Genomic DNA, 72,089 nt, shown 5'->3' with positions numbered 1-72,089 from the left:
TAAAAAACCCATTTATGATCTACCAAGTTGGGAATTTTATCATTGAGCCCATTCAAACCTGAAGAAACTTATTGACACCAAATGAGAAACTACCTACAAATGAGAATGGGAAGAGATAAGATCAGGTGGGCCTCAAAATCCAAATACTCTCCAGATCTCACTGAACCAATGGGAAAATGCGTTGTCATCAGTGGCTTAAGTGTAAGAGAGGTCACTCCTGCAAGGTGATCAGGAAGATGCTTTGAGCGTACCATGAAGATGACAGGTCAGAAAAGAGAGAGACATTGATAAGTATTCATGCTATAATGATGGGTTCTATCTTTTTAAGGGCAATCTTTTGAGTGATAAGGATTACAAAAAAAAATTTCCTAATTCCAATTACATCTGGGATATATGATTTATATATGGAAAGTCAGGACGATAAGAAGGTGATGAACTAAAGAAAGAGAGGCTCTTTTATAAGATATAAGTGGGTCAGGACTGGGTCATGACTTGGAGATACACGGAAGAATTAGAATCAGGATCACAAAAAAGAATGAGCAGTTTCTATGACGAAAGTAGTGATAGAGAAAAATTGATGTAATGTAATCATAATGTAATTTGATACCATTAATGTAATATAAGGATTTTTAAAAAGGAGTAGCAAATAATGCTTTTGGAAGTTATAAATGTATGGTTTATTGCTGAAAAAACATTTTCAAAAGTTTTGTAATTTAAACTGTTTTCTTTGGGATAGTTAATTTCTACTAATTATTGTCTTCGTCAACTTAAACTATGTTATTAACTCACACACAAAAAATGTTCTAAAAAAGATAAATGGGGTAAGTCTGAAATAGGAAAAAGATGATGATTTAAGCATCATGTTTGATTACTTACAATGTAATACAGGATACTTGGGGGTCAAACAGGGCTGCTTTTCTGATGTGGATGAGCTACAGAATTTGTGTTAAAACAATGCCCTGAATTTTGCTGTACCAAAACTTGTCATGTAACATGTGGTTCACTGAGGGTCATTGCCTCAAGTACATGATGTGCTATGTGAAGTTTGAAACCAGCAATCTTAATGGTACATAAAATGGTAGGATTGAAATGTGGTCTGGACAAGATGCCACAAGACGAAATACCAGAAGAAAAGACGTTACCACAGTGCTTGCTTTTTGCTTTGTAATCATTCCTATCTATATTTACCTCAGGTTTTTTTAAACTCAATTATATCCTAAATATCTGAGTTAATCCAGTGGATTTTTAAAGTCATCTGCCTATTTGACTTTTGCAATATAAATAATTACAGCATAATTTTTAAATGCTTAAATTAGCCAAGGAGGTAGAGATTTTTAAAAAATTAGGGGAGATATACTAAATATCTTTCAATACTGGATGCTCTGTGGAGGATGGAGAAGGCTTCTTGCATGATGATTTAAACTAGAAGTTTATCAACCAACAGTCTTCAAGTTTTGATGTAGCCATATAGGTTTTTTAAAATGGTGACATTTCACATACAAATCTGTTTTTCAAGTTTCTGTTGAGAACCAATAATACTTTGGCAGCATCAGCATTGCTTTTTCCCACGGCAACAATCACGAGTTGTGGAATAGCAGCTATTCCATTTAGACTAAATAGGTGCTCTCTTGTTTGCCACGATCCCCGCCATGCTTGGCCAACTTCACATGACTGTTATCTACCTGGTTTCTGTAGGCATTTGAGTTTGTGATTAACAAAAGAGACATATTTTACTTCAGTATGGCAGCCTTATTTTTTTTTATTGAGGTATAATTGATATAACGTTAGTTTCAGATGTACATGATTTGATATCTGTATATATTGTGGAATGATTGCCACCATAAGTCTAGATAACATCCATCACCATTCATAGTTACAAATTGTTTTCTTCTTGTGAGAACATTTAAGATCTACTCTCTTAGCAACTTTCAAATATGTAATATAATTATTAACTATAGTCACCACAGCATGACAATGTTAGCAAGACAGGCTGCCTCATGAGGTAGTGGGTGCCCCTGCTCTGACGTGTTAGAGTCTGGGTGTAGAGGTAATTAAGAAATAGATGTGAGATTTGGCTAGATGCCTTCGTAAAATTCATCTCCAAACTACTTTGATTCACTTCATTAGCATAGCATCATTTTTTGAGAAGTGTTAGTCTTAAAACTTTTCACTTATTTTAATACTATTTTAGAAGAAAAGTAGTAATTTATCTATTAAGGAAGCAAGACATATAACTGCTGTAGATTTTAGATAATGAATGGAAGGTATCTATCCATGAATCCTGGACCTTACTGTCAAATATATCTATGTGTTCATTTGGCACTCATTTACTGAGCCCCTTCAGGATCCTGGAGGTGTAGGGCTACAGTTAATAGACAAAGTATATGCATTTTACGAGAGTTTATGTTTGGGTGTGCAAAACAAAAAATCAGTAAGTATATAATTTCAGAGTGTAAGAAGTGCTGTGAGGAAAATGAAGCAGAATGAGGCCGTCTGTATGCGCTCTTTTAGAAAAAAGTGGTTGGAGAGGTCCCTGAACAAAGTAACACTTGAGCAGTGAGTCAATCATTAGAAAGGGTTAGCAGTGCGATGATATGGGAGTAAGGGACAGGAATGAGTTTGACTTCTTCAAAGTACAAAGAAGAAAATGATGGTAGATGGAGCTTAGGGAGCAAGGGCGGGAAGGCAACGAATGAAGCCGTATTGCAGGGAATGTTGTGAGTGCAGTGGGAAGACATGAGATTTTAATTTGGGGAATGATGTGATCTGATTTTGGGTTTGAAAGATTACTTCCTGTGGTTGATCTATTAAGAATAAGCTTCAGGAGACAAGAGAGGATACAGGGAGGCCAAGTAGGAAACTGTTCCTGTACCCCAGGATGGGTGGTAATGGTGAAGTGAGAGAAATGATGATACAGGGTTTATTCTGAAAAGAGAACTGGCAGGATTTGATGATGGACTGAATTGGGAAGAGGGAGAGAAAGAGAAGAATCAACGATGATGCCTATGTTTTTGGATTGAGCATTTGGATGAATAATCACAAAAAACTGAAAGAGTGAAAAGTGGGAGAAGCAAGTTCTCCCAACAAAAACCCAAGTACTACATTAAATATTTTCTGAAAAAGGCAGGGCATAAATACTCAAGAGGAATATTTTGGGTGCTAAACACAAATACAAAATGAAAATGACACAGTCCCTCGTCCTGGAGAGCTTATAGTCTAGTGGGAGTAACACATGTCCAAAAGAGTCAATAAAAATTTATATCCTTTATGACTGAGATGTAGAATGAAGTAGAGGAAGAAGGAGCTTTCAGTGAGCTCAATTAGATGCCCCAGGAGAAGCTGGCAGTGTGGCTTGTGAAGTTCCAAAAACATTATTAATCACCATTCACCTATTCTGTTATGGAGAAAAAAACTGGATTTTATATGATCTTTTCTAGTAGGTATTATTTTCAAAAATTCTGGTCATTCTGCTAATTCTCTGGTTATCCTTTTACATCACATCATGGAAAGTGTATGGAACATGGAAGAAATTTATTTCAGTCTATTTCTCTTTCCTGTACGAATTCTAATCATGGTTCCACTTCCCTATCTCTGTTCTGTCTCAACAGAAACCAAAATTTACCAAGTGTTTCTCAAGAGTCCAGTATGAGCCAAGTGCTTGTTTCTTTCCACATTCTCTTTACTTTCTGGCACTTTAACCTATGAGTATGCTAGAATTTCCAGCTCTTATTTTAAAAACATTCTTAGACTTCCCCTCTTCCTACCTAAAAGTTTTCTTTTCTTCACCTCCTCCTATCTGTCTATTTCATCTTGTTCTTTATTTCTTCCTTTTTGCTTAACTCACTAATAACCTGGTAGTCTTTGCCATGCTTTTGCTTCCTATGATTTAGTTCACTTTTTCTTTCTCTTCCTACGCATGCTTATCTTTCCTTTTTCTTAGTCTTCCATTGAGCTTCCATATGCTCCAATAATTACCACTTCTCTTTCTTTTTCTAGGTTGTTCTCTGTGCATATCACTTAATTCTGTTCTAACATGCTCTGCTGGCTACCATTTCTTCAGTAAATACATAGAGAAACAAATTTAAATGTAAGTATTTTATGCAGCTTAAAATAGTTTGATACGTTGGTTAGCTTAAAGATGTTCCCAATGTCATCATGGGTCGTTTATCCTGCAAACATCAGTGCCTGCATTTCTTTCCTTCCTTCACACTGGAGTTTTCTACTGATGCATTTTCTTAAAACACATGCACACACATGCACAGACCCAAAGAGCTTACAAACAACTAATCTACTTGTCTACTTTTGTCTACTGGCTGGTTTTAACTGGCAGGGACTGAGTAAAGACAACATTAAGTGTGATCCAGTAGTCCTGAATAAAAATCCAAATAAAAGGTTAACAAAATTAAATTTGGAGAATATGACATGCATAAAGATAAACATGAAGGAAAAAAAGCAAGGAGTTAAACACATTTTCAAGATCTTTACTTTTAAACATACATTTAAGAGCCCTTATTGGAAATTTCCGTCATTTTAGATTTAGGAAGAATTATACTTTCCGATTGAAACTGAACAGGTTTCCTCCTTTCTTGTGGACTGCTAGAAAGACTGAAGTCAAATTAGAGGCTCAAATTAGCTTTCTTCTCTCTTTCTCTCTTTCTTTTTTTCTCTCCTTTATTTCATTTTTTTTCTATTATCCTGAAGACATTTTAGACCCCAAAGCATTTTGTTTTCTTATGTACTACCTACTTTTAATTTGTTGTCTTGTATAATATATATCTATGTTAACCACCCCAAACATTTCTGATAAGAGGTGGGATGTAAACACCTTTTCTTAATAAACACCTTTTTCTAACCATTTGGTGTCACTGTTCACCCTGTTTCTACCTCAGCCTTAAAGGACTGGAATATGAGCCATTTGGTTAGAAAAGCTGTCACATTTGGAAAGGGCAGCCAGTCAGAGAGAAATTAAATTGTTTTTCTTTGTCTGCTTGCTGTTCCAAGTTTCTGCTGGCATTGCCAGTCATTTGGAGGGAGAAGTGTAGGGCTTGTTCAGCTGTCAGTGAGTGTGAAGGAGGTTGCGTGGATGCACGCCAGCCTTTACTTCTTGCCATGGAGTCAATAACTGAAGGCTGGATAGGCACTGGGGTAGGCACCACCAGGTCTTCCTTGGAAGAAGCAGCTGATGCTTTCTGAGGAAAGATGGTTTGTTACTATTGTGAAACTGATGGTGTTGATCTACTAGGCAAAGCTCATATTTTCCACTTTCATATCTCTGGCATCAAGAGTCTTTGTGGACAAAACAGCTTTAAGGAAGTCTAGTCACTGAAACTAAATTTGCTGTAAGGTTAGTTCAGTCATCTAAGACGGGTGAGATGCTGAAATAGTACGAATTTCTCCATGTGAGTCAGTCCCTTGAGACGGCCTAGGAGTGTTAGGTCAGATCCCTTTGTATTTGCCTAAGGAGAATGATGTAGGGGATAGTAACTCTCAAGTATAATGGGACTGAAAAAGGAATGGAGGAGTGAATCCATGCCTGACTGAGAACAGGTATTGAGGAAAAACTAACAATGGAGAGTGGTGAGAGATGTATGGACCATGGAACTCATTTTAAAACACAGAAACCTAATATGTGATGTTTAAATTCAGAGGCCAGTTGGTCAGCTATTCAGTGTTGATGCATATTTCTTTCCAGATCTAGAACAAAAATCAGTGATTTGACTGCTGGAAATCAGTCCTGCGAATTAAGTCTAGTAGCTTTAGGACTGTGACCTTTCCTACAGAAAACGTATATGTTAGAAACTATTTTTTAGTAATCACTTGTATTATTGTAGTAAGGGCTTATTTCACTTAATACTTATAACAAGTATATGCGGGCAGCCCTGTTATCACCTCCATTCTTTGAATGAAGAAATTGAGGCTGAGAGAGTTGTTGAACAAGTTGCGCAAGGTTCTACTGCCTCAAGTTGACAGAGCCAGGTTTAAACCCCCGATGCTGCTCGGGTTGCTAACCAATATGCCATTTACATTTCATTTATGATATAGGTGCAAAAGGAGATAGACAGTTATCTTACCTTTAAGTATCTTAGTTATATACTGACAATCTTTTGGAAAGAATTATTGAGACATGAATATACTGCTAAGGAACTGATGAGACACAGGGGAAAAAAATGCCCTCAGCATAGAACTTTGCAAAATAGTATCAAACTGTCAGTATAGAACAGGTGTTGGAACTTAGAAAGGTACTGTATACAGTAGGCCCTCTTATTCAAGGGGGATGCATTCCAAGACCCTCAGTGGATGACTGAAACCACAGATAGTATTGAAACTTATATATATTTACTATGTTTTTACCCGTACATATATATAATAAATTTAATTCATAGATTAGGCACAGAAATTAACAGTAACTAATAGTAAAATAGAACAATTATAACAGTATACTGTAATGAAAGTTATATGAAAGTGGTCTTTCACCCTCCTTCCTCAAAATATCTTACTGAACTGCACTTACCTTTTCATTTAAAGGAAGCATTTTATGGCTTCTTGTTGGCATATCCAAACTGCCAGCATCGCTATTCTTGTGCTTTGGGGCCATTATTAGGTAAAATTAGCACTTGAACACAAGAACTGCTATACTGAGTGAGTCGATCTGATAGCAGATGGTTACTAAGTGACTGGTAGGTGGGCAGAATATACAGCTTGGACATGCTGGACAAGGGATGATTCAAATCCTGGGTGGGACAGAGCAGGACGCAGGAGATTTCATCATGCTAATCAGAACAGTGTGCAATTTAAAACTTATGAGTTGTTTATTTCTGGAATTTTCCATTTCATATTTTTGGACCACAGTTGATCATGGGTAACTGAAACCTACTCATCTATTAATATTGTTCCCATCTTCAGTATAGCTCATCATTTTGGAAAAAGTTTTAACCCTTAGTAGTTGTGTGGCTTTGTTTAAGTTAGTTTACTTCTCTGGATTTTATTGTTTTCATCTTTAAAGTGATAATTACCTACCTCCTAAGGTTGTTGGGATGATTAAATGAGTTCATTTCATATATGTCAAAGATGGTCTGGCGCATAGTGAGTTATCAAATTTTGCTACCATCATTGTTAGCACCACCAGTCTTCTAACTTTAATTACTTTTAATTCTTACAGCATTAATTACTACACAACAGGCAGTGTTCTAAGTGTTTTATATTTACTAACTCAGTTCATGCCTATAACCTATGTGGTGGGTATTATTATATGTCCATTTTATGTATGAGAATACTGAGGCAGTGCTTAAACTCAAGACATTGGGCTTTGGAGTTAGCTTTCTTAACCACCACTCTAAGGTCAGAGATACTATAAGCAGTCAGTCCAACGTCAGACCCCTAGAGAGGGTCAGAACTGGAGTCAGACTAGCATCTTCACTTTAAGTCTAGATTCCACATTTTGGGGGTATAATTTGAGAACTGATGAGAGCTGCAGAATTGAAAGCAAAATTCTCCCTAATGGTCAGTCATACTAGCATTTCATTCCAACACAGCAGTACCTTTTAGCTTGCCAAAATAAGATTTCCTAGAAAAAAGAAATTAAATATACAGAAGAAAATAGCAAATAAAATACTCAAAATAAGAGAGATCAATTATATTAGTGAAAGAACATAAAATAACAGAATAGATCAAAGGAAATCCGAATAGATACATATTTCCAAATCAAAACCCTAAAAATTCATTTTAACATGGCAGAACAAACTACAAGTAAAATAATTGAATTATGTTTGCTTGCTATTATGTTTTGGTTGTGTCTGATGATGTTGACTAAGAATACTTACCAAATTACAGCAATTTTAGAGACACAAAATAATTTAACATTTTGAATTCTTCAATTATAATATCAGGTCAGATTTTCTATCAGTTCAAATTCATTGAAAACACCTTTCAGATACTTTTGTGAAGATTTGAATAGAAACTGTTTTCATACTCCCTTCAGATCAATTGTCATTTACTGAGTGTTCAAAAGACTATCAAAATTTCATACCCTAAATATAGTGCCTACAAAAAACATTATATTAACAACATAAATAATCTTCTACCTCGGATTTCTGCCTGCCTGTCTTTACCTCCCACTCTCCAAAACCAGGAAAGACTATTATTAGACCTTTTCCTCTGCATTGTTCTAGTATTGGGGATCCAGCAATAAAAAAGACAAACCAAAGTTCCTGCTATCCTAAAATAAAGGAGAAAAATAAAGCAATAGAGCATCAAATAAAAGGTCTATGTACAACAAAAAATACTTGCAATCATCTTTTTAATGTCACAATTACTACTGGAAATAAAGATAATAATAATATTGATGATGGTAATAATATATGATAGACAACATATATTGAGGACTTACTCCTGCAAGGTACTGCTCAGTATTTTATATACATTGTGCCTGCGAATATGCACAATTTGTTCCTTCAGCGAATATTTATTGAGAGCCTATTTTGTGCCAGGCATTCTTGTATGAGTTGGCCTTCATCAGTGAACAAAACAAAGTATTGCTTTGCTGAAGTTTATATTCTGGGACTAATAAGTATGTAGTGAAAAAAGTTTTACAAAGGATCTTATGTTAAAAGTTATACACACACAAAATATAACAGAAGGGGTGGGAAAAATCCTTGGGAGGCGATGGATTTGCTTGTGGCATTGCCGGTGGTGGCCGTCTCATGGGTGTATACTTATCTCCAGACTCACTGAGCTCTAAACGTGAAATTTGTACAGATTTTGACATGTCAATCATACCTCGATGAAATGGTTTTTAAAAAGATACCAAGCTTTGTGATTTGGCAGGCTGAGCTGGTGGTAAAATCAAGAAGAGGAGTCCTGGAGAAGGAAAACTAATCTGGAGACAAGAGGGGGAGATCAGTTTCTAATAGGTTGAATGTTGAATTTGAGATTATAGCAGTTGAAGCAATGGCATTTATAAAGTAGCTTACTGAAAGAATATGAGAGAAAATGATACAGGGTAATGGACAGATCTTTGAGAACCAAGAGGCAGAATGATGAGTAGGAGTTACCTAAGGGAGAGCAGTCAGAGAAAAAGACCAAGAGAATTCTAAATGTAGCAGGGAGCTCAAAGGTAGCAAAGACAGAATTTTTTTCCCCCACAGAAGATAGCTGCTGATAATATCAAAACTGCACTGTATGTGAACTGGAAGCAATGGGAGTGCCGAAACCAAGTGCAAGGGATGAAATGGGATAGGCAGGCAGGAAGTGGAGGCAGCCAGTACCAGGAGGCAGGAAGCGGGAGTAGGGCGATAGCTAGAATGGGTGGCGGGCCTCTTCTGAGGACAAAGTGGCACCACCCTGTTCTCGTCTAGTCTCTGTGTGCGTAAGACTGTTGTAACAGAAGTTGGTATTGGCTCAGTGAAGACAATTCTTTGCAGAACATTGAAAAATAATTCATTTTTCTGCATAGTAGTTCACCGTGAGAATACAACCAAACACCCAGAAGCGCTCTTGGTATTGGTGCTTGCATATGAAGTAGAAAATCTGTGTCCTCCACTATGAAAGCTTTATTTTCCCATCTCCCTTCACACAGAGATTTATTTTTGCTGTCAGTCAGAAGGGAAAATTGTCCTTTGATAGGTAGCAGGGTTTGAAGCAAGGGAGAAAATGAAACATATTCTGTCACAAGGTTGTGTTTGTTTGGGAAAATATCATTTTGGCAGGAGAGACACTGTAATTTATCAAACAGATTAATCTTTGGAATGGAGAGTCCTAATCCAATTGTGAAGACTCTCATATCTCTCTTGTATAAATAGGCTGGCCACAGCTCTCTAACTGCTATGGGAGTGAAAAGAGACTCGGATTATCCTTAAGAATTTAACGGATGAAAAACATGATCAATTTGGAGAATCTAATTAGATTTGCTCAGTGTTGCCTTGTTTCCACTTTCAGCCACACAGCAGAACAAGTAGAAATGTTCATTCAGAGCATAGCAGCCAACAGGTAACATGTTAACATTCCTTCAATCTATCTATAGGTTGTAATGGCTGGGAAAGCAGAGAAATAATCAGTGTAATTTTTTTTCTCTTTCACTATAATTATATTTTATTATATCTTCAAAATAAGCAAAAAGGAATTGACAGGGAAAAGAATTAAAATCAATGCACAAGAGCTAGAATTTTCCCACAAACCTCTACAGGCTATTCCAATTGAAACTATATTTAACGGCAAGCTTGTTCTAATTACACTCTGAAATTCTCATGTCATTAGGAGTCTTTCGGGAAATACCTGTTTACTGATAGGTACTCAAAAGTTATACTTTACACACTGGCACTTTTCATAATTACCAGGAGTGGTGATAGAGGGACACAGTTCTAGAACCCTGAGCTACTTGGCTTGGGTAAAGCTTCATGTCATCACTTCAGAGTTAGTGCCAACTTCTGCATATCCCTGCAGTAGTTAGCAGAGGGCTTTGAGTAGTAAATAGTCATAAAGAATAGTTCAGGATATGAACACAAAAAATGCTGTCATACTTTCAACTGCACTAAAACAGTTTTAAAAGCCCCTTAAAACACCAAACAGACAGAATTTAAGAGCTCAATACATATCACTAATTACAAAATCATCATTGCCCAATTCCTAGTTATTGATAATTTGGAAATCTCAAATTATAATTTGTAATACAGATAGGTCATACCCACACTTTCCAGCTCACCATAATCAGAAAGTTGACCATATTTGGGTAATAGAGTCTCTGAGGGGTAGGGAGCGGTCTACAGAGTATAATACAAAGTGCTGGGTGCTGCCTAAAATGCATATAAACCGCCACTACTTTATCAAATTTTAATATATCTCCTTTCAAAATCTTAGGCAGCTTGTGCACACCATATGCTCTCTGTCTGTATTTCTTCTGTGCTTTTCTTAATCTAAAAGAATGGTTCTTGAAATTCTTACAGGACTCTTTAAAACGTTTGCCACATATTTTGAGAAGCATCTGGTTGGACAAAGTCCTACTTTCTGTATTTGTTCCCAGTTGTCTGTTGTGTGCCATGTTTCTTGTGAATCTAGTTTTGTTAACTTTTGGGGTAAATGCTTTTGCATTTGCTCTGGTGTTTATAGTAAGGCTAATAGCCCAAAGCAAGTTGCTAAGGGTTGTATAAACGTGAGACTCAGTGTCAGGACAACTTGATTAATTCACCTGCCGTCTAATTTGCACAAGGTTACCTGAAAATTGGTGTTTGTTTCTTTTGCTTGATGATTTCAAGATGGACCTTGTTCCTTTAAGGAATCCCAGATACCTTGAATACTTTCTCAAACATCTGCTCAGGTTTCATCAGGGAGACTTTGGGGTAGCTATAATTCACATGGCTTTCCTTCAGCAAACAAGGCACCTACCTGTCAGTAAGACAGATTTTCCACAGAGCTAAAAAATGAAGAGTGCTAGAAAGGAGTTTTGAATCTTAATAGGGACAGAACTTTCAGTTAAGGTAGCTGTGGAAAAGTTGTCTGTTGCTGCCTAGTTTTTATTTTTTCATAGTTTTTTTGTATTAAATTATTGAATTTACACCCATACACACTAAAAGTTTAGAGATTTTAAAACATATAAAGAGGAAAACTAAAATTATACATAATGCCTAGAAATAACCATTAATAGATAACACTAATGTGGTATTGCTATGTAATAAGCGCCGTTAAAATACTTTATTTATATTCTTTTAACTCACAGAATAATATTAATGAGAGAGATACTATTGTTTTCCTCATTATAGAGATGAGGAAACTGAAGCACAGGTGAAGTTACCTGTCCAAGGTCACTCAGCTAAAAGGTGGCATGGCCAGGATTCAAATGCAGACAGTCTAATCCCAGGATCTCTTAACTGCTATGCTGTGTCATCAATACTTATTTGTCACTATTCACACACACAAAATTACTTCCAGACTGCTTTCAGTGAAGTCCTAGACAAGGCTGCAATCAGTAATAAAGAAGGAACTCTTACTTTTTGTGACAGCATCAATGGGCCTTGAGACTATTATGCTAAGTAAAATCAGCCAGTCAATGAAAGACAAAGACTATATGATCCCACTCATATGTGGAATCTAATGAACAAAATAAATTAATGAACAAAATAGAAACAGAAGCATAGTCCCAGCTGGTGCAGCTCAGTGGATTGAGTGCCAGCCTGAGAACCAAAGGGTTGACGGTTCAATTCCCAGTCAGGGCACATGCCTGGATAGCAGGCCCGGTCCCCAGCAGGGAACGTGAGAGGCAACCATACCTGGCTGTTTCTCTCTCTCTATTTCTCCCTCCCTTCCCCTCTCTCTAAAAATAAATAAATAAAATCTTCAAAAAAACACCCCAGAAGCATAGATATGTGTAACAAACAGACAGATGTTGGGGGTGGGAGACTGGATGAAAGAGGGTGAAGGGATTAGCCAAAGAATGTACATGCATGACCTATGGACAGGGGCAACAACATGGGGGTTGCCTGAGGGGGCAGCTGGGTGGGGTTGGGAACAGGGAGAAAAATGGGGCCAAGTTTAATAGTATAAACAATAAAATACAGTATTTAAAAAAAGACAAGTTTGCAATCAGAAATCATGTTTAATTATTTGCCTTAATTTGTTTACTTAATCTTCTAACAACTTTTCTCTTACAATATCTACACTGGTAAACATTTTTGAAATAAAGATGTTTTAATTCAGTAAAGCTGCTGAGACCCTCTTCTTCATGTACCTGCTGTTTACAAACCTTCGCTTTGGTGACTGAGCAGTAACAGAGAGTCCAAGCAGACGTGCAGAGTGCCAACCAAATAAGTGCAGGGTAGGTCTGAGTGAGTGACCTTTGTTCAATCCCTTAGCCTCTTTAAGTCTCAGTTTTCTCAACTATAAATTAGGGGTACTGATATTGATAACCTGGGGTACAGGGTTGTAGTGATAACTAAAAGATACACCTGTGAAGTATGCTTAGGAAAGTGTACAGTCATTTACAATGATTACAAATGTCAATGATTACTTTTAAAATCAGCAATAATACTATGTCCAACCATGACTGACAGTTGCCCGGGGAAAATTTTTCTTAGGCAAAGGAGGAGATAAGAGAGGTTTATCAAAGACACGAACATAAACGTTGTCGGGAGCTATTGAAGATACTTCAGTAATGGTGGTGGAAGCACTGAAAAAAAGATTACCAGCATAAATAAGATTTCCATGTATTTTCTTCCAGAATTTTTCCTGTCAAGTTTTTTTTTTTTTAATTATGTCATCTGGCTTATTTATAAGGTCAACAGATTGTTAAATCAACTGCTTTCATCATCCTTTTTTATTTGCTACTGGCCTTTTCGTGTCTCGCATTTTTACTGTGTTACTTGCTTACTTAATGTCTCCATTTTCTCTTCCTCCCTCTCCTTCCATTCCCAATGTCATTGATCTATGAAGCACTGTTGTTTGTAGACAAACCAGGTCTTGGGTTAGGGACTGCAGTTTGCAGTGGGCCTTTGAGAAATGCCTGTCCATTCATCTTTTCTTCCTTCACACAGGACCACAGCCAAGCGCTTTCAGGCACAGGAGGCTGGACACTTTGTGAGGCCTGCAGAGAAGGAGACTGTGCCTCTGCACCCATAGCTTTGCAGCAGCACGCAGCATAGACTCACAAGAAGCAGCTTGATTAAAAGGCTGCTTTGTAACAAACCTAGATTAACTACATAAGGAGATAATATTCAAAATGCTAATAAAATGATAAAAAGAATGGATTATTTTTAAACTTCCAGTTCCTTCTTAAATTGGTTGAGCCTATCTACAAAAATTGCACGGATGACATTTTACATGAGACACTCTAATTCTCCAGCTTTTGCCATCCTTGGATATCGTCAGTAGTGGCTCAGCTCATACTGACATGTTTTTGTATTTTCTTTTAATTTGGGACTTGGCCCTTGCATTAGAAGTCCTAGCAAGACTGAATGGCTGATCCAACAGAGGTGAAATACCTGTCTTGTAAACTTGCTATGGAAATATCCCTGAGAATAGGGGAAGAGAATGTGCATTCTGAGAAGATAACACCAGTCCCTGTCCACTGCCTTAGGTTCATGTCACTTGCTCAGAGGATGTGCCATAGAAAATTCTTCAGTGGGTAAGTCTAGACAAAATATTTTTGGATGCTTTGAGCATATCCTTCCAGATTAAACACTGTTGCCAAGGGGTTAATTGGACTCAAAGATCCCTCTCCATGAGGTTTGAAAGTCTGTGATATAAATTCCATCTGTTTCTTGAGGCAGTTTATGGGTTTGGCAATATGATGTGTTGGCCTGACAATTGTTTAAAAAATCCTTTTTAGTCTGATACAGGTATAATTTTTTATAGTATCCAGATTTATTTTTTTCAACATCTAATTTTAAATTAGAAACCACTCCAGGTCTGTGTCTGGGATACAAAATTTGTTCTGAATGTGAATACTGTGTAGCCATCTCTTGACCAAAGAGGTGTAACTTTCATACAGTAGTGTAGGAGTAGAACATTCTTCCTCCAGTTTCAGTGCTATGAGAATTGGAATGTTATAAATAGTGAAAGTCAGTCCTGAAATATTTCTTGACTATGCTTTCTTTGCTCCAAGGGTTTGTCTACAAACGGTCTTCAGTGGATTATAGGATCTGAGATTATCCCTAGGTCTATGTGTGCTCCTTTTCCATGAATAGCTTTCATATAGGTAAATTTAAGTTTATAAAACAAACACCCTCCCACCCCAAATACAACCTTAAAGGAGAAAAATTGGGAAAAGTCAGCCTGAGACAAGGCAAAAGTTGGAAGAGAAAAGAAGCATCTCTTGGCCTTAGTCATAGAAGGGAAAGACCTGCTTCCCTCTGGCCCCTTCATCACCCATGACCTTGGCTTTGAATATTTCATAAAGAGCTCTCTTGAGTGTTTATTCTTGGCTAGAGAATTCCTTCCGGTATATCTGCTCATAGTGTGTTAAACATTTGGTTTTTTATCATGCCTCCTCTCCTCTTATACAGACCTATTTAGTCAAATGAGTGGATTATAAACCTTTGTTCTGACCTGGTTTCCCCTTCAATTCTGCTTCTAATTTAACAATTTTCTCTGGCTCCGCACTTCACAACTGCTGGCAGAGGGCTCTGTGCCTTTAGTCTGCACCAGCCACTCAGGAAGCTTGCTATCTGGACTGATATCAATGCTTAGGTTTTACTGTATGAAGAAGGAGATTGGACAGCATTCATTAATCGTTGTTCAGCTCTCAGAGAAGGCAGAGTTTCTGGTCTGCGGGGACACTGCACCCACTTCTGTACCTTCCCAAGTTACTAACAGGAGGAAGAAGCGTTAGGTCAACCTCTGCACCGAAGGTGTCACGTTCCGTTACTGAGAATTAAAGATAGCAGGCTTCTGTCTCCGGAACAAGATAATAATGATCTCAGGAGCCTCAGCTACTTTTGTGGACCAAGTCACTAAACCTGGAGCATCAAAGTCTGGGAAAATTACTCGCTTCCGACCCCTGACAGAAGCATGGGGACGCCCTATTAAGGACGGATGCCCACTGCACTCATGGCTCTTTCTGGTCTTTTGGACCTACCTCTTCTGTAGAGTATAATTTAACATTTCAAGTATTTCCTCATCATCGGTTCCAACTGCAGGATTCCAGATTAATATGTTTGGACTCTTCAAAAAGAAGAAAACAGTGTGTCCTCAACTCCGAAGACTATTAGAACCATGACAGACTTAGCTTCTGGAACCACTGCCTGCTTTTGTGGATGTCTGATCTCTTGAACTAATGTTTTTATTACACCAGCCACCCTTTTTACCATGCCTGACTTTCCAAGAGCCAGATAAGAAGCTCTATGTCCATCTGCTTTTCCACTCAGAACTTTCCTCTGGCCCCATTCCTCACCATCTCCTCCAAATCTCTTTCTTATTAGCCATCAGAGTCTCCATGTTCTTTAAATGTCACTGGGCTCCTCGTCTCTACTTGTTCCCCTTTGAAATGGCAGCTTGATTTCAGACTGTCATGCTGGCTCTCACCTCACATCCCTTTGAGGTGGTATTTTGGTAAATGCCTCCATCAAAAGGCCTCAGAGCCAGGACACTGTAACTATGGCTTGTGCTTCCTTGTGAGTTTAGACATCAATTGAATACTGTGTTCTTTTACTCATTAACTAAAAATTACATGCTGAAAGTTTGGGCCCTTAGATCTAAGTGGAAATCCACTCCAGGTACTGATTCTGTGTAATCAGCTCTCTCTGGGTCAACAGCATTAACCTACTGTGTGTCAGGGTGTTTCATGTGCCCATCACCCAACATACTGTCTGGAAAACATAATATCAACTGAACAGCTTCTGAATAAGTAAACATACCTCGGGGACAGTTTGAGGGAATATGTGGAACTTGAGATGGAGCTCTGTATTCTGTTAAAAACTTAATTATGAATTTTTAAAGTGAAATTGCTATACATCAGGCATCAAAGTAACTATGAAACAGATCTCCATAAGCAGCATTATAATTTTATTAAAATTATATTTGGGATTTAATTTATAGAGGTATGACTGAGAGCCAACAAAGAATGGCCCATACCATTGAAAGACAATTTATTACTTACGTTTCTTAGGAAAAGGGGGCACAGTGTGCCATGCAGAGCTGCAAGAGAAGCAGCAGGCTTTTGTCAGGAGGAAGACACATGAGCGAGGAGAGCATCTAGATCAGAATCCTCATTGGGGTTTCTGTAGGCAAGGCATGGCAAGGCAGCATAAGTAGCTCAGAAATGGCTAGTTTGTATAATGTCAGTGAGCTGCGGGCTGTAGGGGTTGCCTTTAGTTGTCTGACACCTGGCCCTGGGAGATTTAGGAAATAATGGCTTGATGTGGGAGAGCTTGATGAGAAGATCGTTAAGGTTTATATTCTGGATTGGTTAACTTGCATGTGAAAGTTGTTCTTTCAAGTAAGTTGTTTACCATCTTTAGGAATTAGTTAGCCCTGGAACATGTAGTTTCTCCCATGTCTGTAAGGCACCCCAAAATGTCAAAATGTCATACTATGCCAAAAATAAAAAACACAGTTGCTCACCAGTTCTATGACCTTTGGACCCTGCAGCCAAATCAAAGATCTAAAACCAGGTCAGGATAATATGTGTTTGGAGAGGAAACTGGTACTGTAAAATGATATCTCCCTTGCCTTAACACACATAAAATTATGGGTGGATTAAAGAGTTCTGCTTTCTTTCCTTGAAGCATAGAACGGTGAGTGGCTACAATATCCTTCTGAAGGCTTATGCCAGGTGTTTATAGAAGATTGGCACCTGGCTCATGTCTGAGAAAACTAAAGCATCCTGTGGCCAGTCTGTCAGTCCAAAGAAACGTGTAGACTTTCCTGTGGAGCAGATGTGGGCCAGAGAGGAGGGAGAGTGAAGGTGGTGTTAATATCATCACAGGTCCTGTCCAATTGGCTACCAGAAGGAGAGAACTCCAGCAGCAAGATCTTCCTGATGAACTCTGAATTCCTAAGGATTGCAGGAGTTGCAAGGGACCACCCAAAACAGAGACACAACCTTGCAGTCAAGACAACTGCTTGAGAGGGGCCTTGAGTGATGAAAATCGCCAAAGGATCCTCAAACACCCACCGAAAGATGAGCTTCAACTATCTGCCATTCGCAGGGTGCCTGAAGGCAACTTATGAGAACATCTGTTCCAATGAGTTTCTATCCCTTAACACTTCTTTCTTTCTCTCTTTTACTCAAAAGTGATTTAAAATAGTTAGTAATCCAGGAAGAGTGGAGATTTAGTACAGAAAGTTAAAGAGGAAGCCATCTATTTCATCCCATTTCTACTGTAAGTTTGTAGTCTGATCATATTAGAAACTCAGTTATGATTAATTTCTTGGCAGGACACTTCTGATTTCTAAATTAAGACTATGATTTTTATTTAAAAAGGCTAGCACTTTCCAGTACCAGAAAGCAAGCAGAAAAATCATGGGACCTACCCAAGTTTTTACTGAGGGAAAAGAAAGAAGGACATAGAGGGCATAAAGAAATATTCTTCCACATATAAGAGTTACAGAGGCTTAAAAGAGCTGATAAAAAAGCAAACTTTTGGTAAAGATCTTCCACAGCAAAGGGAGGAAACTATAGAAATTTCAGCTTTGTATCTCTAATGAAATACCAAGGACATACGATCTATTTGAAAACAAAGGGTCAATTGAAAAAATAATACATTGGGATGCAGATTGAGAGAATAAGAAATGAGTGAATGAGTCAACTGAATAATCATAGAATTAAAATTCAAAAGAGCACACAAAGAACCAAAATCACACACAGAACACTGAATCAGTGAGGTAGAGGACTAAGCTGAGGCTCTCTTACAGAGTGGTGAGAAAGGGAGCAGGGGTGGCTTTTATTCATGGCGCACTCACTGGACACCAGACACATGTTACAGGGGAAGAAACTGAGACCTGGAAAGATCACCTAATGTACCCAGGCAAGCAGCCAGTAGATGACATAGCAGAACTAAAACTCAAATTTGTCAGACTCCAATACATGTTTGCTACCCATATACTATGCTAAACTCAAGGACAAGACCTTTAGATCTAGGGGAGATGAACAAAGAGCCAACTTATATATGATGGGTATTTTAAAGTGAACAAAAGAAGAACACATTGAGCATAATAAAAAGTAGAATAAAGCTTTCTTGAACTAAAAAAAAATAAACATGAAAGATCTCGTCTACTTAGAAAATTGGACAATTGGTCAAAAAAGTAAGAACTGGTTCTTTATGCAGAATAAGGGTAGGGAATATGGACATAAGATAGTTAAATCATTGGCAAAAGTGATAGCATTTACTACTGTTAATAATGTAGAGAGATATGTGTTCATATTTATGGTAACATCAAGTAAAAAATGTGGATCATAAGAAAATGTGAAATAAAAAATCTAAATAAGGCAATTTTATAATTGGAAAAATATTTAAAACAGGTTAAAAGTTTTTCAAATGTAAATAGAATTAAAATAACATTTTAATGCTTAACATAGTTTAATAAAATTTATTTTAAAATTTGCTGTTTATTAACAGAGCCTGATATCTGAGGCTTTCAATTGGTGGGAAAAAATATGGTATCTCCACAAAAATTCTAAGAGGAAACTATGGGTACATTTGACACAATAAGCTAATAAACAGAGTAGGACTGTGTTGAGTTTGGCAATAATTGTTGAATTCTTTGAACTAACCCTAGAGAAGCAGATAGGACAGGATCATGGTTGGTCCATAAGACAGAAGATGTGAGTTCTATTCTGGTCTGCCATTTATAGTGTTACCTTGTGTGAATCGGTTTCTCACTCTAAGCTCTAATATCCAGCCTAGAAGACCCTCAACAAGGATTTGTTGCCCAAGTCACTTGTCCAAGGTCACATGGGTATTAAGTGTTGGAACAAGAGACATTTGGTGGAGCCAGTCTGGTTGGAAGATAATCAGAGGTTTAAGAAGGGAGGAGTTTCCAATTAGAGAAAACAGGGTGAAGAAAAAGCATGGTGTTCAGACCACATGGGGAACTGGCTATCCCAGCCAGTACGGACACACCAACACAGTATCTCAAGATATTAAAAATATCTCATAATAGTATTATATTTATTATAATAAACATATTTCCATTTTCTATTATGATTTAGAGTTTTATAATTATTTATATATTTTCTTATTTAGTCCTCAGGATGATCTTTCACATTTGTAGAAATGTTATCATTGTCCTGCATCCCATCCTTGAGTTACACATGAAAAAAGTTAACTAAGGGACTAGGAATTTAAGATACCCTCTCTTAAGGAGCAGACCAGGACATTCATTTAGGCAACTCCCAGCAATTTGATAAAAGATATTGAAACCAGTGGAAACCAGCTTCAGAGTCGTCATTTGAAAGTGATCCAGACTTATTGCCTTGTCCCAGAAAAATTATTGACAGATGAGGAGGCAGTGCAGGTTTATATACAACATATTTATATACAGAGGCTCAAGGTCTGAATCTGGGAATATGGATAGTGATAAAGGAAAAGACAATTCTTGAAGATCATCGTAGAAACTGGGTGGTAAATTTAACTCCCACAGTTCAGAAAATATGAATGAAATAAGTAGAAGCATTCAAAGAGGAGACTGACTTTGTCTGAACCTCAAGACAAATGATTGTGGGGAATTTCCCTTCTACCTTAAGGCAAGACCACACCTCAACCACCTCATACAGCTAAAAATCTTACCTAAGAAGAGATAAAGAAGAAATTTCTCAACCTTATACACTTCAAACAAGTATTTGTTGGGCCAAGATGAGTTGGAATAATCTGAAGTCTGCCTGTTCTGCCTGAGCCAAGTAGAATCTCAGAAACTGGCTCAGGCATGGTTGATGTTGGATAGCAGAGCCCTGTCAAACCCAGAGAACTCTGGTGGAAGCTCCAGAGTTGGGCAGGCTGGGCCTCGTCTCTGGTTCTCGAAGACACCGCTGACTCTTCTGTATGTTTGTAAAGGCATCATCCTGAGGTAACTGAGATCCTCAATTTCTTCCAGTACCCCTTGGAAGGTATCTTAGATATTAGAAGTAACAATGCTGTTGCTTAATTTCACAACTGACCGGAGACTACCAGCCAATATAAACATATTTTGAAAGTATGTATTATATTTATTTAAATCCATATATATTTTGACATGCAGAAAGATATCAATAGAGGTCAAATAAGCTTTAAAAATGAGTTTTAATAATTTGTATATACCTACCAATGTATACAAAGTGTTCTCACACAGATTTACTGGAAATGTTTGCTTGTCTGTTAATTGGTTGTGTGCTCCGTAATCTATGAAGCCATCTCCTTTTTTTTTTCTTTTGTGTTAATTTGGGGGCTAGAGAGGGGGGATTCAGTGACATTATGCCACCCATGAAATCCACGCCCAATGGTTTGGGAATGTCCCCTGTCTCTTTTTCTAACTAGCAGAAACTCACCCAGCAGTTGATATGCCAACCAAATTTCTCTTTCTCCTGTGAGTTACTTTACTCAACAATCTCTGGAAACATCTCTGTCATCACTTGAAACAGTAGTCTCCTCATTTGCTGGCTCCTGTGTAAAAAAATACTCTTACAGAGCAGAAGTAGGTTAGTTATATATTTGTTTAACACCAAAGCAAAAACCATAATCTTATTTGATGATTAGAATTAAATAGCCAGACAACAGTTCCTCCTTACTGATATATTCTTTTGAGCTTTTCCAACTAATTGCACATTGCTTCATATTTTCTAAAAAGCACTAGTATATCCCACACTTACTTGATCATAGTCCAAAAATTGGGAATTTTCTTGGAATTTCTTTAACTACAGGAACATTTTAATATTAATTTCTCATGATGATATATTAGTGCTCTGAAAAGTTTTCAGGTAGAGGTTCTGTTATTTCCAGTGATTACACATTTTACCCTCCAAGAGACAACAAACAGATGGAAGTAAATGTGGGTATTGTTTGCTGTTTGTTTGCTTTTTTCTGGATAATTTCACTAGAGCTGAAAGCAACAGAGTACATATACACTCAGAATCCTCTAAATGTTTGAAGATAGTTTTCATGGTTTTTACAAGAGTTTTCCCAAACTGTTTTCCCCAAATAAAGTCCAAAGTGCTAACCAATTAGGCCTCTCCTGTAAGAAGAGTGTCAGCAGTTGATTTTTCCCTTCACATGAGAGGCTCTTTTATTCTCCATTTAGATTCTTGCAAAGTACTTACAAATATCTATGCTGTGGCTGGCTACAAGTATAACGCTCCACATGGCAGCGTAAGTAAGGAGGTAGAGAGAGAAGGCATATACAAGTTGCTCTGATGTGGTAAGAATGGCTGAGACAGCATCAATAGGTGAACTTGTCATTTATCAGGTGAGGAAATACCAAATGGTATTTCTTTCCTTCTCATTTTCCCATAAATATGTTAATTATGGATTAGATCAGGTCAAAGTCTTACTAGGTATAGACTGTGCTCCTTATCTAACTAAGGCTGCTGGTTGTGGCGGTTCTATAAAAGTCCTTAAATATTGATTTGTTCGAATGGTGTAGGTTGGTGCATAATTGCATAGAACATGATTTTCCTTTTGCAGTGATGACTGCTTAGATTGGCCATTATTTTTATTTTGGCCAGTTTCTCAGGTTTGTCCTTTTTCTTTTTGAGGTCCTTTGGTGCCTTTGTCTTTGATTTCTTGTCAATAATATAATACAGTAAAAAGAACATTGGATCAGGAAGTAGAAAACTTGAGATTTCCTTCAGGTTCGGCAACTACTAACTAGAGGGACTTCAGCAGGAATCACCTAATCTTCCTGCGTCTCAGTTCTCTCATCTGTAAAATGAGGGTGTTGCAGTAGATAGCATTTTCAGAAATCAAAAAGATTTTGAGTGGGCCCAATCTCACACCAACACTTGTTTCCAAATTTTATGTTCTGGAAAATTTTTTATTACTATCAAAAAAAATTAAATAATAAAAAGTAATACAGATTTTGTGAAAAATACAGAATAACACAGAAAAACAACGGAAGATAATTTAAATACCCAAATCATTCCTACTTTAACCAGAGGTAGCTACCGTTAACATTTGTTCGATTGGTTGCCAATGTTTTCCTTTTGCCATGTATTTGAATTCTATTTTGTAAATATATAATAAACATGTGTAATTATTAATATATTTTGTAGGCAAATAAAAGTATGTTATAAAACATGAAATCATACTGTATATATAATTTCATATGCCATGTCCGCTCTACTAATAAGCTCATCAAAATGATTAGTTATTTCTATTGCAGCGTTTTGATCTCTAGCATTATTTTTTCCTTGATTCCTTCTTATGATTTCCATTTCCCTGTTTACACTGCTCTCTTCTTGCATGCTGTCTACTTTATCCATTAGAGCCCTGAGTATATTAATCATAGTTGTTTTAAATTTCCATTCTGATAATTCCAACATCCCTGCCATGTCTGGTTCAGAAGCTTGCTTTGTTTCTTCAATTATATTTTTTGCCTTTTGGCATGCCTTGTAATTTTTTCTTGACACTGGGCATGAGGTACCAGGTAAAGGGAACTGTTTTATATAGGCCTTTAGTCATGAGGTGGTAAGGTGCGGAGGAGAAGTGTTTGTTAGTCCACGAATAGGTCTCAGCCTTTTAGTGAGCTTGTGCCTCTGGACTGTTAACTTCATGTGTATGTTTTAAGTTTTCTCCTCCCCTGCTGTGGTGGGACCAATGGTGAGAGCAGGCGGTAGTTGGGTGTTTCCCTTCCTCAGCTCAGTTAGGCTCTGATAATCCCCCAGTAGGTTAAGATCTGGTTAACTAGTTTCCCTGAGGACAGGCTTTGTTTATAAGATCCGAGTACTCTGATGCATTTCAAAGTTGTTTCTGCCCTCCAACTCACTTGCTGGAAGCCAAAGTTATTTTTCCCCAATATTTTCTATTGGTTCTCCCTGTCATATTGGAATCTTTAACTGTCCAAGTGGCCTGCACTGAGCCTCCAGCAATTGTCACTTATGGTTCAGATTTTCCTTCCCCTTCACTGTGTTCCATGGTGGTTCCTGCTTGTGAGTCTCTGCTCAGGTAAGCCACTGCCCCATGTAGCTGCCTGTCTGACTCTCCAATCTTGGGAGCAGCAGTTTGTCTTGTGCTTCCTCTTTCTTATAAATCCAAAATTAGTTGTTCATTTTTCAGTCTGTCAAGCTTTTCACTTATTAGGATGCAATGACATCTTCCAAGCTCCATTTGTGTAGAATAGGAAATTAGAAGTCCCTTCAACTACTTTTTAATAATATGTTGCCAAGTCCATACACCACTGGGTATACTCATCTCTGTATATGTTTCTATTGCCAACATATCTCTGAAGTGTGGTACCTAGACCTGCATCCAATACTCCAGATGTGGCTCAATCAGAACAAAGGGAAAAGCCATTACTACTTAGCTCATTTTGCACACTATCCTACTAGCACAGTCTAAGATGTCATATATTTATCTACCCATCCAATAACAATAAACCTGTGTATGGTCTTTACGTTAGAAGGAAATGTACATATTTTATTCTTATTTAGCTTATCTGTAAACATTAAATTTTTTTTGTTATAGTAATTTTTCATTCTAGACTCATATAATTGATTTCTTGAACCAACATACAGACTTCACTATTTTTTTGTATTGAATTATATTTGATTTTATTTGTCCCATTCTTTCAGCTTGACATGTATGCTTTTATTGTATTTTTTTCCATTACCATATGGTGCCCTTATAACTCCCTCTCCCCAGCCATCACCACACTGTTGTCCATGTCCATGAGTCCTTTTTCCTCAATCCCTCCACCCCCTAACATCCCCCCAACATTAGCTGTCATCTTGCTCTCTATCTATGAGTCTGTCCCAATTTTCCTTGTTAGTTCAGTTTGTTAGATTCCACATAAGATCGAAATCTTATGGTATTTGTCTTTCTCTGTCTAGCTTATTTCATTTAGCATAATGTTCTCCAGGTCCATCCATGCTGTTGCAAAGGGTAAAATTTTCTTCTTTTTGGTTGAGTAGTATTCCATTGTGTTGATGTCCCATAGTTGTTTTATCCATTCTTCTACTCATGGACACTTAGGCTGCTTCCATATATTGGTGATTGTAAATAATACCGCTTCAGATATTGCATTCTTTATTTCTGACTGGTCTTATTTTATAAAGGTTTATATGTCTTTGTTCATGCTGTTGAGTATCCTTATAATCATTACTCTAAACTCTCTATCTGATAAAATTCTTGCCTCCACTTCATCTAGTTCTTTTGGAGAATTCTCTTGTTCTTTCATTTGGTGTCTGTTTCCTTGTCTTCCCATTTAGGATGCTTCTTTGTATTTGTTTCTGTGTATTAGGTAGATCTGCAAAGACTCTGGTGTGGACCTTTGTCAGACACTATATGTGACTGGCCCTGGACAACCTGTGTGGAGCTATCAGCAATCCACAGTGTGTGGCTTCCTCTGCTGGGCCTGCATTTGTTAGAATAAACCAGACTGTGCACCAAAACTGGGTTTTACCAGTACCATGTCCATGGGAGGGTCAGCTAAAGTCACAGAGCTTCCAGAGATCTGCCTTAGTTGTTAAACTAATCAATGATATAGCCTCAAGCTGTACTCAGCAGCTAGGCATAAGCTCCTGCAGATAGGGCTATTGTTTCCTCTAAGACTAATTCTACTTGGAGGATAGTGCTCTGCCTGAGAAGGCAGCTTCTGCCATATGGGGAATGACTCAACACAGGGACTCTGGTGACTGTTCCTTCAGTTCTCTCCCTGGAGCAACCAGCCCAGGCTCTCCTCATGTGTCTCTAGTCTACTCTGCTCTTTCTCTTCCAGAGCCCAGGGTAAATGGCTATAAACAAAATTTTGTGCATTGGCCCTTTAAGAGGCTTCCTGTGCTCCAGCTAACTCTCCCTGGTGACAGAAACCCCACTGCTTTTCACAGCTGGATGTTATCTTGGTTCCTTTCTGGTTCTGGTTCTGTAGGTTTTGGAGCCCATCTTGGGGTTTAGTCCCCCCACTTCTCAGGGGTAACCCTCCAGCCACTGAAATATCCCTCCAGGAACTTCAGCTGACACCCTTGGGAGCCCAGTCAGCCCTCGTGCCTCCACACTCCCTCCCAGTCTTGTTGTGGTGAAGTGGTGTCCTCCATCTGCCCTTGGTTATAAGGCTTCTCTCCAGCTAGTGTTCATTTGGCTATTCAGGATGATTTCTCTACAATTTAGTAGAAATTCTAGATTGGTCCTGGGTGGAGGTTAGCATAGCTTCCACTTACTCCTCCACCATCTTCAGCTTGACATATATTTTTGAGTTTTTATTTTGTTTTTTCTGAGTATTGACTATTTGCTATCTTCACGTTTAAATTACATAACTTCAGAGAAACCACTGGTAAAAAATATAAGAACAAGGATTGGAGAAGAATCCTGTGGATGTTATCAAATACGTCTTCCTTCTCACAGCATAGCTGACCTCATTTAACTAATCATTTATCTCTTTGTACAGAGCTGTTTACACAGTTCAATCAACTATGCTACAGAGTTGTTTATACACTTCAATCAACTATGCTATAATCCAATTCATAATTTCTCAATATTAGGACATTTGCACAATTTCTTAAATTGATATCTGTTATATTTTTTAGTTTCCTGATATGCAAATATAATTACCAATTAAAAAAATAAAAGTATTTTAGTGTTGCTTGTTTCAGCTGAGCCCATATTGGTTCTTGATGATCAGTGATTTCTTACAGGTCATGAACTTAATAAATCCTGGAAAAATTTTGGAGCACATTATAATTCAACAAATAACTTTTATGATGCATGCCACGGAGTGTTGTTTTCAAGAGAACAGATTTCTAATGAGAGGGACTCACTAGAGATTTCTGATGAGTGTAAATTTTGTGTAAATCCTACGTAAATATCATGGAAGTCAGAGAAAGGCAGCTCTAGTTATAAGCCACTGCCAACTGCTCAGTCACGTAAACCTCAGATCATTTTAGTTTTTCCCTAGTGATTTTTTTTATCTTTCAACAAGAATACCAATTATTACTGTACTATGTTAATTTACAAAACAAACCATTAAGGCTGGATATCTACCAAACTTTCATGATGTGAGCATTTTATTCACTTGTTGAAAAAGAAAACTTAAACTCTCTTTATTCCTTTTTATATTTTTAAATTATATTTTATTATTTATGCTATTATAGTTGTCCCAGATTTTCCCCATGTTTCCCCTCCACCCAGCTCCCCCTACTCCCTTAGGCAATCCCCACACCATTGTTCATGTCCATAGGTCATGCACATATGTTCTTTGGCTACTTTATTCCCTATTGTGTACTTTACATCCCCATGGCTATTCTGTAACTACCAATTTGTACTTCTTAATCCCTTCACCTTTTTCACTCATCCCCTGACCCCCACCCCATCTGGTCACCATTAAAATGTTCTCTCTATATATGATTCTGTTTCTGTTCTTTTTGCTTAGTTTGTTTTTAAGATTCAATTGTCAATAGATATGTATTTCTTGCCATTTTATTTTTCATATATTTGATCTTCTTAAAAAAGGCCCTTTAACATTTCATATAATACTGGTTTGGTGGTGATGAACGTCTTTAGTTTTTTCTTGTCTGGGAAGCTCTTTATCTGTCTTTCAATTCTAAATGATAACTTGCTGGATAGAGTAATTTGGTTGTAGGTCCTGCTTTTCATCACTTTGAATATTTCTTGCCAGTCCCTTCTAGACAGCAAAGTTTCTTTTGAGAAATCAGCTGACATCTTATGGGAACTACCCTGTAGGTAACTAAATGCTTTTCTCTTGCTGCTTTTAAGATTTTCCCTTTGTACTGAACTTTTGACATTTCAATTATGATGTGTCTTGGAGTTGGCTTCTTTGAGTCCATCTTGTTTTGGATTGTCTGTGCTGTCTGGACTTGTATGTCTATTTCCTTCAACAAATTAGGGAAGTTTTCTTTCCTTTATTTTTCAAACAGGTTTCCAATTTCTTGCTCTTTCTTTTCTCTTTTCAGCACCACTATAATGTGAATGTTGGTACACTTTAAGTTGTCCCAGGGGCTCCTTACATTATCCTCATTTTCTTTTTCTTTTTCTTTTTCTTTTTTTGGATAGTTTTTTCTTCTTGCTGTTTTGATTGATTGTTTTTTTTGTTTCCTAAATTCCTAATTGCTGATATGATTCTCAGGTTTGTGCACTCTCCTGTTGATTCCCTGTAAATTGTTCTTTATTTAAGTTGGTGTATCCTTTGTTTCTGGCTGGATCTTTTTTATGCTCTTGAGGTCTTCACTAAGTTCCATGAACATCCTTATAACCAGTGTTTTGAACTCTGCATCTGATAGATTGCTTTTCTCCATTTTGTTTAGTTCTTTAATGTAGTTTTGTTCTGGTATTTCATTTGGGCCAAGCTTCTTTGTCTCCTCATTTTGGCAGCCTCCCTGGTTTTTTTTTTTTTTTTTTTTTCATATTATATAGAGATACTGTGTCTCCCAGGTTTGATAGAGTGGCCTAATGTAGTATGTTTCCTGTAGGGTCCAGTGACACAGCCTCCCCTATTACCCAAACTGGGTATTCAAGGTACACCCACTGTTTTGGGTGTGTATACCCTCCTATTGTAGTTGAGCCTTGATTGCTGCTTGGCACATCCAAGATTAGCTACTGCCTATATTCTGTCCAGGGTCACACAGCATTAGCTACCAAGTGATCTGCAAATGACTTTCACTTGTGCTGGGTTTAGAGGTGCCCAGGTGAGACCAATCTGTGAACCAAAGCTGGCTGCTGCTAGTGCTGGGCCAGGAGCAACTTAGCAAGAGGTACAGTGCTCCCTGAAGTCAGATGCTGCTTGTTTGAGAGATTTAGAAAAATCTGAAGCATGGACCAAGACAAGCCATTCATATGGAAAAGCCAATGGAAACAGCTTGGGTAGGCCTGAAAATTGGGTGATGATTCACCTCAGGGAATCATCAAGGTTGGGAAAACTGTATAAGCCAGAATGATGGAGTCTCAAGACATGGTGCCCCGCTCCAAATATCTCTTTTGGGGGAGGATTCAGAAAAGGAACAATGGCCTCTGCCAGCACTTCTGTCTGTGAGAGAGCTGCCCCCCAGCTCTTGCCCTGATGCTGGATAATTCAGTTCCTTTCAATATATGTCTGATGCCTTTCAATCTATGGCCACTGTGCTGGAACTCAGAGTGAGTGAGTCCAAGTATATCTGTGTATAGGCCCTCTAAGAGGAATTGTCTGGGGTTCCAGAAGGTACTGTATTCCATAGCCTCAATCTTTGCTGGTTTTTACAACCAGAAGTTATGACAACTTATCTTTCTGGAACTGGAACCCTGGCCTGGAGGGTCTAATGTAAGGATGGGACTCCTCACTCCTGAGATATTCCTCCTGATTTTAATCCACCACATGTGGGTGTAGGACAAACATGTTCCACATCTCCACCCTTCCTACCATCTTGATTTGGTTTCTTCTTTAATTCCATTGTTGTAGGACTTCCATTCAGCTCAATTTATGATGGTTCTAAATGATGGTTGTTCTATAGTTTAATTGTAATTTTTATGTAGTTGTGCGAGGAGGTAAGCCGTGTTTACCTATGACACCATCTTGACCGGAAGTCCAAATTTTCTTTAATTACATTGCAACATCATAGGAGCTTAAAAATAATTCAAACATAAATATTTGTCAAAAGGATATACATTAAGATTCAGACATAAGGTGTGAAATTTTGGCTGTTTCAACTGAACTCACTATAGAAACTTTTGTTAACTGAAGGAAATGCTATCAGAGATCAGGATATTTCCTTATTTGTCTCAACAGCTGTACTGTAAATACAAGGTATATACAAGCTCAAGGTGTTGAGTGAGGTTAAAGGGGAAAAATGACTTTTGTTAAACACTTATTAGAATGTCTTATTTACCCCTATATTTAGGCAAATTTTTTTGTTAAATGCTTGTTGGATTATGTAACAGTATTTTCCAACTTCTCATGGTATGAACATTAGTACTTTTCAATCTGCATTTGACAGAAGAGCAATATACTGTATCTATTTTTCCCAGAAATGGTTCTTTACATGCCTCATTAAATCATACATACAAATTGGACATGCCTGCTTTATCAGTCTGAAGTATAGTCTTTTTGCATATTAACTGGAAATGAACAGATAATATATGTTTTGCTTCATATTGTTTATAGAATTCAGTAAAGGAAAAATAGATTTTACTTAAAACTTATGTTTCTAAAACCATTTGCTCTTTTGGATGACATTGAAGAAAGTTAAACAAAAGTTTTTTAAAGAAATGCTAAAGGGAAAAATAATGATAGGAGCCTTATTTTTTGTAATTGTTTTTTAAATAAAAGGCAAATATAAATGAACAAGATTAATAGCAAAACCATTTAACTTTATTTTCAGTGACCTAAGTTATATTACTTCCTTCATAGTTACCTCACTTTCCTCTCACAAAAACATATGACTTTTTTCAGTTCAAGCTTTCTTATTTTTAAATATTTTCAGCTTTGTTTAGGATATAAGGCAATGGAAGTCAAAGATATGAACATACTGGAGTAGGCTTGTGTCCCCTCCAAAATATGTTGTGCTAACTCTCAGTACTTTGGGATGTGAAATTATTTGGAGGTAGGGTCTTTACAGAGCTAAACCAGCTAAAATAAGGTCTTTGGGATGGACCCTAATCCAATATGACTGGCATTCTTACAAAAAAGAAATTTGGAGACAGAGATGGACACACAGAGGGAAGACCATATGAAGGGACACAGGGAAAAATAGTCATCTACAAGCCAAGGAGAGAGACCTGGAACAGATCATTCCCTCATAGCTCTCAGATAGAACCAACAATGCTGACACCTTTGATTTCAGTCCTTTAGGCTCCAAAACTGTGAGACAATAAATTCTTGTTGTTTAAGCCATCTAGTTTTCAGTACTTTGTGATAGCAGACCTAGCAAAATCATGTGGGTTATATGGAATCATTCACAAGTATGAAAATGCTTATTATAAGTAAGATTTATTTAATCACTTCTATGTTCCAGGTTATTAGGAAGATCTAAACGATCTAAATATATTTACTCATTTAACCTTTATAGCAATCCCTATGGGGTAAGGTCTGTTATTACCCACTGTTTATAGCTGAGGAAACTCAGTCTCAGGAAGATTAAGAAAGTTGTCTTAAGTCACCCAGCTATAGATGAAGTTGGAACTTGACTTCAGGTAGCTGGACTGCAGAGTCTGTATTCCTAACTCTACATTGGTAACTACACATTGCCCAGAGAGAATCTGCTGAATTATAAAAGTATTTATTTTTCTAGAATTCAGAAGCATTGCATTTTAAATTGGTGAGATTTCATAGTGTTAATGCTAGTATCAGTTTTCTGTGGTTGCCATAACAAATTACCACAAACTGGGTCACTTAAAACAACAGTTTCAGAGACTAGAAGTCTGAACTCAAGGGCCACAATCCCTCCAGAGGCTCTAGAGGAGATTTCATTCTTTGCTTTTTCCAGCTCCTGGTCGCTCTTAGCATTCCTTGGTGTTTCTCAGCTACATTATTGTTATTTCAACTTCTGCCTCTATGGTCTCTTTGCCTGCTGCGCTTCTGTCTGTATGTATCTCTTCTGTGTCTGGTATAAGAACACTTCTCAGTGGATTTAACCCCAGATAATCCAGGATGATGTCCTCATCTCAAGGTCATTAATTACATCTGCAAATAATGTTTCCAAATGAAGTCACATTTACAAGTTCCAAGGATTTGATTAGACATGGATGCATGTTTTTTTTTGCGGGGGGCGGGGGGGGGGGTGCCATTCAACCTACTACAGTGATGTCTTGTATTTTTAAGTCAATGTGCCTTTTTCACATTGTCAATGTATTTTTTCCCAATGTGCATAGGGAACCAAAATCATTTAGATAAACTGATGAAGAAATACAATGACAAGAAGGAAGATATCAAGAGAAAGAGGGAAGGATGAGAGGGGAGAAGAGAAAAATGTTACCCCTGGGGAACGACCTTCACAAACCACTAAATGTTTCAATATTTGCTACCAAAGTTTAGTCCTTGTTACTTGAGAGTAGTTTAAAACAAGTGAAACAGTATGGGAATGGTTGGGGGGAAATATGGTTCACTGTTTGAATAATAATATGAAGAAAAAAGATTTTTAAGGCAGGTGAGATTATCTACTGTAAAAGCATAAGCCCTTCAAAAGAGCATAGTCATAAAGAAACAGAAAACTAATTCATCATAATCTTCAATAGCTTTGTCTCCCTGCCTCTGTTTCTATGGCAAACAAATGATAACATTTCAGCATAGTTTTGTACTATTACTACAATGGTATGAAACTTGTGTCATGAGATTAAGAAACAGTTTGTCATTGGCAGTGCTTGTGAATGCCAGACATTAGTGAGTCTTTTGTATATGAATGTTCACAATAACTTGCCAAAATGAAGTTTAAAATCCAGAATTGTAAGAAACTGAAAGTTATTCATAATAAGAAAATTGTAATTTTATTAAAAGCTTTTTACACTGTGATAATAACAATAAGCATAAACAGACAATTCACAGAAGAAACCCTATAAAAACTAAATTTAAGCTCAAACTCAGTGATAATCAAAGAAATGCAAGTAACATAGTTTTACCCAGCAGAGTAGCAGTGATTAAAAAGAATAATGATATCCAGTATTGCAAAATATGCAAATGAAAGGGCATTTGTATATTTACTGTGGGAATATAAAGTAGGACTGCTTTTCCCAAGGGCAAGTCTTCAAAATGCACAAATATTTTGACCCAAAAATTTCAGTTGTAGGCAATGTGCCCAAAGGAAGTAAAAATACACGTCAAAAATGTATGTGCAGTAGGCTTATTTTAGTAAGTTTGTGTTAGTTACAAATCAGGGATAACCCATGTTTTCAACATCAAGGTACTGGTTGAATTATAATGTATATACACATGATAGAATCTATCTAGCTTCTGGAAATGATGAGGGAGATCTGTATCTACTGATATGAAAATGAATTGTGTTAATGACACCTTGACACATGAAAATAGATTACAAAAGGATGTCATTCCATTTTTGCAAAAAGCATATTTTATTCAAATATAGACATTTTTCACAGTTATTATACAGAAGGAAATATCTGGTAGCAAGAAAAAGGTTAAGAAAACTATTTAAGACAGTATGTGAAACTTTAAAACAATTATCATTATTTTTAAATTTTTTTAATAATGAATTTGAACCACATGTAAAATAAACAAGAGGTTTTAAAGTATACTCTTTAATGAACTCTCCATCAAAAAAGGAACCAATATATTAAGCAATATTTCACAAGGACATTTTTTAGATTTGCCTCATTAAATTTTGCATTGTGGACATACACAGTAAATAGAAAACACACACAGAGTTTTCTTGTTTGTTTTTTTTGGGACAAAAAAAATTGTTATTTGTTGCCATAGAGAAAAATTAGTTTTCAAAACCAAAATCAAAATCCAATATGTTTCTTCTTGCTTCTGAAGGATAAAAATTTAAAATTTATAGTAGACATTTAATTGTCAAGTTAAGAATGCTTAGAGCTCAAGGAAGTCAGATTAAATGAAGGGGAAATAGGCAGGTACTAAGATAAGATAGAGATTTTTCTACTATTCTTTATACTGCTTGCATTATATTCTAGAATAAAACCTTGCAAGGATATTTCTTCACATATATTTCAATTCAGTAAATATTTATTGAGCTCATAGAGGTCACCATGTTCAGGACTGAAAAAATTAGTAAACTGTACTCACTGTCCTCCAGCAGAACAAGTCTGGACCTTCTCATGTTCAAGTAATTTTCTGATTCATACAAAAGAGAAACTTTACTAGTAGTACTCAGAAACACTATTAGTAGTTAGTGTGTCTCTATGAAATTCTAACTTTTTTTCTTTAGTTTTTATTTTTTGTTCAAATACATTTGTCTCCGCCTTTCTGCCACCACTTTCCACCGCCCCCCTCACCCCCAATCCTTCCCCACTTTGTCTTTGTCCATGGATCATTTATACATGTTCTTGACTTGACCCTTCCCTTCCCTTTCCCTGCCCACCCCTCGCTCCTTCCCTCTTGACTCTTGGTTTCTTTTTTCTTTCAATGTTGCTGATTATATTTTCCTTGCTTGCTTGTTTTGTTGGTTAGGTTCCACTTGTAGGTGAGATCATATGGTATTTGTCTTTTGCCCCCTGGCTTATTTCACTTAGCATAATGCTCTCTAGTTCCATCCATGCTGTTGTTAAGGGTAGTAGTTCAATGGAACAGAATAGAAAGCCCAGAAAAAAACCCATGTCTCTGTGGTCGATTAATATTTGACAAAGGGGGCAGAAGCATTAATTGGAGTAAAAATAGCCTCTTCAACAAATGAAATTCTACCTTTTTAATTACTCATTTTCTTTCATTCACTCTCTATTAATTGCTCTTATAAGCAGAAGACTGAGGTTAAAAAAACAACAGTTCCTCCCAGTAAACATTATGAACTCTCTGTACCTTTTCCTTCTTCCATAGAAAATTGTTCTTAGTCCTGTTGGGCCCCTATAAGAAAATAACACAGATTGGGTAGATTATAAACAACAGAAATTAGTTTTTTTACAGTTCTAGAGGCTGGGAAGTCCAAGATCAAGGTGTCAGCATGGTCACATTCTGGTGAAGACCCTCTTCCTGGTTCATATGTGGCACATTCTCACTGTGTTCTTACATGACAGAAGGAGCAGGGGATCTCTCTGGGGCCTCTTATCCAAGGCACCGATCCCATCCATGAGGGCTTCACCCCCATGACGTAAGTGCTTCCAGAGGTCCCACTTCCTCTGCCATCGTCTTTGGCAGGATTTCAATGTAAATTTGGGTGGACGCGCACATCAGACCACAGCAGGGTCTAAGAAAAGCAATAAATATAACAGGTAAGACTAAGGAATGGACTCTTTCCCAGGACTGGATATCGTGGCCTTCATTTACTTGGAACTTGATCACCAAACTGAAGGTTTTTATAACTGCAGCATGTCTCTGCCATCTCATGTTGTGGATCTGTTTTAAATATATTTAAAAGATATATACACATGTTAAAAAGTAAAAGAGAACCCAAAAGACTTAAAATGAGAGGAAAGATTGTCCTAATTTTCACACTTTCCCACCCCTAGTGCAGTTTCTGTAGAGGCAACTATTTTAAAATATTTTCTTGCAGTTCCTGCATGTTGCTAAATAATATATCTATACACATATTGTATTCTCTGCTTTTTGTTGGATACCAAGGATTTACTCTCTTATGCCAGCTTTCACCTTTACACTGATCCTTGCAAAATAATCATATATCTTAATTTTAGGTAAATCAATTAACAATATTTGCATCACTAAGAAAAATAAATGATTCCCATAGTGTCAAATATTGACCTTGGATTACATTTTTCTCCTGGTAAAATTTTGTCCCCTAAAGTTGCTAATTATTTTGCTTTTTATTAGAGGAATTTATCATAATAAAAATGATCGTATTTCCCAATAACGTCATCAGAGCCATTTTACTATTTTTTAAAAAAAATGAAGCACAATATTCTTGAGTAGCACTCTGGGCCAGTGACTGTCCAAGCCATGGTCAGTCTTGAGACTTCCTTTGTGTATGATCTTGAATAGAATCCATGTGTTCTAGGTAAAAGCCTTTTCCTTCTTGCTGTACACTTTGGTGTAAGGATTACCACATCCTAACTACGTTCTAGAAAGAATGCTCAGAAGGTAAGTGTATACATCCATTCATGTCTGAAAATGTGTTTTTTCAATGCATACTTATGATTTATTTTTTTAAGGATATAGAACCAGGCAAAAAGCTCTAAAATATAATATAAAAATAAGAGACAAACTTGGGATATCTAACCTTTGACTCATAAGTGTTTTAGGAAAGAGACGAAGAGAACTTGGAGCAGGATACTATTTTTTTAAAGTTACAGAACCATGCGCTTCCTGATGGAAAGGGTAAGCTACAATTTTTCAGTGCCATTTAGAAGAAAGTTTTCATTGCCATCTAGCATCCAATGTTGTAGATACGAAGTCTGAAGCTATTCAGATTTTCATTTATATATAGTTTCTTTTACTCTCTGTAAGCTTTTAGGATCTTCTTTTTACCTCCAGAATTCTAAAATTTTATGCTGTTTTTCTGTCAGTATTTTAAAAAATCATTGTGCTGGATACTTAGTTTTCCTTTTCAATGTGGGACTTTATGGTTCTTCAGCTCCAGCAAATTTTTTTTTTGGTGTGGTTTTTTCCTTTTCATATTCTGAAACACCTCTTAGATGTTAGATTTCCTAGGTATTTTTTGTGTCCCTTGATTTTTCAATTCTACTTATTTATTTATTGCATATATTGAGTTGGCATTGGTTAATAAAATTATATAGTCTTAAGTGTACAATTCTGTGATATGTCATCTGTATATTGCATTGTGTGGATCACCCAAAGTCAAAGCTTCTTTTGCCACCATATATTTGACCCCCTTTACTCTTTTCCAGCGCCCCACCTCCTTCCCTCTGGTAACCACCATACTGTTGTCTGTGTCTATGAGATTTTGTTTGTCCTGTTTGTTCATTTGTAGCTTTCAGTTTTATGTCCCACATATGACTGAAGTCATATAGTTCTTGACTTTTTCCATCTTAATTTGCTTAGCATGATATTAACAAAAACCATTCATGTTGTTACAAATGGCAGTATTTCATCTTTTCTTATGGCTGAATAGTATTCTATCATATATATGTGCCACATCTTCTTTATCCAATCATCTATCAAAAGACACTTTGTTTGTACTGCTGGTGAGAATGTAAACTGGTATAGTCACTCTGGAAAACAGTATGGAAGTTTCTCAAGAGAGTAAGAGTACAATCACCATATGACTCAGTAACCCCTCTTCTGGCTATGTACTTCAAAGTTTTGAAGACATTTATTTGCAAATGCTCCCCTATATTCATTGCAGTGTTATTCACCATGGCCAGGGAATAGAAAGAACTGAAGTGTCTTGCTTTATTTAAGAAAAAAAACTTTTCAGCTCTCTGTTGCTTTTTTTTCTATTTTTTCTGGGAAACCTTAACTTTCTTTTCTAAACTTTCTGTTGATTTTGTTATTTAGGCACTCAAATTTCCAAGAACTCTTTATTTCTCTAATTGCTTATTTTTTTATAGTGGCATGGTTAATGAAAATGAATCTGTTTTGTATACAAATGAGAGGTTGTATTATTATTATTATTATTATTATTATTATCATTATTATTATTATTTATTCTCCAGTCTTCTCACATCTCTCTTTTTCTTCTCGGTTTTCCCCCAGTATATCTTGTTTGTATTTCACATTGTGGTCTTATAAAAAATACAAAAAACAAAAAGGCATGGTTTTCAATTGCCCATTAAAAATTTGGCTGTGTCCTCTGTGTTGGACTTCATTTTCAATTGGCAGCCTTGCCTGCTAGTGATTAGACAGATAGCCAGACGGCTCACAGAATGTCAGAACATCAGATATCTTTTCCCTGGGGTTCTTTATTTTCTCCAGAGGAAAAGTCTTCATTCTCCTATCTGAGCATTAGATTCCTGACTGCTGTCTGGATGTGGTAGTGTGGACATGGGGTTGGGACGACTATATGCAAACTTCCAATTGGTCCCAAGTTTTCAGATGGTCCCATCTCATCACCACCCACATCAGCTTCCTATTTGGGGTTCTACAGGATTCGTTGCTTTCTTTTATTTTGAACCCGCCCTCTCTATAAGCACTCTATGCTAAGCTCTCCTCTGAGATGCTGCATCAATGATCATTCTTCCACCTGCTTCCCATTTTCCTAAGTCTTGTGAAATCTATCATTTATTTACAGCCCCTTTCTTATTTTTTGGTCATCCTTGGTCTTTTAATTCATCAAGCACCTGCTGTGTGCTTGTGTAGTGTGAGAATTATAAGACAAGACAACTCTAAGAGGCAGACTCTGCCCTGAAGAAAGTTTATATTTTTTAAATTTTAAAAATTAAAAAAAATTAAATTACAATCGACATACAACATTATATTAGTTTCAGGCATACAGCATATTGATGAGACATTTACATATCTTATGAAGTAACAACCCTGAAAAGTCTAATACCCATATGACATCATACATAGTTATTACAATGTTCCCTATATTCCCTATGGCATACTTTTAACGCCCATGGGTGTTTTAACAACTGGAAATTTGTACATCTTAATCCTTTCCCCTTTTCTCACCTATTCCCCTAACAACCCTCTCATCTGGCAACCATCAAAATGTTTTCTGTATCTACACATTTGTAAGAAACATAATTTAATGGCAGCTAAAATACTGATACAAATGATAATGAGCAATGATATAAATACAGCACTGAATGTGCCTCCAGCCTCATAGGGCTGTGGGACTCAGAGCACTAGGAGTGAGCTCTGAATGGTGGAAACATGTTAAAATTGTGGCAGGGAGAATTTACTTAAAGTACTTGTCATTGGACTTTCTGGGTCTTCACTCAGGAATGTGGCAATTTTATGGACTATGAAGGAGGTTGACTGGCAGGTGCAAAGGTTAAATGTTGGACTAGTAGCAACAGATAGTAAGGGCCTTAAAGTTTACTTCATATGATAGTAATGACAATAAAAATGTACAAGAATTTATACATTATGGCAGCTGATCTCTTATAACTCTTGTTGTATAATAAAGAAATAAAGGCGCTGATAATTTAATTTGGCCTTGAATAACAAAAGGGTCCCAGGAATCCAAAATGGAGATAAAGAAGTAGGCTCCTTGGTGGATGGTCTAAGGTTTTTTTTTACTGTACATGGTCTAAACCTAATTTCTGATGGTAATTCACATTTTTCCTTTCACGTAGGAAAATTCTGTACATACCCAGATATTAGTAGCTGAACATTATAATGCATAATTGAAACACAGAAGGCATGCTTTATATAAAATTATTTTGAATAATACCTCTTGCAGTCTTCATTCTCTGATTCATTCATATGCTCACTAATTCATTCCATATTTTATTAATTCTTTCCATGCAGGTGCTGAATGCTGGAAATATAGATATGAGTGAACCACTTCTCTTTAAAGGGCTCATTTTCTGGCTTTGAAGGGAAAAATTTATGTCTTTTTGTATGATTCAAACAATGAATTCAATTCCTTGGATTATTTTTTTTCTTTTTTCAGCTTTATTGAGATATAATTGACAAATAAAAATTATACTTAAAATGTGTAATGTGATAATATGATATGTGGATACATTGTGAAGAATTCTTATGTGGGGTTTATTTTTTATTTTTATTTTTTATTGTTGTTCAATTACAGTTGTCCCCATTTTTCCCCCATTAATCTCCTCTGCCCTTCCCATCCCTACCACTCACATTCTATCCCACCTACCCCCCCGTTGTCTTTGTCCATAGGTCCTTTATAAGCCAGATGGTGAAAGACAAACACCATATGATCTCACCTATAACTGGAATCTAATCAACAAAACAAACAAGCGAGCAAAATATAACCAAAGACATGGAAATAAAGAACAAACTGACCAGTAACCAGAAGAGAGGGGGGAGAGGGATAGTGGGACAAAGAAGGAGAAGGGTCATCAAGGAATATGTATAAAGGACCCATGGACAAGTCCTTGGATTATTAAGATTATTTCTAACCCATGCTAGTATTTCTGTTCTGTTCTTTTGTTGCTGGCCACATGCAATATGAAAAACAGAGTTCACTGTTTCCTCTTTCTGATAACCCTCAGCAATAAGAACGCTATGGTCATGTACTGGATTTAGTAAACACATCCCAAAAGTATTTTTTCAAGAATATTTAAAAATATTTTGGATTTAGTAGAACCCCAAACATAACCTATTCAGGACAGTCCCCCGCTTCTAAATTCTGACTCATTTATATGTGGCTCACTAACATTATTTTGTGAGTGGTTCAGTGTTCCTGAATTTGTATGAGTTCCTGGTATTTATTTATTTTGTAGTCCTAACCACCAAATGCCTCCATCATCAAAATCAGGAAATCCTATTACATTTACATGTCTCTAAATGTTCAAGCTCTGCTTAAAACAAAAAATTCAAGAGGTTTGAGCTCAAAAGTATATATGTTCATGGCCCTGTGTCATATCTGTCTCTCTTGTTAAGTGAAGTATGTCTCAGATAAACAAGAGGTAGGGAAAGAAGAGAAGGACAATTTCATTCTACCAGTGCTTTGGCCCATATGTGCTCTGGAACTTCTCCATATGCAAGTGTGATCATGAAGACAGATCAGGACATTCTTTTCCCTTGAAGAACATACTAGCATCGGTATGAGGGGGGCCCCCAAAATGAAATTTATTTATTAAAAATTGTGTATTTATTCTTACATGTTTAAACTTCATTCACCTTCAAAGTACTCTCCATTTGATGCAATACACCTATCAAGATGTTTTTTCCATTGCTCAAAAAATTTTTGAAATCATTGATTTTGATGCCTTTTAGTGCCTGTGCTGTTTTTTGTTTCACCTCTTCCACATTGGCAAAACATTGCCCTTTGAGGAATTTTGTCACCAGAGAAACAAAAAAAAAAATCAGTCAGGGTGAGATCTGGTGAATAGGGAGGGTGGGACACAGGGGTCATATGCAGTTTTTGATCAAAAACTGATGAACACTCAGCACAGTGTGGGCAGGTGAGCTTGTAAATCACCCATCACAGAACAGGCAAAAACGATGAAAGAGCCTTCAAAAAAAATTCACTGAAGCTGAACACAGCCTCTCACAATAACACCAGCTGGTACACTGATACAGATGGGTTCCTAGAACATTCACCTAGCAGGGGAAGCCTGTAATACAAGGGGACTTCCCTCCAGAAGACAGTACCATTTTTGAGGGAAGATAGTCACCCCTCATATTTTTGTTGGAACTTGGGCTTTTGTAAAAACTATGCTGAATCAGAAGAAGAAAGCAGTGATGGAAAGTTGAGCATCTTTCTGCCTTCCCCTCCTTTTCATCCCCAAGAAATAAAGAATCCCACAGAGAATATGTAGTGCATTCCGAGAGCGTTGATCATTATTGTGTTTTAGCAACCCTTAAAATTTATAAAGAAATACCCAAATTAACCTGCTAGAGCCTGTAGTTTCCTATCTTTTGCCTTCCAATTGCTCCTATTATTACTATTGCCATTACCATTATTATTATTGCAGGCATCTCACTATGTTTTCAAACAAAAGCCTGGCTCCCATTCCTGAACATGTCATAAGAACTAAGCTCCTTGTAAAATTTTAAGGAAACATTTTAAAACTAAAACTGCACAGTTTCAATCTGAACTTCATTAATTGCCTCCTTGAAGCCAAACACAGTCTTGCGAGGCCTGTTAGTGTGATCTGGAGACACTGAAGGCCCAAATAGTTTCTCAGAGTCCAAAAATGCCTCACTCAAGCTGGCATCATTCCCTGCGCTGTCTGAGGCCTCTGCTGGGTCCAGGTAAAATTCACAGCTTGTTTCTTTCTCCTGATTCTGTCAGCTAAGAAAAAAATATAAGATAGTGCTAGGCAGCCTGGAGAACTAGCAGCTGGAGGAAGGGCCATCTTATTTGGCAGGACTGGGGCAGCTTTTCTCCTTGCGGCGTCCATTTAGCAGAATGTCCTGAGGTTGTTCTGTGGTACATGCATTTCTGGCTCCTTAATTAAAAATGCACAGTTTCTCATTCTATGGCTAAATAAATTATAAGGGATCCAGGGGAAATAGAATTCTTCATAGGGCCTGGAATATTTCTGTATCTTCCTGGAAAGAAAATTTATGAAGGAACTATTGATCCTTGGGCTTGAGGATCAGAGCTAGTAATGAGTAGGCTCACTTTTAAATGGCTTATTTTCAACTCTAATAATAATGGCTTTTATTTACTCATACAGTGCTTGTAGGTGACTTTCTACCATCCTAGGTACTAGGAAAACAATGGTGAACAAGACAGGTGAAATAGATCCCTCAAGGAACCTATAAAAAAGTGATGGAGATAGATAAACAAATACATTTTTTTTAAAAAATAATGCTTTAGATAACTCCTCTAAAGCAAATTAAAAGCAAAATAACTGGGTGGAAGATAATGGGATGTGTCAATATGTGGTAAGTCTGGCAGCTATTTTAGACATGGCAATTGGGAAGGGCTTCCTAAGGAGTTGTCACTTAAGAGGTAACTAGACACAATGAGAGCACAGCATGTAATATCTGGGAGAAACCTATTCCAAGGAGAGAGAACAGTAAGGGCCACTGCCCCAAGGCTTGGGATGGGCCTTGTACACTTGAGGAGCAATAAAAATCCCAGTCTGGGTAGAGGAGGTTGAAATAGGAGGAAAGTATTGGAAGATGAGGTTAAAGCATATGGTGTGTTGAATAACTGTCCTCTGTTCTTTACCGCTTGCTGTCTCTGTAAGGTTAAGATGTACCTCTTGCTTCTTGACCTTGGCATTATCTACATGATTTTCTTTGTCCAGTGGCAAGTGGGCAGAGATAACAAGATCCCAGTTCTGACTAGAGGATCTAAGAGGCCTGGCGCATTTCTGTTTTTACTACGGCTAGTCCACTGGTCCCAGGAGAAGGAGAGAGAAGCATGTGAACTGCTGTAGCCTGGAGCCATTCTGCCCCAGGTATGGCTACCTGAGGCTGATCCACTCAGCCAGCTCACAGATCTCTGAGAAGAGATGATTGAAATCCTCAGTTTTGTGGTTATTTTTAATGCTGCAAAAATGAAGCAATGGCTAATCAATACACAGACCTGATTGTTTAAGATCCTAAGACCCTGATTAAAAAGCTGGATAGTCTTCTACATGTAATGATGAGCCATTGGATAGTTTAGAATTAGGGAATGGCACAATTTTTAAAAAATATTACATTTTAAAATACCTTCATTCTCTAAAAAATAGACTATAGAAAAAAGTGTCATCAGGCAGTTTAGGAGCAATGATTCAACAGAAAGATGTTGGTGGCCAAGATACTCCCTTATTTATTTAAAAAGAAACAGTAAAAAGAATCAATTCTGCCTTAGAAACTTGATAATTATATGATAGTCATTGAAATAAAAAAACATTATTTTGTGTTAATTAGAAATCTGTACTTTGCTCTACAATTAAAATGAATCCTGCTAGAGCAAAACCAGTTAAATCTAGAACTTTTTTTCCATATGAGAGGAAGGGAACACAGAGCTTCGAATTATGAAGAATCTCTTCTGAAGACACTTTTTAAGTATAAAAGGGGGAAGTCAGAGCATCAAAAAAAGAAACAAAATACTTTGTTGTTCCTATATTTAAAAGTCTTGAGAAATGTATAGATATAATGTGGTAAGAAGGAAAGAGAGAATGAGGGAGAGGGGAAGAGAGACAAAGACAGAGATAAAGACACTGAGAAATCACATGGACAGTAAGTCATTTCAAGAAAACTAATATTTTACTATTGTCTCTCTAAATAATCTTGAGCAAGTGGAGGTCTTAAATCTTCCTCACGTTTACATCTTCCCAATAGAAAAATAGGATAACTGTCTAATCAGCTTATAAGTTTATCCTGAGTATATCGTATATATGCTAAAGCATTTCAAAGAAAAGTATAAAGTACTAGGCCTATGGAAAATATAATTATAGAACTTGAAAACTAGTTAAGGTCTTCATTAATAAAAGATAATTAGTGCTATACATACAAGGATTCCTACTAATTTAAGTATTATAATGACTAACATACCTAAGGAATTTCCATTTGTATTGAATATAGGTTAGAGTATATCTGAGCAAGTGTAACTCTCTGTGTCTGCTTATATTTAAATTTTGAGCTAATATGGCCTGACACAGTAGCAGAAAATACACAAGACTCTTTAAAAGTGATTTGCTATTATGAAGGGAAAGAGTTGAACCTCTTCTAAATTGTATTTTGTTTTTCTGTATTAGAAGAATTAAAGCAGAAAGTGAAATTAAATGTTTTTTTCTCTCTCAGAAAAATAAAATCTACCAAAATTACAAATGCTTTCCAAACCTGGGAGTAACTTCACCCACAGCACACATGAGATGTCTGTTCCAATGTTTGTCTTAAAAGAGAAGACAGGAACTAATGCAAGCTCTCGTGCATGCTTTTTCAATCTCTCCTGCCCACTTTTCTATAATCCCTGTCATTTGAGGGAAAATTCTCCTCCACTTACAAAGACAACTATAAAATCTTCATGCAAACTGACAGTTTTAAACCAAACTGCCCACTTATATTTTATCATTTGGTCAAAAATATTCTATATCTTGTGTTCCAAATTAAACCAAACTAAGGCCATAAGTGGAAAAGTTGGGTGAGGCAATGAGGACACTGTCCAGAGACGTGGGACTCGGCCAGCTGGCTTTCCTTCTCAGGTAATAGAGAATTTCAGACTTGCCAGCAGAGGTGACCAAATGGCAGAAGTTTTTCTTCCTTTCTTTCACCCTTTCATGTCCATAAGGCAGAAGGGAATTCTGGAGGGAGTCTGTAACAAAAGTTTGAAGGAATGAAGATTGACTTTGAAGTCCATAAAAGCCCATTGGAGAAATGGCCTGGTACCTTGCTTATTAGTATGACTCATGGCAATTTTTTCAAGTAAGCAAAGTTTGCTTTCCTGGGAGATGGCAAGGAAGAGCGTCAAGATGTTTTGGGAACCTTGACAACTTGAGGAACTCACCCAAAGTTACAGGTATTGCAGGCAAAGCCTGATGGCACCTGCGTGGCTTGGCTTCTCTGCCCTGTGGGGTTAATTAAAGCTCAATATACAAATTCCTCATAAGATATCAACAAAACACATTTAAGAGAGCCCGTATGATCAATTGCTTTTCCTGCTATGTTTATGCAAATAATCAGGCCAAATTGAAACTGCACATAGTGCAGTAAATGAATTGGTCTCAATTTGGCTCTTTGATAAAAATGAGGGTAATTTTAGGGGGAGAAACTATCTTTCATAGATTCTATAATACACAGTTATGAATATGAAACTCTAGTTAGGTTAGTTGTCTTCAAAGTTTTATTTTTCACTTACATGTAGACAAGATTGGAGCAAGGACAATAGACTAGCAGATGATAAAATAGAATGGTGACTCAGATAATAAATGAGAGGGCCCAGGGGCTTCCCTAGACACCTCTCTATCCATCCTTGTTTCCCCACAGGAGCCTCTGATACAATGGACAGTGGGTAGCAAGTTGATTGACTTATAGTAGATGCAGGAACCACATACTCTGTATCAAAAACCAAACTGGTTAAAAAATAAAAAAATACCCTCCCCACCCACAACAGTCTTTGTTGTAGGGATAACAGGAAAAATACAACAAGCTTCCTGCCAACCTTTAGAATGCCAACTCAGAGATCTTAAGTTATCACACAGTTTCCTCTATTTGCCTGAATGTCCTATCCCTCTGCTTGGATAGGACTTGCTCTGTAAATTGCCTTTCAAGTAACCTTTTCTTATGAATGGCAGCAGCTTCACCTGCAGATTCCACCAGAACTAGCATTCCAACTCCAGATGCTTTTAACCTGTTCAGGGGGACCCGGAGGAAAACTTTTCCCTCCTGAGATCTACAAGCAAGTAAATAAAACTGATTGGGCAGATGGGACTCCAGGGAGAGCAATCGATATTCAAATGAATGGCCGGAGCTCTGCCCAGAGAAACCCAAGACAATGATGAATATTTGAATATTTCTTTAAATGTACTCTATCACCTTGGTGGGGAGTAGTGTGCACATCACCAATTATAGCCCAGTTTGCAGTTTGGGATATTCAGCCCTCTCATTTGGCACTGTATTTATGACTGTTACTGGTACTTCTCACCAGAGACTGAGTTGCCTTCTGCAAGTTGACCTGGGACTCTATGTTGGTTCTAATTATGAAATAGCAACGAGTCCTTCCTCTCATTACTTTCTGACTTTCATATCATCAGATGCTGTGGAAAATTACAGGTGTGTAAGTCAAACTATTTCCCTGACTGCTGACTCCCAAGACCAAATGTTACCATGAATTCTCCTTCTTGCCAGCAGATGGGAGGCAAACGGGTACAACTCAACGGCTTTTTAAATGATAATAGTTTAATACCTCTGTTTCAATTATATTGTTTATTTCTTGATTTCATGCCTGTTTTGAGTTTTTGCACTAAAACTGTGTAAAGGAATAATGGGAATTGTGGTGGATTGATGGTCAGAAGCTTTCATGGTATTTTCAGAGGTCTCTGGTTTAAAAAAATGGTTAGGTACTATGAACTTTGCTAGTAAATGTATCATTCAGACATCAGCTCCAAGATGTTAGCTTTAAGCTTCTAGGGCACCATCTGACACATGGTCCGATGGGATATAATACCGGCTGGAGTGGCCTCCCAGTTTGCTCAGGAAATTGCTCCAGATTTCTTCACCTCAATACTTTTGAAGCTGAACTTTATTTCCTCCTTCCTTTCACATTCTAGAATCGTTTGTCTTAGAACTTGAATATACTTTTTAAGCATACTGCCTTAACAGTAGGTCATTTGAACAATCTGTCATTTGGATCTGTGTCTTCTAAGCACCAGAATCAAAGGACAGGATTTGGGAATGGCTGGCAGAAGTCTGAAGGGAAGAGTGAGAAAATGAAAACTTTTTCTTCGTTCTCAGATAGGCTTCTTTGATTCCACCTCCTAGTTCTGAATGCAGCACCACAGATTTCAAAGTTCCAGGGCTTCTGGCTGTTTGAAAGAAATTTGGACATGTAATATACATTTTGGTGGATCTAAGAATAAAAAGGCTTTTAAAATTGGTCTTCCTTCTATTAATTCAAAGACTCCTTTCCAATGACCCAAGCCTTGTGGAGTGTTTCCTTTAGTGCTTCACAGTCCAAGTGGGTTACCATCTCTCTTTTTATTGGATTGACTTGGTTGGCCTCAGAAGCCATCTACATCTGGTTTGGAGTTTCCTGTTGTCTAGTTTACTAAAGAGGAGTCTTCCTTTCAAAGGCTACTTGGACCACAGAAGGATTATGCCTTCACTCCTTCTAACCTTTGTTCTTTCTCTTGAAATATGTCAGCACATAGGATCTGAAAATAGCTCTTTTTCTAACCTCTTGAAACATGTCTATTTAGCAGGTTACACCTTCTTTTATTGATCTTCTCTTCAAAAGTAATCCAATGGATGGAAGAATCTCAAAATATTTAGGTATTTCATGGCTTTACACATTCTAGAAATAAGGTGCTGGTCATTAGTTAGCACATCTTAACCATGTTTTAAAAAATTACTAATACCAAAATGCACAAAATTGGAGTAATAATATTGTGTTGAAGCTAGGAGGAAAATGAAAACTACTATTTCAAATATCACTGGGAAATCTAGGGTAAAAATTTGGTCATATAATTTATTCTAAAAAAAAAAGTGGGTCCCATATCCTATGTAATGACTTCCCAATTTCTGAAGGTCAAGCTACAAGGATTCTCAATTCAGAGTCTAGTATTTACTGTGTCATTGTGGGTCACGTTGGGCCTTAATTTTAATTATTCGGGGTTTATGATTTTTTAGCTAGAACTTTGTAAATACTGTAAACTTTGCATCTTTAAAAATATTCCTTGACACAGAAACACACTCTTAAACTCAGAGACAATTTCATGTGCCCACTATAAATCATAGAAAAGGCACATTTTGCCATCTTCTGAAAATCTGAACTATATTTTAGGATTGAGTTATTTTGAAGTCACACTAAGGTCTCCAAGTTCCTAGGTTGCCATTTAGGACATTGAACAAGAATAAAATTTGGTATCTATACCAAAAAATCTGGAGGAATGGAGGGATGAAGGGAGGGATGGAGGGGAGGAGAGGAGAGAAGAAGAGAAGAGAAGAAGAGAAGAGAAAAGAAGAGAAGAGAAGGGAAGAGAGCATATATCAGTGGTAACATGAATGGCATGTTTTAATAAAATGTGTACTTCAGAGCACTCTGTTCAGCAGAATTGAGTTGAAGTGAACCAACCAAAATGGCAGTTAGTGTGTAATCAAGACAGATAAAATGAATAATTGGTTCCCATCTTTGAGCATGTTTCATGTCTAAACAGTATTTGAATGAGTTTGGCTTGCCTGACAGATGTCAGCTGTGAGTGGGCCATTTGTAAAGCTTCATTAAGTAAAAAGAAAACAGATTGTCTAGGACTTCAGAATGAACTCATCAACTGAACCAGATGCTTTCATCCAGATCTCAGATCTGCTCCCCTGTATGAGTACCTGATATTCTGGAACTAAGGTCAGATATTTCACATGCAAACCCTGAGATTACTTTCAGATTTTGATATAGTTACCAATTCTTTATAATCTGTTAGGGCAGTCTGTTCCTAGAGCAGCATTTCCTCCCCTCCCCTCCTCTCCTTTTACCTCCCCTCTCTTTTCCTCTCTCTTTCATCTTGATGCCTATTGTAACATTTTTATTTTCTGTAGTTAATTTTACTTTTTAAATTCAGGGTAAGGCATAGGAACCTGTTTTAGAGATGCATCACATTTGATCCAATAGGAATGTCTCCAAGGTATAAAGGATAAGGCCAAGATGACAAGCTGGGGAACAGTTTTAGAATATTTTCATTCTTCTAACAAAATTCTTTTACTCCCAAAATTTATTTTTCCTGTAATAATCAAAAGCAATATTGCTCCAACATCTGTTGTGATTCTTTGTTTACTTAGCTAATTATTTCAATCACCACAAATCTTTGTCTTCATGTGAATTTCTCCTTTCTCTTTTCAAATGTCCTTGCTGGTCTATTATATTCTTCTTTACACTGTTCTTTAAATATTTCAAAACTGAAAATTTTTAAATTTCACTGTAGTAACCTATATTAACTTTAAAAATTTTTTTCTCTAATTTATTTTACCTAAAGTCTAGTCAATCCACTGACTCCAGAGGATTCTTTCTTCCCTAGCTCAGTGTTACCCCATTACACTTGTCATAGTCTTTCATGTCTTTGCTTAGGTTATTTTCTTCACTTTCTGTTCTTTTCCTATGAGGTATAACCAATCTTATTCCACAGAATTTCTTACAATTTGCTTTAGAGGATTCCCATGCCACTCTTTGCTCACCAGGATTGTGACAATTTTCATTATGGCATAGGTTCTTGCTTAGTTTTCTGTAGCTCACATGACACAGTGACTTTGTTTACAGCTAACAATAGAGCTGATTCTTCTCTATAATCCCAAAGCACAGAGTAGATTTTGAAAATACATACTGACTGAAAACATTAACCCTAAATTTATTTTTTATTCTCTCATTTTTTAAAGTGTAATAATCACAGAGGAATACTGCAGGTAGCTCATACCAGCTTGTAAGAATCAATGATTACATTTCCAAGAATTTTACAAACTTGTTGATATTAAAAATTAAGTCATATAAATATTCATTAAATAAAGCATATCAAAAACAAAGGCAATAAATACTTAAAATGCATTATTACCTAATTATTACATTTTTCTATTACCTATACTCTTAAAGTTATTTACATCTATTTTATCTATATGGTAGAAATATTACATAAGGGTGTGCTACTGTACATATCTTCTCAACAATGAGGTAGAAATTGATTATGATGAGAGTATTTCCACCATAGAAATTGGCAAATACAAATCAGGTCTTGATTTATGTTTAATGGATTATCTATACATAATGATGATCAAATTAAAGTGTGTTGTGTCTGTAGCCATTTTGATGTAACACCAAAAGTTGAGTAAATATTTTTCCTGCATTCAAACTATTGTCTTATTTAACTAATGAATTTCTTACATAATTGGTGAACAATTGAAATTCCAACAAACCTCTTCATCATTTAATCTTTGTCTTATACATTAATATAAACAAAAACATCAGCTTTAATTTATGTCCAAACTATATTTACTCATAAATTGCAACTGTAGTTTTGGCTATGGAAACAAGAGTTAGAAAACATTCATTCTGTGAGAATTGGCTGTATGAAATTTAAAATGGAAATTTATGAATTTTAATATTATTTGTAAATTGCTACATATCCTTTATTTCAGTACATTTAAAATAAATGCATGTAAATATATTTATATATGCATAATTTTTCTAGAACTTTTCTCCATATATATTTAACTATTTATTGTTTTTTTTCTATTTATTACCTGGTCCTATTATCTTTTTGTTTCTTTAAGATTTTCCCCTTTTTCTTATAATGTTAACTATTAGTATATAAGGTCTGTCCAGGAAAAGTCCAGCTATTGTTAGTATAAAGAAAATGGTTTGCGCAACATTGATGCAACCTGGCAACCAAGGAGAGTGGACTGGAATATGCATGTGTGAACAATGATGACTTCACTGTACTAGTCAGTGAAGTCATCACTAGAGGCTGGTAGATGCCTTTGAGTCAGCATGTGTACTTTGTGACCATCACATTCAAAATGACTGAGCAAGTAGAGCAACAAATCTGCATTAAATTTTGCCTTAAACTTGAACATTCCTCTGCAGAAACTATTCAGATGATTCAGAAGGCTTTCAGGGATGATGCAATGAGTACAGTGCAAATAAAGGTGTAGCACAAATGCTTCAAAGATGATTGAGAATGTGTTGAAAGTGATCCACATTCTGGAAGGCCTGCAACAAGCAGAGCACCTAAGAATGTTGAATGTGTATGGGCTGCAATCAATGAAGGTCAGCGACTGACAGTGCAAGAACTACAAGCTGATTTGGGGATTCCAAAAACTACTGTATCTGAGATTTTGATGCAGGATCTTGGCATGAAGCATCTCATGGCAAAATTCATTCCGTGGCTTCCAGAAGGAACATTGTGCTGCATTTGCTAATGACTTGATTCAAACTGCTACCAACGAACCAGATTTCCTCAAGAAGGTTATAACTGGAGATGAATAATGAGTCTACAGCTATAATCTGGAAATGAAAGCCCTATTGTCCCAGTGGAAGTTGCCTGGCTCTCTGTACCCAAAGGAGGTACAGCAAAGTCACAGCAAGATCAAGACCATATTAACTGTGTTTTTTGATTGGGAAAGTGTTTTTCATCACAAGCATGCCCCTCTAGGCCAAACAATTAATAAAGAATACTACCTCAATGTTCTTCATCAGTTGAGAAATTCAACACAATGAAAACAGCCACAGTTATGGGCAAGTGGTGACTGGCAGCTTCTTTACAACAATGCACCTGCTCATGCATCACATCTTGTGCAAGTTTTTTTTTGGTGAAACATCAAATCACTCAAGTGACTTAACCCCGCTACAGCTCAGATTTGGTACCCTGTGACTTCTGGATTTTCCCAAAACTAAAATTACCTTTGAGAGGGAGGAGACTTCAGACCATCAGTAAGGCCCAAGAAAATACAATGGGGCAGATGATGGCAATTGGGAGAATTGTGTAAGATTCCAAGGTGCCCACTTTGAAGGGGACTGAGTGTCATTGCCCTATGTACAATGTTTCTTGTATCTTGTATCTTCTTCAGTAGATGTGTCTCTTTTGCACAGCACACAGCTGGATACTTTCTGGATGGACCTTGTACAGCCATCCAAAGAATCAGTCAGTTGTACGGAGAAGGTAGTAAATGTGGCAGTATATTTTCATGGCATTTATGTAACTTACCTTTAGAGAATAAGTAATATAACAAATGCTGATATTAATGACATTTTTTTCAGATGGATTGAGGCCCCTTGTTACTCATAATATCTAAGATACTTGTGCACCTGGGAATTACCATACACCTCAAATATATATGCAGCTCATTCAGCATAGCATTTCTGTGAAAAGAAAGACATATAGGAAGTGGATATGATACAGGGAATTAGATATGACAAGAGACAATAGGAGAGTTTTTCTATTAGATATTAATTTTAATAACATCAAGTAATTGACATTATTGGCTAGTAAAATGAATAGACAGACTCTCATTTAACTTGATACCACACATGTTTTTAAACACTTTTCTGACAATAGGAATAGTTTTAAGTTTTGTGGGGCCAGAAGCTTATAAAATTCATGGGGCCACCCTTTTAAAACAGTAATGCACAACAGTATGATGATTGCAGAGGGGGGGTGGCATATAAGGAAAATAAATGGTAATGGAAAAAATAAATAAAAAAGAAAAAGAAAAAATAATGTGCAATTGTGTACTGAAGTTAGGTTACAAAAGTGAATATTTATTTAGCATAAAAATTAAATAAAATATTACAGAGGTAATGCAACACAAATGTTACAATATTTATAAAAATAACGTCCTGCCTTTTTATATGAAGACAATTTGTAACAACATTTTCTTTTTTAAAAGATTTTATTTATTTATTTTTAGAGAGAGGGAAAGGGAAGGAGAAAGACAGGGAGAAAAGCATCACTGTGTGGCTGCCTCTTGTGTGCCCGCAACTGGGGACCTGGCCCACAACCCAGGCATGTGCCCTGACTGGGAATCAAATGAGCAACACTTTGGTTCACAGGCCAGCACTCAATTCACTGGGCCACACCAGCCAGGGCTGTAAAATCATTTTCTATCAAAGGATAGAAAGATAATTTAATCTTTCTTCAGAATTACTAATAACGTGTTTGTTATTAATGGCTAGAAAATTATCTTTTAGTTTCATAACTTACTAGAAAATTCATGTAAATTTTTAGGGTTGTGTATTTTGGGGTGGTCTTGCATACATTCTAGAACCCTGTGGATGCCCTAAATGGACTCCCCTGAGAGATCAGCAGTTTCTTCTGCCATCACAACCCCCACAGGTTTTTACAACCAGGTGTTATGAGGCTTTATCCCCTGTGCTGGAATCCTGAGTTGCATGGTCTGTCATGGGCTGGCATTGCTTCCTCCCCAGTTGTTCTGGTTTTTATCTGCATCTGAATGTGGGACTACCCAGTCCACCAACTGCTTCCTGGCCACATGTCTTCTCTGCCCCTCCTACCAGTCTTGATGAATGTTTCTTCTTTAACTCCTTGATTGTCAAACTTCCATACAGTTTGATTTTCTGGCAGTTCTGGTTGTTCTCTGTTTTTAGATTGATTGTTATCCCTCTCCTGGTTGTGTGAGGAGGTGAAGTGTATCTACCAATGCCTCCATCTTGGCTGCAAGTGTCAGTATTTATTTATCTACTGATCAACAGTTCTCTATCTGCATCAAAGAGTTCCCTCTCTGGAACACTATGGCTTAGGTACTATCTCCATAGCTGGCAGACCCTGTGGAGCACAAATGTTGAATTGCTTGTCAACCTACTGTAGTCATGTAGGTCATATATTCCAGTTTCTAGAAAAACAGCTTTCCACATTGATTAATCACTTAAGCCTATAACTACAGCTAAAATCTTAAGTTGTGAGTTCCCCATGTTTTTATAAATGAGGAATATTGTGTTTGCAGTTCAGTTTTGTGTCATTGGATTAAATGGGAAAATTCACAAATGCTTGTTATAAATGGCTTTATTTTATGGTATTACTGCTCCTCTTTCTTCTTCCTTCTAAATGTGTTTTCTTTCCTCTACCAGGCCAGTGGTTGTTAATCTTGGTTGCAGTACAAGATCACTGGAGTACTTAAACAAACAAGAACAACAACAAAATCCCTCATTTCCTAGGCATACCCCTAAGTATCTGAAACTCTTAACAAATGGGCTAAATAATTTTGGTGCACAATGAGAACTGAGAACCACAGTACCAAACATCAGGGCAAGATATCTCTAGTCTAAGCTTCAGCAGTTCTGTTACTGGGCTAGTATTTAAAAAGAGGAAACAGAGCCAGGATTGTGTGTCCCCATCTATAAGCATCATAGCTACACCTATAGGGAGGACAGGTCTTTAAAAATGAGTATTTATTTTCCATAAATACAGTTGGTTCCATTTCAGCCATTGACAAGGTAAATTCAATATTGATTAACAACAACAATAGCAGTAACAAAAATTTGTTACCAAATACCATATTGTAAATCAAATAGAATTCCTATTATCTTGGTTATGGTGAAAGGCAAAGCGGGTGTAGATAAACTAATCAACATAGTGCTTCAAATGCAGAAGATTATTTGAGATAGTCACTTCATTCTATCTTCCTATCTCAACTTGATATTTATTCTGAGGGATTAAACTAATACTTATTGATGAATGAAATGGTCTTACCATGAAAAAAAAAAAAGAGTGGTGACTGGAAATGGGGAAAAGCCTTCTTACTGATTTGGGAAGTAACAAAGACAGGTGAATGATGAAGAAATACAACACAGAAAATATAAGCCAGTTGAAATCATGAGTCTATAATTTGGATACTAGACTTGAGCAAGGAGTATAGTGTAGATTCTGTGCTTGAAAGGAGGTGAAGGAAATTTTTGGCTTGGCCAAGCAAGCTCCTTGGAGTCTCCCAGAACCAGCTTTTAAAACTCTTTAGAATTGAAATTATAGAGTTGTTTGGTTAAGGTCATGCTCTTTGATTCACCAGTGTCTACAAATTTTAAAAGGCAATCTAAACTGCCCAAGTGTCTCACGAGAAATGACATTGCTTTTTAACTCATACACCGAAAATGAGGATTTCTCTGTATCCATTCTACAAATATAAAACTCTATAAATCTAAAACAGTTATAAAGAACCTTATACTAGCACCTTCACCAAACACATTTGCAATATTTTTTTTGATACATTATAAAAACATCCAAAACTGTTTGGCTTTTAAGAGCACTTAACTAGAAGTCACAAGTAAGTCACCTGAGTTTTCTGTTGTAAATCTGACCTTGGCAGATTTGGGCTATCCCAGAGGAAGAAGAAACGTATCACTCTGGCTTGGCTGCCTGAACAACTCTATTGTGATCTCATAGATCCAGCTGGTCTCTCTACTTTTTTCCTTTTGTAAGAATTCAGCTAATATTTTAACAAATTTGTTAAATATTAAATTGTATAAAGGTACAATAGGTCATTTCACTCTGCAATACATCTTTTGAGTTCTAGAACAGATGTTTTTTCCATTCTCTCTGTCAAGGCAGTTTTGCCATTGGCTATTAAAAGGAATGTGTTCATGAATACTGTGGTAAAACGGATTAAGTTGAGAATAAACACTAAATGAGGTAGAGTGGGATAAAAATTTAGAAATATTAGAACAAGAGCAAAGCTGTCTGTAGTAATAGTTATTTGTTAAACTGGTTGTACAAAGGGGAATACAGAGCTTGCGGTGGGGCAGAGAAAAAAACAATGGCATTCTGGCTCTGTGTAGGCAAATTTCCCACCCTCTCTTGGCTTTTGAGTGTTTGCAAATTCCCTGGGCACCATGCAACTTGAACTAGTTTGTCCTTCTTGCCATTTTTCCTGTTTTTTTTCACTTCCATTGCTTTCATGTTCCTTGAATGTTAAGTTGTAGATGTGTAAGAGAGGTGTTTGCACATCCTTTCATTCTTCAGCTTGGTATTAAATACCTTCCACATGCCAGACGCTATGCAAGTGTACTAGGTTTATTGAAGAACGGAGGAGTTGTGGGAGGTTATTTGAATTTTTTCTCTGTATACAGTTTAAGCCCGGGGGATGATGACTAAAAAGTTTAATGAGATTTTGGAAACAACTCAGGTCTCTTCATTTTTGTGATGATCTGATCATTTGGTGAGAGAATGAAGATGAAATAATAGTACTAATGTGATGTCTACAGTAACAGTGTATTAAAGCTCTAAGACTACATTAACAGCATATTAAAACTCTCCAAAGGCAATATAAAGGAGCCCAAGTTGCATCTGCCACCGAGATTCATATAAACACAAGAATACTTAATGAATTAATACAGTGGGTGGTCTGAAGATATCTATTTGCATAAACTGATTAGTATGGGAGAGGTTGACTGCCAGAGGAAAGCAGAATGGGGTAAAATGGGGATGCAGAGGGCAGCAAGGTGGTTGTTTTAAGTACAGTCATACCTTGGCACTCATTGGCTCCACTACTCATCAAACCCTGTACGCGTCACAAATATGTTTCAGCATTTGGTGCTTGTTCGGGACACCTTGCACTTGCTAGAACTTGTAGAGTCACAACGCTGCCCTGCAATAGAAAATGCTTCATTGTTTGGTACTCATGGGTTTCAGCACTCTTGACGAGTTCTGAAACAAATTAACGATGAGTACCAGGTACCACTCTATTTGTCTCCTGGCACAATGTTATGAACTCATTTCTGAGACTTATGGAAAGACAGAGACTTCAAGCAAAATCTTGACCATGGGACAACAGGAGGGCTTCTTTGGCAACACACAGGTAGCCAGAGATGAGAGAGTAGTAGGAAAAATATTCCCTCACCTCTGCCCAAACACAGCATCCTGAGGTTGGTAATGTCAGGAGAATCACGAGATGGTAGTCTTGGCACAATTATTAGAATACTTTTTGTGCTTCCCACTATAGTTTCAAAGTTAAGGCAATCTCAAATAACTTGATAGACAATGGACATGGATGAGTGAGTAGGAGCAGGAAGAATGGGTCAGATTCCAAGTAGTTAATGTGGCTGACAGAATGGTTGTGACACCTGTGACACACTCTTTGAGCATTAGGAAGCAAAAATAGGTGAAACTTCATAGGGGTAGTAAGTCTTTTAAGGTACAAGTCATTATTATTAATGTGAATTTGGATTATACATATCTGCAAAGAGTGTTTATATAGAAAGACAGAACCATTCAACCTGTTTTGATATGGTTATCTTTTTTTGGTTTTCTTACTCTTTTCATGAGAGAGATGTATTCAAAGAGCCTCAGTATTCCCCTAACTCCTTAACTCCCATCCGAAAACAAAAGCACTGTCTTCACTTCTGGAAGCATTTGAAAATTAAGCCTCTTTCTTTGCCTTCAAGGAAAAACAGATCAGCTCTTTAGTAGTTGTCATTTAGATCTGGTTTAATGTGCCATCAAAGTCTATTAAGAAAGCAAAGAGGAGAATTGTGTAGGAGATGGGAATGGAAGGATTAAGAAGCTGTGACAGAAAAGGCAGAAAACTACAGATCGGAAAAAGTGAAGACATTAGTCCAAAACCTGGAAAACTACCCTGAAACATTTGTCCAAGAAACAGAGATGGAGGCTGGGGGAGACAGAGACAAGTGCCACGTTGGTGAACCTGAAAAGACCACTGTGAGGGGCATGCCAGTTTGAAGTTATAAACAACAGTAAAATCACACCCCCCCCAAACTTAGTGACTTAAAACAATAACCATTTATTTTTTTCTCCCTAGGTTATAGGTAGGCAGGTGGACACTGATGTCCTGAGGCAGGTAGGCTTGCTCAGCAGTCTGCCTTTAGCTCTTAGGTTCACTGGAACTGGTTGATTGGGGAGAGCCTTGGCTGGGATGACTGCTTATGTGTCTATCACACCTCTCTAGTAAGCTGGTCCTGACATATTCTCACAACACAGGGGTCCAAGAGAGGAAAAGGAAACACACAGGTACTTTTTTTCATCTGTGTTTGAGTTAGGCTTACACTTCCCATTGGACACAGCATGTCACATAGTCAAGTCCAGTGTTACCTGTGGAGGGCACTATCTAAGGCATGTGTACAGAAAGGTGGCATTATTCAAATTTCCAGGTGCCATTTGAGAAGCTGACCCCTTTTTTTTACACAAGAGAGAACATCTTACCACCTGCACTAAGGACCTAACCAGGTGTTCCTACCAACCATAGCATTGACATAGCAAAAAGCTAGGTTTGGTTGGCACCTGTGTCGCACTTTTGCCTTCAGCCCATGATGTTTAGGTTTTGGTTACAATGTTTGGATTAAAATAGTTTAGTAGAAAGCTGTCCAGGTAATGATATAATCCTAAAATACATTAAAATTTTTATCTCATACTTTTGAATGGTTGTAAAACCTTTGTTTCATTACTTCATAGTTTTGAGGCAAAACTCCTTGCTGAAAGACATTTTTCTTGTTCTTTCCATTGAGAGCAAAAGCATAATATTAAGTATCATCTTGGGCTGGCTTCTCATTGACTTTGATATAAATATTTTCAATGTTATACAAATGTGTGCAACTGATGCATATCATCCATTTATTACCCAGAAAACTATTTATAAGAATATTTTAAAAGGTAAGAAAAATGTTTAAACTAGTCATAAAACATAGAAATAAAAAGTTACATCTACAACAAAAATATAGATGAATGTTCATACAATATATAATATTAGAAAAAGAGTAGTTCCTTCCAGTATATTATATACAATCTGGTACTTTTCTTTAAAAATTGAAAGCAATAAAAATGAACAACATATTTTTAGGCATATGTAGAAAATAAAACTTTATTTTTTAAAAAGCAGGAGAGTGATATGCAAGAGATTCAAGTTAATAGTTACCATGAGTAGAAGTTGAAGAGGGATAGAATGAAGGAGAATTATAGGGATATATAAGTTTCTGTTAAAATTCTAGTTTTCATGATGGGTAGTGGTGTACAAAAGCCAACTATTATTAAAAATATATTCATACATATATATCAAGGAAAATCATACGTAGACCACTGGTACTTAAAAGAAGGTTTAAATGGTCAAGACAAATTACTTCATTTTGAATATATAGATGTCATATATATATGTTGGTTACTATTTACTTGAAATACACCCCCCCCCCTCTTGAGGTCTGTCCAGAAAAAATTCAGCCATTGTTAATATAACAAGAAAGGTTTTAATGACATCGAGGTAATCTGGCAGCCAAGGAGAGTGAACTGAATGCATATGTGTGAACAAAGATGACTTCACTGTAGTAGTCATTGGAGGCAGTACATGCTGTTGAATGAGTACATGTACCATATGGCCATAACATTCAAAATGACTGAGTGAGTAGAACAATGAATCTGCATCATATTTTGCATTAAGCTTGAACATTCCTCCATGGAAACTATTTGGGTGATTCAGAAGTCCACAGCTATGGGCAATTGGTGATTGGCAGCTTCATCACAACAAAGCACCTGCTCATGCATTATGTCTTGTGCAGTGTTTTTTCACAAAGCATCAAATTACCCAGATGAATCAGCCCCTCTATAGCCCAGATTTGGTACCCTGCAATTTCTGGCTTTTCCCAAAAGTAAAATCACCTTTGATAGGGAAGAGATCTCAGACCATTGTAGAGATTCAGGAAAATACTAGGGGGCAGCTGATGGTGATTGGGAGTGTATGGTGTGAGATCCCAAGGTGCCTACTTTGAATGGGATTGAAGTGTCATTGCCCTATGCACAATATTTCTTGTATCTTCTTCAGTAAATGCCTCTATTTTTCATATTGCATGGCTAGATACCTTCTGGACAGACCGTTGTATATCCCTAACTCTTTTAAAAGTACTTTCACTTTTTTCCCTAATGCCTTTGAAAATATGGATTTGCCATATATAAAATATTCTATATAAACTACCTTTAAAATTCATTGATCTCTAACTATAGCAAGCACCAAAACTATCAATACCAATGATTACAACCCTTATTCCCTTTTTAATTTGTACCAGAGCTATGGTACAGAAAAACCTACCGGTAAAATATGAATTTTATAACCTTGGTTTATCTCTACATTAGCCATTCTATGACAGTAATACACACAATGTTAGTTTTCAGCATTCTAGCACTGGCTGCCATGACCAATGAACTTGATAATAGTTGTAGCAAGTTTATTTTTTTTAGGTTTTAGAATAACAAGGGGAAAGATTAAGTCGGTTACTATTTACTTGAAATTTCTATTTAAAACAACAAAAAAAGGGAATGTAAGCAAAGTGTTTACAAATGATTACAAACACGTCAGCAGGACAAATAGGAATCTAAAAAGTGAATCAACACTGACTTCCCATTGATTGAATTACATGAATTTTATCCCAGGCATGGGGAAAGGTATCCTCACCACACAATCCCAAATAAATGAGAAGGAGATGAGTGCTGTGACAGACCAGAAAAAAACAAAACTGAGCATTCACCCTGAAGGCAGCGGCAGATGTTTCCTTTCAAAGATGATTACAACTGGGAAGCAATTAGTGACAGGTCCTACAGAGAAGTCCCTCATTTAGAGGATGCTTTAAAAGAACCTATTTAGAGAGGCACAACTGTCCCTGTGTGATACTAAAATTAGGCTGAATTAATTCCTCGAGGTTTGCCCAAAAGGAAGACTCGAGTGAAAAAGCAGCCTGGGAATTTGAACATTGTGAATTACACAACAGAAGAAGCCTGTTTTATAGAATTGTTACTCAGCGGTTCATAAAGGTCACTGGAAATAGGGCAATAATGGGAGAGGTGGGACACGATGTTTAAGAGCTCTGCTTGAGAAGATTGCTTTCATTTTTGAAACATCCACTCTTTTTTTAGGAAAGAATACAGATGTGTTCTAGACTTCCAAAGGGTCTCCCTCCTGGAATTCCATGCCCTTTTTATTGCCCTCAAATACATCCATATACACTATTTTTTATATATATATAATGTATGTAAATGTATGTAAAATATGTTCATATTTATATGTATTCATATAGGAAGTCATTCTCTTCTCAAAGACTATGATGACTTACAGTTGAATGACTAGATTAAAAAAAATTACTCCCCTTTTTGAGTCTGTGTGACCTAAGTGAACGTGATATTAAATATTGGGTGGCAAAAAAGTCCATTACGTTTTTTTCTGTAAAAATAAAAGACACACTTTTCATTTTCACAAGTAACTTTATTGATTTGGATATTTTGAATATGTTAGCTATTTCCCACTATTGGCTTCTAGTGGGTAGAGGCCAGGGGTGTGGCTAAACATCTTCTAATGCACAAGATAGCCCCACAGCAAAGAATTATTTGGCCAAAATGTCAATAGTAGCAAGAAACTTTGCAAACCACTTTTGACACATTCAATCAGTCACAGCACCTTCTCACTGCACAATTTTTTTGTGTGTTTCATTTGCATTTTCACCTTTCTTGAATTAATAAAACATGATATGCCAAAAATGTTGCATATTTTCTTCTATATTCAATATTAAAATGGCTGCATAAAATTTCACCAATTTTGATATATTTTTTTTTAATGCACACTAATATGACAGCTGTCACAATACAATATAACAAAATTGTTTTGAATGAACTTAAAGAAAACTCCACACTGCTAGAGCTATGGTACAGAAAAAACATAATGGACCTTTTGTCCAACCCAATATGAGCTTTCTTAGGCTCATCTTACTGACTTAAAACAAAATAAAATTGATGGCTCTTGGTAGGAGATGCATAAAATGCCTTGATTCTTCTTGTATCAAGCACTTGGTAACTCCAGAGAGCAGAGCACTAAACATAATAATGAGACACCAGAGTATCTGGTGGCCCTATAGACTCTGCCCAGGCAGAGGAACATGGCTGCTTACTTGAGAGGAGCCCTCTCAAGTGCAGAGCCCAGAGCGGAAATCCTCACTGCCTGTTGTATGCTTTACCCTCAGTTACCCTTATAGCTTTTTCTCTCACTTCTCTTTTTTTTGAGTGCAGGAAATTAAAATAATTGCAATTGTTTTGGAGTTTTTCTATTTCAGTTCTGGAGGTATTTGCTCAACAGAGTCTTCATCAGCTATATTGGAACAATATAGATACAGAGTACACTTACATTTCAATAGTAAATGCATCTTTCAGAAATAATTTTTTAAACTTTTTAAGCATGATAAGGACATTCGTAGAGAGAAGTGAAAAGACAATGGCTTGGTGAAAGCCAGCCATCTGGGTCTCTGTGTTCCAGGCTAGCTCCCCCAGGGCGAGCACTTTGGACTCATGGGAGTGTTTTTTATCTCTTTGCCAATGATTGAAGGTCAGTTTAAACCTACTCACAGGAGCTGATTGTTAAAGTTTCAACAGTCAATTTTGCAAGCCAAAATTGTGTTAAACTCAGACATTATTAAAAATTAACATATAAACTTATAATTAAATAATTTATATCTAAAACAAAATACTAAGACCTCACTGCTTTCTAATTATTATTTTTTATGCTTTTCTATGCTTCAGAAGTTATCTATATCTGTTATATGTGCATGGAGGAAATATTGTAAAATGTGCTCCTGTACTCATTCTCACTGTGTTCAAGGGTATGCCCTAGACTGCTGAACCCCAAAATTCACCAATATGATTTATCTCCCACTCTCTGAAATGTATGTATCTTGTATATCTTCAACTGATTAATGTGATGTCACTTATATAATGGATCAATAATAAAAGAGAAATAATAAAAAGAAAGCAAATGAAAATGGTGAAAGTAAGAGAAGAGACATAGTTCATTCCTACTATATTTTTATCCATAAATGTATCATCTTCAAGAATCTCATTCTTTTTCTGTTGTGAGAGCCTTCATTTTTGGGTTCAAGGACCCAGTAGATTGACAAAATATGCTATTTGCTGTTGTATAAGTATAAAATTAAATTCAAATCTTAGAGGTTTATGTAATGTGACTTTAGGCAAGTTTCATTAACTAACCTTTGACGCTCAGTTTTCTCCTTCATAAATGGAGAAAAGGTCTGCTTGCAGAGTTTTTGTAACCTTGAGACATATACATATAACATGCCTAGGACTGAGCTTGGTATTCATTTATTTGTTAATTCTCACATTCGACAAATGTATAATGAGCACCTTCTACGTGCCAGGCATTATGTTAAGTTCTACAATGTACTTAAATTACTGAGAAATAAACTTCGTATATTTCTGGTATAGAATAAGTGGTAACTATTAAAAGACTAGAAAATATACTTCAGAAAGAAGCTTAATGACTTCAGGAGGAAGTAATGGGATGTGAGAATCAATAGTAAGCAGCAAAATTATGCAAACTTATTCATTCTCCTCAATAATTGAAGAAATGAAGAACAAATGAGGGAAGTAAACACTTTCTAATGCTATTAATGTTCTAGGGGAGATCATAAACATTGAGACACTCTAGGTATTAGAAAATATTAAACCTGACTATAAATGTTAACTCGGTTTACTTTCCAAGTAAACACTAGAAGAATACAAATAGAATATTTAATATTTTCCACCTAGTATCAAGTTTCTTTCTACAAAAGAAAGACAAGAGTTAAAAACTCGTAGAAATCAGAAACACTAAAATGTCACCTACATATTGACAGTGGAAAATTTTAAACTCAGGTGCCTGGTGTTGAGACAGCATTTGAGGACCATGAAGAAAGACTAGGAGAACCTCAGCATTGTTGAGCAAGAGCCTTCACATTGTGAATTTGATTAATAGAAACCATTGTATATAAAATATTTTAAGAAAAACTTCTACAAAAAATATGAAGATACTATCTTTCATATTTGTTAAAAACATTTCTACAAAGCAGTGATTGGATCTGAGATGCTTTTGATATAATAATTTGATCAATAGAAATAATAAATATTTTTATGCATTTCCCTGTTTAATAAAAGTTTTTTAAACTCATGGACAAAATTACTCTTTATCTATTATATGACAAAAGTAATTGAAATGTTTATAAATTTCACAAAGTATATTGCAATATATTAGTACATTCTCCCACCCAAATACTAACTAGGCCTGACCCTGCTTAGCTTCTGAGATCAGACAAGATCAGGCACGTTCAGGGTGGTGTGGCCGTGGGCTATTAGTACATTCTCTTAACACATTGTTACCTACAACTATTTCACCTACTAAAAATTGTTTCACTTAACTGACTTTTATTTAATACATTTTATAGAATAACAACATTCCTCATTTTCTCTGTAAAAGATAAATCTGATTCCTATAGCCTCCTGAGTGCTTATAGCTTGTAATCTACTCTTACATATTTATGTATTGTACTACAGCTCCCACTTGTTCAGTTAGAGTTTTATTTGTTCCCAAATATTTAATGCCAGTTGTATTTATCTTGACATAATTTGATTAAATATTTACGTAAAACATTGAAATATAAATGGGAAACAGAAGAGAGATATTTTTATGAAAATTAAATGAATGCTTTCCCAATAAAGAGAAACAGCTGAAAATAATGTGAAATTAAGTGTAGGTAAGATACATAGAAAAGATTGCAAAACCATGGAAACCTAAAAGGATATTAGCATGTTTTTTGCTCCACTGCAGTATTTAAAGGATACTAAATTCCTGCATCCTTTAAAAGAACTAAAACTGGAAATCTTAGTCAATCTTATAAGTGTGGTTAATGCAATAAAGGACAGGTGAAATTTCCATCAGTGAACATATTCCATCAAGGGAGTAACTTCCATTTTACATCAAAAGACTGGAAATTGAATGCATAATTATTTATTTTAAGTTAACATAAAATAAAATATTTATGATACCTGTAATTTATTATTGTTTGCTAAGTTAAATCCTTTTATGATTAATCAGTTAACTGTCAGACTCATTTGAATTGGTTAAAAGTATGTCTATTGTACATTATATGTTAATTTGACTTCATAAAATGCAACGTTGATACATTTTGGTAAGTTAGTAAGTCACTTGCTTTTGATTCTGACTCTCAACTGGATTTCAGTCTTCTGGTTGAACTTAATGATGGTTTATGTAAAGCTGGGATACAATTTCAACTTTATCATGGATAGTTTTAATGTATGAAGACCGCATGGCCAAATGAACTTTTTCTGTTGGCAGTTTTTGCACTGTACACCCTTTTCCTATGATTATAGTATAATGTATTAGTTATTTCCACTATTACTTGTGAATTCTAAAGCCTTTTTCTCCAACATACACATATGACTTTACTCTCATTTTACCAGCAGGAGCTGACTTGCAATCAGCTAGTTGGAAGAAGAATTGCAGCAGGCCTCAGTTTTGCTGGGGAACACAACAATGGTTAGTTTTGCCTGTATAAGGAAAAAGAAGTCTACCTGAGGCCATCTTCCTAAATTACTACTGAATTACAAAATGTTCACTTGCATGATTTAGGGTGTATATATGAGTGTTCTTCTAATATAATTCTGTCTTGTCATTTTATTACAGCTGATAGCATCTCAAGCATGGAGGAGTGATTTGAAAACTCAACGGCTTATGGCAGCCCAGCGTAGTTTATTCAAAATTCAGAAGGTTAATAGCAAGCATGTGGGTGCCGTTTGTTCTGAAAAATCAAGGGGCTCAGTTAATATTAAATACACTGTATTTATACTTAACCAATTACAGTATTACAAGAAAACCTGACTTCTTCCAGAAGGAGACTACTTCACAGGTTTTACAGCCAAGTATAGGGTGGGAGAATTACCAAATGCTGGAGTGTCAACTCTAAAGTTTAACTCCTGAATCACCAGGCTAGGAACAGCTTTATCAGCTGTCTATGTTGATTTAACAATCAAAATTATTCTCATATGGCCCAAAGCCAGTCACTGCAGAGAGCTGGAGAGCTACAAAAACTGACATTTACAAGTATTTCACATTAGCATTTCTTTTTCAAAAATTGGAATTTTGGCTTAATTTTGAAAACAAATTATGCTAGACATATTAGTGATTCTTATATCTTCATCCTCATTTTCCTGCATGTACAAAAGGGCAACACACCCTAAGTAACTTCTTTAAAAGATCCTCTAGTAGCTTATCATGATTATTATAAAATTTTTCCTTCTAAAAAACTTTAAAAATATTTTTAGATCATCAAACAGATGCCGAGGAGCTGACTTCACATTTTGCCAGTACTAAGAGAAGCTGCTGTAGTGGAGTGAGTGAATATTGGATAGAGGTGAGAAAGTTAGGAGGTAGTTGCAGTAATTACCATAGACTTAAGGTCATAGGAAAGAAAAATTATTTTGCACCCTGGCTAGTGTGGCTCTGTGGACTGAGAACCATCCTGTGGACCAAGGGGTCACTGGTTTGGTTCCAAGATGGGACACATGGCAGGGTTGTGGGCTGGTTCCTCAGTTAGGGCATGGGAGGGGCAACTAATTTAAGTTTCTCTTGCACATCAATGTTCCTGTCCCTCTTTTTCTCCCTCCTTTCTCTGCTCTCTGAAAATAAATAAAATATTTTGAAAAATGACTTCGCCAAGTGGCAATAAAACTGCAAATATTTGGAGCCACCTACATAAAAGGATATAATATGATATGTGTGCAAAGGCATAGCTGTCATTAAATAGCTGAGATAGCACAGTTCTTAACTTGGAGAAGGTATACAGTCCCTTGACAAGGGGCCGGCTAGATCAAGTTTCTCCAAGTTGTTCTCTAGGCTGAGAAGAAGAGGTGGTTTCTGAAGTAGCACTGGTAAGTTATTTTCTCGCTTTTCAATTCAGTAGCACCCTGAGCACATGTCTATATCATTTACCACATTACCTTAAAATGGCCTGCATGTCCGCCTAAAATTTAAGAACATGGACTCTAGAAACTCTAGGGTGCTACTTGAGATGGTTTTCTAGCTGTAGTACCTGTTGTTTTTCTGTGTCTTGGTTTCCTTAACTGTAAAAAAGGGGGTAATCATGCCCCTACCTTGTAGGATGAAGTGAGGATTAAAAGAGCTATACATTTGTAGTGAACAGTGAAAGACATAGACAGCAATAACTATCCTCTCCCTGTGCCCATTTCTTCCACGAGGACTAGTCTGTGAGGTCCTTTTGGGAAGTTGCAACATTCATCTTTATGTTCTCCATAAATTGTATGGGCATTAGGGAGCTTTGTTTTAAAGTGCAGAGACAATTTTGTTTTGCAGATTTTCTTTCTGGTTTTGGCATTTGGTGAATAAGTGGTACTGAGGTAAATAGTGGGGAGTGGATCAGAGTAACGTGGCAGAAGCAGATTAACAGCTTGATGCCCACATTGAAAAGTTTTCTAGTTTCTGTCTTCCTCCTCTGCATGCCTGATGTGCAGCTCAGAAAGAATAAAAGTAGTTCTATTTTTAATTTTTTGAGGTTTCTCCATACTGCTTTCCACAGTGGCTGCACCAGTCTGCATTCCCGCCAACAGTGTAGTAGGGTTCCCTCTCTCCACACCCTCACCAGCACTTACTGTTTGCTGATTTATTCATGACAGCCACTGTGACAGGTATGAGATGGCACCTCATTGTGGTTTTTATTTGCATTGCTCTGATGATTAGTGATTTCGAGCATCTTTTCATAGGTCTGTTGGTCATATGTATGTCCTCTTTGGAGAAGTATGTATTCAGGTCCTTTGCCCAATTTTTAATTCTATTTTCTTTTTTTTTTTGGTGTTGAGTATTATAAATTATTATTTTTTTAATACATGTTCTTTGTCTAGTCTCTTCTTCTTTCCACCATTGTCCTCCTTCCCCATCCCCTCTGGTCACTTTCAGTCTGCTTCATGTTTCCTTGCCAATGGTTTATTTTGGTTGTTTGTTTATTTTGTTAAATAGGTTCCACTTATAGGTGAGATCATATGGTATTTGTCTTTCACCAACTGGCTTATTTCACTTAGCATAATATTCTCCAGTTTGATCCATGTTGTTGCAAAAGGTAGGAGTTCCTTCTTTCTTTTTTTTAAAAATGCATATTTTTTTATTCCTTTATAATTTATTAATTAGAATAATGTTCTAAAAATTATTAACCCCTCATCAACTATTTGGTTACTCTGAGGTAGAATTTACAATATGAAAAGCAATATTATTTCTAGTTTTCAAGAATGAGTTAGTTTCCTGTAGTTTCCAGTAATGTCCAATTTATTTTTGTAGGTTTTTAAAGTATTATTTTAAACTTGTGATTTATTTATTTTTTTTCTGATTTCAATTCTTGTCTTTCCTTTTATTTATTTATTTATTTATTTATTTATTTATTTTGAAGTGAATATTTTTTTTTTCAAATACATTTGTCTCTGCCTTCCCCCATCACCTTCCCCTGCCCCCTTCTCCCTTCTCTCCCTCAATCCTTGGTTTTGTCCATGAGACCTTGCTACATGTTCCTCAACCCTCCCATTCCCTTCCTTTTCCCCTGTCCCTCCCTCCCTCCATCCCTCTTGTCTCTGGGGTTTTTTTTTTCCTTTCAGTGTTGCTGGTCTTATTTTCCTTGCATCTTTCTATTGTTGGTTAGGTTCTGCTTATAGGTGAGATCATATGGTGTTTGTCTTTTGCCCCCTGGCTTATTTCGCTTAGCATAATGCTCTCTAGTTCCATCCATGCTATCATGAAGTTTAGTAGTTCTTTTTTTCTTTCTGCTGTGTAGTATTCCATCGTGTAAATGTACCATAGTTTTTTGATCCAATCATCTGCTGATGGGCATTTAGGTTGCTTCCAACACTTGGCTATTGTAAATTGTGCTGCTATGAACATTGAGGTGCATAAGTTCTTTTGAATTGGCATTTTGTAATTCTTAGGATATTGATTTTATTTATTTTTTAAATGTCAAAATCCATTATAAAATATAAAACAATTTAAATCCATTATAAAGTCTCAGCAATTAAAACATGACACCAGCACAGAAATAATCAAGGAGATCAATGAAATAAAATGAGCATTCTAGAAACAAACATATATATCTGTCTAATGATGTCATATAGGATTAAATTGATATTTCAGATTAATGGGGAAGATTAGGGTTATTCAACAAATAAGGTGCATGGACCACTATTACTTGAAATAAAACAAATGTAGAGCCCTATTTCACACATTATACAACAAATATTCAGGCGAGTTAAAAATCAGTATGTAAAATCTAAGCAGTTTTAGGAGAAAATACAAAATAATATTTTTCTTACCCTGAAGTAACATATTCAAATCCAGAAATGATAAAGTAAAATATTGACAATATGCCTATATTAAAAATTTTAGACTATATAGTAATATACATATAAAAAAGTTAAAGGACAAGTAATAGAATAGGAAAGTATTTGCAACACATCTAAAAAAGGGTTAATAGTTTTTTGGGGGTTTTTTTAGGGAAAAAATTCTATGAACATTTAATCAAAAAATGGATAAAGAAAACCAAAAAGTCATTTAAAACTTTTAAAAAAATAATAGAAATAGGCAAGAAATATACAAAAACAGGTTTAGTTTCAACAAATAATAAAGTAACAATTAAAATAACACATCATTGTCATAATCTGATTGCAAAGTATTAAAAATATTGGTAATATCAAGTACTGGTGACTGTGAAAGGAACAGGGTATTCATAGACTCTTTTCCTTCATCTTCTTAAAGCAGTCCCCTTAGCATATCTTGCAATGCTGGTTTGGTGGAGGTGTATTCTTTTAGCCTTTTTTTGTCTGCGAAACTCCTTATTTCTCCTTCCATTTTAATTGAGAGCCTTGCTGGGTAGGGCAGTCTTGGTTGCAGGCCTTTGCTTTTCATGACTTGGAATATTTCTTGCCATTCCCCTCTGGCTTGCAGTGCTTCTATTGAGAAGTCAGCTGCTAGCTGTGCCAGGACTCCCTTGTATGTTACTGCCTCCTTCTCCCTTGCTGCCTTTAGGATTCTCTCTTTGTCTTTAATATTTGCCATTTTAATGATGATGTGTCTTGGAATGGGTCTCATTGTGTCCCTCTTGAATGGGACCCTCTGCGCTTCCTGGATTTGTGTGACTTTTTCTCTCCTCAAATTAGGAAAGTTTTCCATCGTTATTTTTTCAAACATTCTCTATCCTTTCCTTCTCTTCTTCTCCTTCTGGTATCCCTGTTATACAGATACTACTATGTTTCAGGTTGCCCTGCATTTCCCTCAATGCTTCTTCATTTTTTTTTTTTAGTCTTTTTTCATTTTCTTACTCTTTCTGGGAGCTTTTTCCTTCCTTATCCTCCAGCTGGCTGATTCGTTCCTCTGCTTCGTCTAGTCTGCTTTTGATTCCTCCTACTGTGTTCTTCAATTCAGAAATTGTATTCTTCATTTCCTCTTGTCTCTTATGGATAGTTTCTATGTACTTTTTCATGCTGGTATGGTTTTCAGGAAGTTCTTCATAGTTTCCCTGTAGTTTTTGGTAATTCTCTCTGAGCTCACTGAGCTCACTGAGCTTCCTTAGAACCATTGTTTTGAACTCAATATCTGATAGCTTACTGGCCTCTACTTCATTTAGTTCTCTTTCTGGGGATTCCTCTTTTCCCTTCGATTTGGGGGGGGTGTTTCCTTGTCTTCCCATTATTTGTGAGACTCTTCTTTTTTGCTTCTGCTTCTTAAATTGATCTGTCTTGATTTCCTGAATTTGTAGTGTGAACTTCTATGGCAGGAGACCACTGTTTTTTTCTTTCTGGATCTGCCTCTGATGATATCAGATGTTGACCCTGTCTGACCTTAAGCAGCCTGTTTGAGTTTTATAAATTCTTTTTCAATTTGGGATATTAACCCCTTACCAGATATATCACCACATATGTTCTCACATTCTTTGTGTTGTCTTCTAATTTTATTGATGGTTTCTTCTGCTGTGCAAAAAATTTTAGTTTGATGCAGTCCCATTTGTTTACCTTTTCTTGTGTTTCCCTTGCATGAGGAGATATATCAGATAAAATATTGCTACTAGCAACGTCTGAGATTTTATTGCCTATGTTTTCTTGTAATTTTTATGGTTTTGGGTCTTATGTTTAAGTCTTTAATCCATTGTTTAATATATTCTTGTGTGTGGCATAAGGAAGTAGTCTAGTTTTATTTTTCTGCATGTTATCTGTCCAATTTTCCCAACACCATTTATTGAATAGATTATCTTTAGCCTATTGTATGTGCTTGCTTCCTCTCTTGAATATTAATTGACTATAAAGGTGTAGGTTTATTTCTGGGCTCTATTCTGACCCATTGACCTGTGTGTCTGTTTTTATGCCAGTACTGGGCTGTTTGGATTATTATGAACTCATAGTATAGTTTGATACTAGGTAGCATGATACCTTCAACTTTGTTCTTCTTTCTTCAGGATCACTGTTGCTATTGGAGCTTTTTGTGGTTGCATATAAATTTTTGAAATATTTGTTCTAATTCTGTGAGATATGTCATTGGTATCTTGATAGGAATTGCATTGAATCTATAGATTGCTTTGACCCAGCGATCCCACTTCTGAGGATATGTCCAAAGAAACCCAAAACACTAATTCAAAAGAACATTAACACTCCTATGCTCATTTAGAATTGTTTGCAATTGCCAAGATATGGGAGCAACACAAGTGTTCATCAGTAGATGAGTAGATAAAAGAACTATGGGACATTTATACACTGGAATACTACTTGGTCATAAAAAAGAAGAAAATTTTACCCTTTACAACAGTGTGGATGAACCTGGAGAACATTATGCTAAGTGCAATAAGCCAGTCAGAGAAAGACAGATACCATATAATTTCACTCATATGCGGAATCTAATGAACAAACTGAACTAACAAGCAAAAGGGAAACGGACTCATAGACAGAGAGCAGAATGAAAGTCATGGGATGGGGATCAGGGGGTTATGGGGTGGAAGGATTGAACAAAAATAAAAAGGATTCATAGACATGGACAACAATATGGTGATTGCAGAGTGGAGGGGGATGTAAGGAGGATAAATGGTAATGGAAAAAATACAGTAAAATGAAAAAAAGAATAAAAGGAGAAGGACTGAGGCCTCTGGGTTGGGATTAAAATGATGGGAACATGGGAGGTAATGTGAAAAACAGAATGGAGAGATGGAGAGATTTGGCTGTAAAAATCTATCAAATGAAATTTTACAGGCCTTGTAGCTATTGATTTCTAATCTAGCCCTAGGAGCCAATTAATCTTGATGAGATTGTCCAGTCATTTGGAGGTTAATGGATCCTCATGGAAATCAGAGAAATGGATTCAGAAAATTACAATGAAATACTGGGCTCAGGAGCTTCTTTATTACAGTCCCCTATGCTTCAATAGTGTTTTCTTTATCTTTCTGTCTGTAGTATGCCATTGATTACTTTGTACTTATCATAATATGTCCCAGATATTACAGAATCATGACATTCATCTTCTTATTCCCAGGCTCTAACATAATATCTTGCAAATAATAGGTACAAAATATGTTTGAAGAAAGAAAAATAAAAGGAAGGATAGGAAAGGGAAAGAAAGAAAAGCAATGAAGGCAGACAGGATGGCAGGAAGTTACAAAGGAAGGAGAGAAGGAAGGAAGAAGGAAAATTCAGGCTGGTGCTTATTTTTATAGCTGTTATAAATGACTGTAGACAAATTTTCTCTTCTTAAAGAGCCCTAGGAAAGAGTATCATATAACCTTTCCTAATAATATACTCTAGAGAGTAAGAACTATTTGAGCTGAGATGTTATGAGGATCATAGATCTTTATATAATCTAATCTTTATTCTGGAAAAGCAGGTTTTGGGGATATAAGAAATGTGTTAAAGAGAAGTTAATCTGACTAAATTTAGATAGTACATATGTCACAAAAAAAATCCATGTTCAATAATTAAGAGGACAGAAAGGTGATGTGATTCAACAGACTCTTTACAGTATGTAGTTGAATGTTATTGTGTTATTCATCAAGTGTCCCTCTGAAACAAAAATATGAACTTTTCATCTATTTTTAAATCCCTGGTACATTATAATAAGCTAAAGTATTGTACTTTTGTTAAACCAGAACGCCTTTCAAAATTTCGTTAGCCTCTTGATATGGATGAATTACTTATTGTTAAGCAATTTGGTTGCCTAAAGGATACTGTCTAATGAGATTTTGGAAGCTAAATATGAAAAGTCTCATGATTTTGAAAGAACATGGTGCACTTGTTGAGAAGTGTTTTATTAAAATTCAATGATTAGCTCTGCAATGTGCCATTTCTCACACATCTTGCTATCTCAGTAACTTCATTTTATAAGGAAGAGGCAGCACGTTCCATTATTTCTATCAGCACTTATGGAAAAATATCTTT

Source organism: Pteronotus mesoamericanus, unplaced genomic scaffold, assembly GCF_021234165.1.
Source record: "Pteronotus mesoamericanus isolate MK-2021 breed Mesoamerican mustached bat unplaced genomic scaffold, CSHL_Meso_final contig_130, whole genome shotgun sequence".
In the NCBI taxonomy this organism is placed as follows: Eukaryota; Metazoa; Chordata; class Mammalia; order Chiroptera; family Mormoopidae; genus Pteronotus; species Pteronotus mesoamericanus.
Note: the sequence above shows the minus strand (reverse complement) of the source record.